Source organism: Drosophila miranda, assembly GCF_003369915.1.
Source record: "Drosophila miranda strain MSH22 chromosome Y unlocalized genomic scaffold, D.miranda_PacBio2.1 Contig_Y2_pilon, whole genome shotgun sequence".
Lineage (NCBI taxonomy): Eukaryota > Metazoa > Arthropoda > Insecta > Diptera > Drosophilidae > Drosophila > Drosophila miranda.
The window spans coordinates 17,832,419-17,898,828 of NW_022881614.1; the positions used below are offsets into that span (position 1 = coordinate 17,832,419).

A 66,410-nucleotide genomic window follows, 5' to 3' on the forward strand; every position below is an offset into this window, starting at 1 on the left:
TGGATGCCACAGATTTTCGTCCTTTGTGGGGGCGGAAGTGGGCGTGGCGAAGTTTTGAAATATTTTTGTAGCAGTGACATATCACAGAAGTCTGGATCCAAAACATCGTTGCTCTAGCTCTTATAGTCTTTGAGCACTAGGCGCTGAAGGGGACGGACAGACGGACAGACGGACGGACGGACAGACAGACAGGGCGCAATCGACTCGGCTATTGATGCTGATCAAGAATATATATACTTTATGGGGTCGGAAACGATTCCTTCTGGACGTTACACACATCCACTTTTACCACAAATCTAATATACCCCAATACTCATTTGAGTATCGGGTATAAAAACACATTAAGAAGAAAAAGGCTTAAGTTCATTAACGAAGAAGTAAAACGACGAGACGACCATTTTGTTCAATAATAAAAGAAGAAACAACAAGTTTTATTTGCTGCAAGAAGACTGTACACATAGATGAATACATATATCATTTTTATTACTTTCGATTTTATTATTATTTTTCTAACACACATACTGCTCCCCTTCGAAGAATATTTTCTATTATTTAGGAAGGCCTTATTTTCAAAAGAATTTTTGTGTTGAGCTAAGCAAGACTCACACTTTTTATAGTCAATTCCCCAGCATGAAAACCCAATAGGCAGCCTACTTAATCGTTACAATACATAGTAAGCCTGACCAAAAAAGTCAGTGGACGGCTGCCTCGCCCCAACAGATTTTATTTCTCCCGTAAAATACGAGTAAGGTGAAACCTACAAATTAAATCATGATTTACGGCATGCTGGTGACACTCTCGATGGCAATCTATACTACGGTGGCCACCCTTTGGCAGGTTCAACGTGAGTGTAGAAAGTGGAAAGATGATTTGGTTCGAGCGTATGAGCTGTATGCCTGCCTGATCTGATCCCACAGAGACCCTAATCAATTGGATGATGTCGTTTAGTCTTTTCATTTTGGGTCTGTTCTGCAAGCCGTATTTGATAGTTCCCCTGTTGGCAGCTGGGTTCTTCATGGTGCGCCGGATCTTGCTGCGGCGGGCAAAGCGGACCCAAGCCTGGAAATCGCCGGGTAACAACGAGTCTGGGTCGTCCAGGCATTACTCCATTAAAACCCCACCATCTCGAATGTGCAATATTGTGGATGCAACAGATTGTCGTCTTTTGTGTGGGCGGAAGGGGGTGGGGCGAAATTTTGAGATACACGTTTTATAGTAAGATCTAACAGGAGTGCGGATACCAAATTTGGTTACTCTAGCCTTAATAGTCTCTGAGATTTTTGAATATCCCCAGATTTTCGTCCTTTGCGGGGGCGGAAGGGGGTGTGGCGAAATTTTGAAACAAACTCGTCTCGGTCCGATATATTAGGAGTGTGGATACCAAATTTGGTTGCTCTAGCTTTTGTAGTCTCTGAGATCTAGGCGCTAATGTTTTACTCTAAGCAAAGCCGCCTATGCTACGTGTGTGTTAGAGAGAGACAGGGCGAGAAAAAATGAAATTGTTTTCTTGATGCTGGCTATAATAATAATACGATCCAATTCAGATTACGCAGTCTTAAAGATATGGTCATTCTCTACAATTCTACTTTTTTGGTTTTCTCATATCTTTAAAATTGGGGATGCCACAGATTTTCGTCCTTTGTGGGGGCGGAAGTGGGCGTGGCGAAGTTTTGAAATATTTTTGTAGCAGTGACATATCACAGAAGTCTGGATCCAAAACATCGTTGCTCGTGCTCTTATAGTCTTTGAGCACTAGGCGCTGAAGGGGACGGACAGACGGACAGACGGACGGACGGACAGACAGACAGGGCTCAATCGACTCGGCTATTGATGCTGATCAAGAATATATATACTTTATGGGGTCGGAAACGATTCCTTCTGGACGTTACACACATCCACTTTTACCACAAATCTAATATACCCCAATACTCATTTGAGTATCGGGTATAAAAACACATTAAGAAGAAAAAGGCTTAAGTTCATTAACGAAGAAGTAAAACGACGAGACGACCATTTTGTTCAATAATAAAAGAAGAAACAACAAGTTTTATTTGCTGCAAGAAGACTGTACACATAGATGAATACATATATCATTTTTATTACTTTCGATTTTATTATTATTTTTCTAACACACATACTGCTCCCCTTCGAAGAATATTTTCTATTATTTAGGAAGGCCTTATTTTCAAAAGAATTTTTGTGTTGAGCTAAGCAAGACTCACACTTTTTATAGTCAATTCCCCAGCATGAAAACCCAATAGGCAGCCTACTTAATCGTTACAATACATAGTAAGCCTGACCAAAAAAGTCAGTGGACGGCTGCCTCGCCCCAACAGATTTTATTTCTCCCGTAAAATACGAGTAAGGTGAAACCTACAAATTAAATCATGATTTACGGCATGCTGGTGACACTCTCGATGGCAATCTATACTACGGTGGCCACCCTTTGGCAGGTTCAACGTGAGTGTAGAAAGTGGAAAGATGATTTGGTTCGAGCGTATGAGCTGTATGACTGTCTGATCTGATCCCACAGAGACCCTAATCAATTGGATGATGTCGTTTAGTCTTTTCATTTTGGGTCTGTTCTGCAAGCCGTATTTGATAGTTCCCCTGTTGGCAGCTGGGTTCTTCATGGTGCGCCGGATCTTGCTGCGGCGGGCAAAGCGGACCCAAGCCTGGAAATCGCCGGGTAACAACGAGTCTGGGTCGTCCAGGCATTACTCCATTAAAACCCCACCATCTCGAATGTGCAATATTGTGGATGCAACAGATTGTCGTCTTTTGTGTGGGCGGAAGGGGGTGGGGCGAAATTTTGAGATACACGTTTTATAGTAAGATCTAACAGGAGTGCGGATACCAAATTTGGTTACTCTAGCCTTAATAGTCTCTGAGATTTTTGAATATCCCCAGATTTTCGTCCTTTGCGGGGGCGGAAGGGGGTGTGGCGAAATTTTGAAACAAACTCGTCTCGGTCCGATATATTAGGAGTGTGGATACCAAATTTGGTTGCTCTAGCTTTTTTAGTCTCTGAGATCTAGGCGCTAATGTTTTACTCTAAGCAAAGCCGCCTATGCTACGTGTGTGTTAGAGAGAGACAGGGCGAGAAAAAATGAAATTGTTTTCTTGATGCTGGCTATAATAATAATACGATCCAATTCAGATTACGCAGTCTTAAAGATATGGTCATTCTCTACAATTCTACTTTTTTGGTTTTCTCATATCTTTAAAATTGGGGATGCCACAGATTTTCGTCCTTTGTGGGGGCGGAAGTGGGCGTGGCGAAGTTTTGAAATATTTTTGTAGCAGTGACATATCACAGAAGTCTGGATCCAAAACATCGTTGCTCGTGCTCTTATAGTCTTTGAGCACTAGGCGCTGAAGGGGACGGACAGACGGACAGACGGACGGACGGACAGACAGACAGGGCTCAATCGACTCGGCTATTGATGCTGATCAAGAATATATATACTTTATGGGGTCGGAAACGATTCCTTCTGGACGTTACACACATCCACTATTACCACAAATCTAATATACCCCAATACTCATTTTGAGTATCGGGTATAAAAACACATTAAGAAGAAAAAGGCTTAAGTTCATTAACGAAGAAGTAAAACGACGAGACGACCATTTTGTTCAATAATAAAAAAAGAAACAACAAGTTTTATTTGCTGCAAGAAGACTGTACACATAGATGAATACATATATCATTTTTATTACTTTCGATTTTATTATTATTTTTCTAACACACATACTGCTCCCCTTCGAAGAATATTTTCTATTATTTAGGAAGGCCTTATTTTCAAAAGAATTTTTGTGTTGAGCTAAGCAAGACTCACACTTTTTATAGTCAATTCCCCAGCATGAAAACCCAATAGGCAGCCTACTTAATCCTTACAATACATAGTAAGCCTGACCAAAAAAGTCAGTGGACGGCTGCCTGGCCCCTACAGATTTTATTTCTCCCGTAAAATACGAGTAAGGTGAAACCTACAAATTAAATCATGATTTACGGCATGCTGGTGACACTCTCGACGGCAATCTATACTACGGTGGCCACCCTTTGGCAGGTTCAACGTGAGTAGAAAGTGGAAAGATGATTTGGTTCGAGCGTATGAGCTGTATGACTGTCTGATCTGATCCCACAGAGACCCTAATCAATTGGATGATGTCGTTTAGTCTTTTCATTTTGGGTCTGTTCTGCAAGCCGTATTTGATAGTTCCCCTGTTGGCAGCTGGGTTCTTCATGGTGCGCCGGATCTTGCTGCGGCGGGCAAAGCGGACCCAAGCCTGGAAATCGCCGGGTAACAACGAGTCTGGGTCGTCCAGGCATTACTCCATTAAAACCCCACCATCTCGAATGTGCAATATTGTGGATGCAACAGATTTTCGTCCTTTGTGTGGGCGGAAGGGGGGGGGGCGAAATTTTGAGATACACATTTTATAGTAAGATCTAACAGGAGTGCGGATACCAAATTTCGTTACTCTAGCCTTAATTGTCTCTGAGATTTTTGATTATCCCCAGATTTTCGTCCTTTGCGGGGGCGGAAGGGGGTGTGGCGAAATTTTGAAACAAACTCGTCTCGGTCCGATATATTAGGAGTGTGGATACCAAATTTGGTTGCTCTAGCTTTTGTAGTCTCTGAGATCTAGGCGCTAATGTTTTACTCTAAGCAAAGCCGCCTATGCTACGTGTGTGTTAGAGAGAGACAGGGCGAGAAAAAATGAAATTGTTTTCTTGATGCTGGCTATAATAATAATACGATCCAATTCAGATTACGCAGTCTTAAAGATATGGTCATTCTCTACAATTCTACGTTTTTGGTTTTCTCATATCTTTAAAATTGTGGATGCCACAGATTTTCGTCCTTTGTGGGGGCGGAAGTGGGCGTGGCGAAGTTTTGAAATATTTTTGTAGCAGTGACATATCACAGAAGTCTGGATCCAAAACATCGTTGCTCTAGCTCTTATAGTCTTTGAGCACTAGGCGCTGAAGGGGACGGACAGACGGACAGACGGACGGACGGACAGACAGACAGGGCTCAATCGACTCGGCTATTGTTGCTGATCAAGAACATATATACTTTATGGGGTCGGAAACGATTCCTTCTGGACGTTACACACATCCACTTTTACCACAAATCTAATATACCCCAATACTCATTTTGAGTATCGGGTATAAAAACACATTAAGAAGAAAAAGGCTTAAGTTCATTAACGAAGAAGTAAAACGACGAGACGACCATTTTGTTCAATAATAAAAGAAGAAACAACAAGTTTTATTTGCTGCAAGAAGACTGTACACATAGATGAATACATATATCATTTTTATTACTTTCGATTTTATTATTATTTTTCTAACACACATACTGCTCCCCTTCGAAGAATATTTTCTATTATTTAGGAAGGCCTTATTTTCAAAAGAATTTTTGTGTTGAGCTAAGCAAGACTCACACTTTTTATAGTCAATTCCCCAGCATGAAAACCCAATAGGCAGCCTACTTAATCGTTACAATACATAGTAAAAAAGTCAGTGGACGGCTGCCTGGCCCCTACAGATTTTATTTCTCCCGTAAAATACGAGTAAGGTGAAACCTACAAATTAAATCATGATTTACGGCATGCTGGTGACACTCTCGACGGCAATCTATACTACGGTGGCCACCCTTTGGCAGGTTCAACGTGAGTAGAAAGTGGAAAGATGATTTGGTTCGAGCGTATGAGCTGTATGACTGTCTGATCTGATCCCACAGAGACCCTAATCAATTGGATGATGTCGTTTAGTCTTTTCATTTTGGGTCTGTTCTGCAAGCCGTATTTGATAGTTCCCCTGTTGGCAGCTGGGTTCTTCATGGTGCGCCGGATCTTGCTGCGGCGGGCAAAGCGGACCCAAGCCTGGAAATCGCCGGGTAACAACGAGTCTGGGTCGTCCAGGCATTACTCCATTAAAACCCCACCATCTCGAATGTGCAATATTGTGGATGCAACAGATTTTCGTCCTTTGTGTGGGCGGAAGGGGGTGGGGCGAAATTTTGAGATACACATTTTATAGTAAGATCTAACAGGAGTGCGGATACCAAATTTCGTTACTCTAGCCTTAATTGTCTCTGAGATTTTTGATTATCCCCAGATTTTCGTCCTTTGCGGGGGCGGAAGGGGGTGTGGCGAAATTTTGAAACAAACCCGTCCCGGTCCGATATATTAGGAGTGTGGATACCAAATTTGGTTGCTCTAGCTTTTGTAGTCTCTGAGATCTAGGCGCTAATGTTTTACTCTAAGCAAAGCCGCCTATGCTACGTGTGTGTTAGAGAGAGACAGGGCGAGAAAAAATGAAATTGTTTTCTTGATGCTGGCTATAATAATAATACGATCCAATTCAGATTACGCAGTCTTAAAGATATGGTCATTCTCTACAATTCTACGTTTTTGGTTTTCTCATATCTTTAAAATTGTGGATGCCACAGATTTTCGTCCTTTGTGGGGGCGGAAGTGGGCGTGGCGAAGTTTTGAAATATTTTTGTAGCAGTGACATATCACAGAAGTCTGGATCCAAAACATCGTTGCTCTAGCTCTTATAGTCTTTGAGCACTAGGCGCTGAAGGGGACGGACAGACGGACAGACGGACGGACGGACAGACAGACAGGGCTCAATCGACTCGGCTATTGATGCTGATCAAGAATATATATACTTTATGGGGTCGGAAACGATTCCTTCTGGACGTTACACACATCCACTTTTACCACAAATCTAATATACCCCAATACTCATTTTGAGTATCGGGTATAAAAACACATTAAGAAGAAAAAGGCTTAAGTTCATTAACGAAGAAGTAAAACGACGAGACGACCATTTTGTTCAATAATAAAAGAAGAAACAACAAGTTTTATTTGCTGCAAGAAGACTGTACACATAGATGAATACATATATCATTTTTATTACTTTCGATTTTATTATTATTTTTCTAACACACATACTGCTCCCCTTCGAAGAATATTTTCTATTATTTAGGAAGGCCTTATTTTCAAAAGAATTTTTGTGTTGAGCTAAGCAAGACTCACACTTTTTATAGTCAATTCCCCAGCATGAAAACCCAATAGGCAGCCTACTTAATCGTTACAATACATAGTAAGCCTGACCAAAAAAGTCAGTGGACGGCTGCCTCGCCCCAACAGATTTTATTTCTCCCGTAAAATACGAGTAAGGTGAAACCTACAAATTAAATCATGATTTACGGCATGCTGGTGACACTCTCGACGGCAATCTATACTACGGTGGCCACCCTTTGGCAGGTTCAACGTGAGTGTAGAAAGTGGAAAGATGATTTGGTTCGAGCGTATGAGCTGTATGACTGTCTGATCTGATCCCACAGAGACCCTAATCAATTGGATGATGTCGTTTAGTCTTTTCATTTTGGGTCTGTTCTGCAAGCCGTATTTGATAGTTCCCCTGTTGGCAGCTGGGTTCTTCATGGTGCGCCGGATCTTGCTGCGGCGGGCAAAGCGGACCCAAGCCTGGAAATCGCCGGGTAACAACGAGTCTGGGTCGTCCAGGCATTACTCCATTAAAACCCCACCATCACGCGACACGGAGAGCTCCCTGCCCAATAGCGTCGGTGACACATCCCAGAAGTAGTCGAGCAACGGATAATCACACGATTCACACGGGTTTATAAAATATATAACACAATATACATACACATTCCATGAAAACACTCATACATGTGCACGGGTGTGGATGGATCCTAAGACTAAAGCAATTAAAAAATACTGCACTGTACCATCGTTTCATCCAAAAGAATACTAAGACTTGAGCAGAGTGGGGATGTCTACTTTGCGCAGAGCGTCTCTTGCTTTGAGGAGCATAGTATTGTGCGGCTGGCCAGTGAGGCCGGCCAAGTGATGCATATACCTGTCAATGTTGCCAACGCTCGGACCGGACGGTTCCAGCGGAGGCAATGGGACACCATTGAGGGCTGCAACCAGCTTCTGGCGCAGACCCTTCACGTACGCCTCCAGTCGCACATTCTCCTCCTTCAGTTCGGCCACCTCGCCCATCACCTTGGCATAGCCAACATTGGTGTTGTCCACGTGCTGCTCCAGCACCGCATTTAAATGTACCACCTTAAATATACGCTATAATTTAGAATTTAACCTTTTTGAAACAACCACAACAACACAACTATCAAACAAAACTATTTTTTATTTAAGTTTTAATTTATTTTTGATTAACTTTTTTTGCTGTTCCTAAGAAACAAATCCAAAAAAAACGAGGGGGAACGTTGTGAGTTGCTGCGGACACCGCAAATCTACGGTTATACCCGATACTAAGTCAGTATGGCTCTACTCCGGCAGACGCCGCTAATATTAAACGACACGACAAAGAGTGCGTGCGAGAGAGACAGAAAATCAGTCTGAGCGTGACGTCGGGCGCTGCGTAGCCACTGCAAATTGATTTGTTCCTATTGGCTATAAAAATGATCTGATCTGATCCAGATTCAGCAATCTGATAGATATGGTCATTATCTATGATTCTGCGTTTTTAGTTTTCTCGAATGTGCAATATTGTGGATGCAACAGATTTTCGTCCTTTGTGTGGGCGGAAGGGGGTGGGGCGAAATTTTGAGATACACATTTTATAGTAAGATCTAACAGGAGTGCGGATACCAAATTTCGTTACTCTAGCCTTAATTGTCTCTGAGATTTTTGATTATCCCCAGATTTTCGTCCTTTGCGGGGGCGGAAGGGGGTGTGGCGAAATTTTGAAACAAACTCGTCTCGGTCCGATATATTAGGAGTGTGGATACCAAATTTGGTTGCTCTAGCTTTTGTAGTCTCTGAGATCTAGGCGCTAATGTTTTACTCTAAGCGAAGCCGCCTATGCTACGTGTGTGTTAGAGAGAGACAGGGCGAGAAAAAATGAAATTGTTTTCTTGATGCTGGCTATAATAATAATACGATCCAATTCAGATTACGCAGTCTTAAAGATATGGTCATTCTCTACAATTCTACGTTTTTGGTTTTCTCATATCTTTAAAATTGTGGATGCCACAGATTTTCGTCCTGTGTGGGGGCGGAAGTGGGCGTGGCGAAGTTTTGAAATATTTTTGTAGCAGTGACATATCACAGAAGTCTGGATCCAAAACATCGTTGCTCTAGCTCTTATAGTCTTTGAGCACTAGGCGCTGAAGGGGACGGACAGACGGACAGACGGACGGACGGACAGACAGACAGGGCTCAATCGACTCGGCTATTGATGCTGATCAAGAATATATATACTTTATGGGGTCGGAAACGATTCCTTCTGGACGTTACACACATCCACTTTTACCACAAATCTAATATACCCCAATACTCATTTTGAGTATCGGGTATAAAAACACATTAAGAAGAAAAAGGCTTAAGTTCATTAACGAAGAAGTAAAACGACGAGACGACCATTTTGTTCAATAATAAAAGAAGAAACAACAAGTTTTATTTGCTGCAAGAAGACTGTACACATAGATGAATACATATATCATTTTTATTACTTTCGATTTTATTATTATTTTTCTAACACACATACTGCTCCCCTTCGAAGAATATTTTCTATTATTTAGGAAGGCCTTATTTTCAAAAGAATTTTTGTGTTGAGCTAAGCAAGACTCACACTTTTTATAGTCAATTCCCCAGCATGAAAACCCAATAGGCAGCCTACTTAATCGTTACAATACATAGTAAGCCTGACCAAAAAAGTCAGTGGACGGCTGCCTCGCCCCAACAGATTTTATTTCTCCCGTAAAATACGAGTAAGGTGAAACCTACAAATTAAATCATGATTTACGGCATGCTGGTGACACTCTCGATGGCAATCTATACTACGGTGGCCACCCTTTGGCAGGTTCAACGTGAGTGTAGAAAGTGGAAAGATGATTTGGTTCGAGCGTATGAGCTGTATGACTGTCTGATCTGATCCCACAGAGACCCTAATCAATTGGATGATGTCGTTTAGTCTTTTCATTTTGGGTCTGTTCTGCAAGCCGTATTTGATAGTTCCCCTGTTGGCAGCTGGGTTCTTCATGGTGCGCCGGATCTTGCTGCGGCGGGCAAAGCGGACCCAAGCCTGGAAATCGCCGGGTAACAACGAGTCTGGGTCGTCCAGGCATTACTCCATTAAAACCCCACCATCACGCGACACGGAGAGCTCCCTGCCCAATAGCGTCGGTGACACATCCCAGAAGTAGTCGAGCAACGGATAATCACACGATTCACACGGGTTTATAAAATATATAACATACGTCTGAAATACTACATACACATTCCATGAAAACACTCATACATGTGCACGGGTGTGGATGGATCCTAAGACTAAAGCAATTAAAAAATACTGCACTGTACCATCGTTTCATCCAAAAGAATACTAAGACTTGAGCAGAGTGGGGATGTCTACTTTGCGCAGAGCGTCTCTTGCTTTGAGGAGCATAGTATTGTGCGGCTGGCCAGTGAGGCCTGCCAAGTGATGCATATACCTGTCAATGTTTCCAACGCTCGGACCGGACGGTTCCAGCGGAGGCAATGGGACACCATTGAGGGCTGCAACCAGCTTCTGGCGCAGACCCTTCACGTACGCCTCCAGTCGCACATTCTCCTCCTTCAGTTCGGCCACCTCGCCCATCACCTTGGCATAGCCAACATTGGTGTTGTCCACGTGCTGCTCCAGCACCGCATTTAAATGTACCACCTTAAATGTACGGTATAATTTAGAATTTAACCTTTTTGAAACAACCACAACAACACAACTATCAAACAAAACTATTTTTTATTTAAGTTTTAATTTATTTTTGATTAACTTTTTTTTGCTGTTCCTAAGAAACAAATCCAAAAAAAACGAGGGGGAACGTTGTGAGTTGCTGCGGACACCGCAAATCTACGGTTATACCCGATACTAAGTCAGTATGGCTCTACTCCGGCAGACGCCGCTAATATTAAACGACACGACAAAGAGTGCGTGCGAGAGAGACAGAAAATCAGTCTGAGCGTGACGTCGGGCGCTGCGTAGCCACTGCAAATTGATTTGTTCCTATTGGCTATAAAAATGATCTGATCTGATCCAGATTCAGCAATCTGATAGATATGGTCATTATCTATGATTCTGCGTTTTTAGTTTTCTCGAATGTGCAATATTGTGGATGCAACAGATTTTCGTCCTTTGTGTGGGCGGAAGGGGGTGGGGCGAAATTTGGAGATACACATTTTATAGTAAGATCTAACAGGAGTGCGGATACCAAATTTCGTTACTCTAGCCTTAATTGTCTCTGAGATTTTTGATTATCCCCAGATTTTCGTCCTTTGCGGGGGCGGAAGGGGGTGTGGCGAAATTTTGAAACAAACTCGTCTCGGTCCGATATATTAGGAGTGTGGATACCAAATTTGGTTGCTCTAGCTTTTGTAGGCTCTGAGATCTAGGCGCTAATGTTTTACTCTAAGCAAAGCCGCCTATGCTACGTGTGTTAGAGAGAGACAGGGCGAGAAAAAATGAAATTGTTTTCTTGATGCTGGCTATAATAATAATACGATCCAATTCAGATTACGCAGTCTTAAAGATATGGTCATTCTCTACAATTCTACGTTTTTGGTTTTCTCATATCTTTAAAATTGTGGATGCCACAGATTTTCGTCCTTTGTGGGGGCGGAAGTGGGCGTGGCGAAGTTTTGAAATATTTTTGTAGCAGTGACATATCACAGAAGTCTGGATCCAAAACATCGTTGCTCTAGCTCTTATAGTCTTTGAGCACTAGGCGCTAAAGGGGACGGACAGACAGACATACGGACGGACGGACAGACAGACAGGGCTCAATCGACTCGGCTATTGATGCTGATCAAGAATATATATACTTTATGGGGTCGGAAACGATTCCTTCTGGACGTTACACACATCCACTTTTACCACAAATCTAATATACCCCAATACTCATTTTGAGTATCGGGTATAAAAACACATTAAGAAGAAAAAGGCTTAAGTTCATTAACGAAGAAGTAAAACGGCGAGACGACCATTTTGTTCAATAATAAAAGAAGAAACAACAAGTTTTATTTGCTGCAAGAAGACTGTACACATAGATGAATACATATATCATTTTTATTACTTTCGATTTTATTATTATTTTTCTAACACACATACTGCTCCCCTTCGAAGAATATTTTCTATTATTTAGGAAGGCCTTATTTTCAAAAGAATTTTTGTGTTGAGCTAAGCAAGACTCACACTTTTTATAGTCAATTCCCCAGCATGAAAACCCAATAGGCAGCCTACTTAGTCGTTACAATACATAGTAAGCCTGACCAAAAAAGTCAGTGGACGGCTGCCTCGCCCCAACAGATTTTATTTCTCCCGTAAAATACGAGTAAGGTGAAACCTACAAATTAAATCATGATTTACGGCATGCTGGTGACACTCTCGACGGCAATCTATACTACGGTGGCCACCCTTTGGCAGGTTCAACGTGAGTGTAGAAAGTGGAAAGATGATTTGGTTCGAGCGTATGAGCTGTATGACTGTCTGATCTGATCCCACAGAGACCCTAATCAATTGGATGATGTCGTTTAGTCTTTTCATTTTGGGTCTGTTCTGCAAGCCGTATTTGATAGTTCCCCTGTTGGCAGCTGGGTTCTTCATGGTGCGCCGGATCTTGCTGCGGCGGGCAAAGCGGACCCAAGCCTGGAAATCGCCGGGTAACAACGAGTCTGGGTCGTCCAGGCATTACTCCATTAAAACCCCACCATCACGCGACACGGAGAGCTCCCTGCCCAATAGCGTCGGTGACACATCCCAGAAGTAGTCGAGCAACGGATAATCACACGATTCACACGGGTTTATAAAATATATAACATACGTCTGAAATACTACATACACATTCCATGAAAACACTCATACATGTGCACGGGTGTGGATGGATCCTAAGACTAAAGCAATTAAAAAATACTGCACTGTACCATCGTTTCATCCAAAAGAATACTAAGACTTGAGCAGAGTGGGGATGTCTACTTTGCGCAGAGCGTCTCTTGCTTTGAGGAGCATAGTATTGTGCGGCTGGCCAGTGAGGCCGGCCAAGTGATGCATATACCTGTCAATGTTGCCAACGCTCGGACCGGACGGTTCCAGCGGAGGCAATGGGACACCATTGAGGGCTGCAACCAGCTTCTGGCGCAGACCCTTCACGTACGCCTCCAGTCGCACATTCTCCTCCTTCAGTTCGGCCACCTCGCCCATCACCTTGGCATAGCCAACATTGGTGTTGTCCACGTGCTGCTCCAGCACCGCATTTAAATGTACCACCTTAAATGTACGCTATAATTTAGAATTTAACCTTTTTTGAAACAACCACAACAACACAACTATCAAACAAAACTATTTTCTATTTAAGTTTTAATTTATTTTTGATTAACTTTTTTTTGCTGTTCCTAAGAAACAAATCCAAAAAAAACGAGGGGGAACGTTGTGAGTTGCTGCGGACACCGCAACTCTACGGTTATACCCGATACTAAGTCAGTATGGCTCTCCTCCGGCAGACGCCGCTAATATTAAACGACACGACAAAGAGTGCGTGCGAGAGAGACAGAAAATCAGTCTGAGCGTGACGTCGGGCGCTGCGTAGCCACTGCAAATTGATTTGTTCCTATTGGCTATAAAAATGATTTGATCTGATCCAGATTCAGCAATCTGATAGATATGGTCATTATCTATAATTCTGCGTTTTTAGTTTTCTCGAATGTGCAATATTGTGGATGCAACAGATTTTCGTCCTTTGTGTGGGCGGAAGGGAATGGGGCGAAATTTTGAGATACACATTTTATAGTTAGATCTAACAGGAGTGCGGATACCAAATTTCGTTACTCTAGCCTTAATTGTCTCTGAGATTTTTGATTATCCCCAGATTTTCGTCCTTTGCGGGGCGGAAGGGGTTGTGGCGAAATTTTGAAACAAACTCGTCTCGGTCCGATATATTAGGAGTGTGGATACCAAATTCGGTTGCTCTAGCTTTTGTAGTCTCTGAGATCTAGGCGCTAATGTTTTACTCTAAGCAAAGCCGCCTATGCTACGTGTGTGTTAGAGAGAGACAGGGCGAGAAAAAATGAAATTGTTTTCTTGATGCTGGCTATAATAATAATACAATCCAATTCAGATTACGCAGTCTTAAAGATATGGTCATTCTCTACAATTCTACGTTTTTGGTTTTCTCATATCTTTAAAATTGTGGATGTCACAGATTTTCGTCCTTTGTGGGGGCGGAAGTGGGCGTGGCGAAGTTTTGAAATATTTTTGTAGCAGTGACATATCATAGAAGTCTGGATCCAAAACATCGTTGCTCTAGCTCTTATAGTCTTTGAGCACTAGGCGCTGAAGGGGACGGACAGACGGACATACGGACGGACGGACAGACAGACAGGGCTCAATCGACTCGGCTATTGATGCTGATCAAGAATATATATACTTTATGGGGTCGGAAACGATTCCTTCTGGACGTTACACACATCCACTTTTACCACAAATCTAATATACCCCAATACTCATTTGAGTATCGGGTATAAAAACACATTAAGAAGAAAAAGGCTTAAGTTCATTAACGAAGAAGTAAAACGACGAGACGACCATTTTGTTCAATAATAAAAGAAGAAACAACAAGTTTTATTTGCTGCAAGAAGACTGTACACATAGATGAATACATATATCATTTTTATTACTTTCGATTTTATTATTATTTTTCTAACACACATACTGCTCCCCTTCGAAGAATATTTTCTATTATTTAGGAAGGCCTTATTTTCAAAAGAATTTTTGTGTTGAGCTTAGCAAGACTCACACTTTTTATAGTCAATTCCCCAGCATGAAAACCCAATAGGCAGCCTACTTAATCGTTACAATACATAGTAAGCCTGACCAAAAAAGTCAGTGGACGGCTGCCTCGCCCCAACAGATTTTATTTCTTCCGTAAAATACGAGTAAGGTGAAACCTACAAATTAAATCATGATTTACGGCATGCTGGTGACACTCTCGACGGCAATCTATACTACGGTGGCCACCCTTTGGCAGGTTCAACGTGAGTGTAGAAAGTGGAAAGATGATTTGGTTCGAGCGTATGAGCTGTATGACTGTCTGATCTGATCCCACAGAGACCCTAATCAATTGGATGATGTCGTTTAGTCTTTTCATTTTGGGTCTGTTCTGCAAGCCGTATTTGATAGTTCCCCTGTTGGCAGCTGGGTTCTTCATGGTGCGCCGGATCTTGCTGCGGCGGGCAAAGCGGACCCAAGCCTGGAAATCGCCGGGTAACAACGAGTCTGGGTCGTCCAGGCATTACTCCATTAAAACCCCACCATCACGCGACACGGAGAGCTCCCTGCCCAATAGCGTCGGTGACACATCCCAGAAGTAGTCGAGCAACGGATAATCACACGATTCACACGGGTTTATAAAATATATAACATACGTCTGAAATACTACATACACATTCCATGAAAACACTCATACATGTGCACGGGTGTGGATGGATCCTAAGACTAAAGCAATTAAAAAATACTGCACTGTACCATCGTTTCATCCAAAAGAATACTAAGACTTGAGCAGAGTGGGGATGTCTACTTTGCGCAGAGCGTCTCTTGCTTTGAGGAGCATAGTATTGTGCGGCTGGCCAGTGAGGCCGGCCAAGTGATGCATATACCTGTCAATGTTGCCAACGCTCGGACCGGACGGTTCCAGCGGAGGCAATGGGACACCATTGAGGGCTGCGACCAGCTTCTGGCGCAGACCCTTCACGTACGCCTCCAGTCGCACATTCTCCTCCTTCAGTTCGGCCACCTCGCCCATCACCTTGGCATAGCCAACATTGGGGTTGTCCACGTGCTGCTCCAGCACCGCATTTAAATGTACCACCTTAAATGTACGCTATAATTTAGAATTTAACCTTTTTTGAAACAACCACAACAACACAACTATCAAACAAAACTATTTTCTATTTAAGTTTTAATTTATTTTTGATTAACTTTTTTTTGCTGTTCCTAAGAAACAAATCCAAAAAAAACGAGGGGGAACGTTGTGAGTTGCTGCGGACACCGCAACTCTACGGTTATACCCGATACTAAGTCAGTATGGCTCTCCTCCGGCAGACGCCGCTAATATTAAACGACACGACAAAGAGTGCGTGCGAGAGAGACAGAAAATCAGTCTGAGCGTGACGTCGGGCGCTGCGTAGCCACTGCAAATTGATTTGTTCCTATTGGCTATAAAAATGATCTGATCTGATCCAGATTCAGCAATCTGATAGATATGGTCATTATCTATGATTCTGCGTTTTTAGTTTTCTCGAATGTGCAATATTGAGGATGCAACAGATTTTCGTCTTTTGTGTGGGCGGAAGGGGGTGGGGCGAAATTTTGAGATACACATTTTATAGTAAGATCTAACAGGAGTGCGGATGCCAAATTTCGTTACTCTAGCCTTAATTGTCTCTGAGATTTTTGATTATCCCCAGATTTTCGTCCTTTGCGGGGGCGGAAGGGGTTGTGGCGAAATTTTGAAACAAACTTGTCTCGGTCCGATATATTAGGAGTGTGGTTGCTCTAGCTTTTGTAGTCTCTGAGATCTAGGCGCTAATGTCTTACTCTAAGCAAAGCCGCCTATGCTACGTGTGTGTTAGAGAGAGACAGGGCGAGAAAAAATGAAATTGTTTTCTTGATGCTGGCTATAATAATAATACGATCCAATTCAGATTACGCAGTCTTAAAGATATGGTCATTCTCTACAATTCTACGTTTTTGGTTTTCTCATATCTTTAAAATTGTGGATGCCACAGATTTTCGTCCTTTGTGGGGGCGGAAGTGGGCGTGGCGAAGTTTTGAAATATTTTTGTAGCAGTGACATATCACAGAAGTCTGGATCCAAAACATCGTTGCTCTAGCTCTTATAGTCTTTGAGCACTAGGCGCTGAAGGGGACGGACAGACGGACATACGGACGGTCGGACAGACAGACAGGGCTCAATCGACTCGGCTATTGATGCTGATCAAGAATATATATACTTTATGGGGTCGGAAACGATTCCTTCTGGACGTTACACACATCCACTTTTACCACAAATCTAATATACCCCAATACTCATTTGAGTATCGGGTATAAAAACACATTAAGAAGAAAAAGGCTTAAGTTCATTAACGAAGAAGTAAAACGACGAGACGACCATTTTGTTCAATAATAAAAAAAGAAACAACAAGTTTTATTTGCTGCAAGAAGACTGTACACATAGATGAATACATATATCATTTTTATTACTTTCGATTTTATTATTATTTTTCTAACACACATACTGCTCCCCTTCGAAGAATATTTTCTATTATTTTGGAAGGCCTTATTTTCAAAAGAATTTTTGTGTTGAGCTAAGCAAGACTCACACTTTTTATAGTCAATTCCCCAGCATGAAAACCCAATAGGCAGCATACTTAATCGTTACAATACATAGTAAGCCTGATCAAAAAAAGTCAGTGGACGGCTGCCTCGCCCCAACAGATTTTATTTCTCCCGTAAAATACGAGTAAGGTGAAACCTACAAATTAAATCATGATTTACGGCATGCTGGTGACACTCTCGACGGCAATCTATACTACGGTGGCCACCCTTTGGCAGGTTCAACGTGAGTGTAGAAAGTGGAAAGATGATTTGGTTCGAGCGTATGAGCTGTATGACTGTCTGATCTGATCCCACAGAGACCCTAATCAATTGGATGATGTCGTTTAGTCTTTTCATTTTGGGTCTGTTCTGCAAGCCGTATTTGATAGTTCCCCTGTTGGCAGCTGGGTTCTTCATGGTGCGCCGGATCTTGCTGCGGCGGGCAAAGCGGACACAAGCCTGGAAATCGCCGGGTAACAACGAGTCTGGGTCGTCCAGGCATTACTCCATTAAAACCACACCATCACGTGACACGGAGAGCTCCCTGCCCAATAGCGTCGGTGACACATCCCAGAACTAGTCGAGCAACGGATAATCACACGATTCACACGGGTTTATAAAATATATAACATACGTCTGAAATACTACATACACATTCCATGAAAACACTCATACATGTGCACGGGTGTGGATGGATCCTAAGACTAAAGCAATTAAAAAATACTGCACTGTACCATCGTTTCATCCAAAAGAATACTAAGACTTGAGCAGAGTGGGGATGTCTACTTTGCGCAGAGCGTCTCTTGCTTTGAGGAGCATAGTATTGTGCGGCTGGCCAGTGAGGCCGGCCAAGTGATGCATATACCTGTCAATGTTGCCAACGCTCGGACCGGACGGTTCCAGCGGAGGCAATGGGACACCATTGAGGGCTGCAACCAGCTTCTGGCGCAGACCCTTCACATTCGCACATTCTCCTCCTTCAGTTCGGCCACCTCGCCCAACACCTTGGCATAGCCAACATTGGTGTTGTCCACGTGCTGCTCCAGCACCGCATTTAAATGTACCACCTTAAATGTACGCTATAATTTAGAATTTAACCTTTTTGAAACAACCACAACAACACAACTATCAAACAAAACTATTTTTTATTTAAGTTTTAATTTATTTTTGATTAACTTTTTTTTGCTGTTCCTAAGAAACAAATCCAAAAAAAACGAGGGGGAACGTTGTGAGTTGCTGCGGACACCGCAAATCTACGGTTATACCCGATACTAAGTCAGTATGGCTCTACTCCGGCAGACGCCGCTAATATTAAACGACACGACAAAGAGTGCGTGCGAGAGAGACAGAAAATCAGTCTGAGCGTGACGTCGGGCGCTGCGTAGCCACTGAAAATTGATTTGTTCCTATTGGCTATAAAAATGATCTGATCTGATCCAGATTCAGCAATCTGATAGATATGGTCATTATCTATGATTCTGCGTTTTTAGTTTTCTCGAATGTGCAATATTGTGGATGCAACAGATTTTCGTCCTTTGTGTGGGCGGAAGGGGGTGGTGCGAAATTTTGAGATACACATTTTATAGTAAGATCTAACAGGAGTGCGGATACCAAATTTCGTTACTCTAGCCTTAATTGTCTCTGAGATTTTTGATTATCCCCAGATTTTCGTCCTTTGCGGGGGCGGAAGGGGTTGTGGCGAAATTTTGAAACAAACTCGTCTCGGTCCGATATATTAGGAGTGTGGATACCAAATTTGGTTGCTCTAGCTTTTGTAGTCTCTGAGATCTAGGCGCTAATGTTTTACTCTAAGCAAAGCCGCCTATGCTATGTGTGTGTTAGAGAGAGACAGGGCGAGAAAAAATGAAATTGTTTTCTTGATGCTGGCTATAATAATAATACGATCCAATTCAGATTACGCAGTCTTAAAGATATGGTCATTCTCTACAATTCTACGTTTTTGGTTTTCTCATATCTTTAAAATTGTGGATGCCACAGATTTTCGTCCTTTGTGGGGGCGGAAGTGGGCGTGGCGAAGTTTTGAAATATTTTTGTAGCAGTGACATATCACAGAAGTCTGGATCCAAAACATCGTTTCTCTAGCTCTTATAGTCTTTGAGCACTAGGCGCTGAAGGGGACGGACAGACGGACATACGGACGGACGGACAGACAGACAGGGCTCAAACGACTCGGCTATTGATGCTGATCAAGAATATATATACTTTATGGGGTCGGAAACGATTCCTTCTGGACGTTACACACATCCACTTTTACCACAAATCTAATATACCCCAATACTCGTTTTGAGTATCGGGTATAAAAACACATTAAGAAGAAAAAGGCTTAAGTTCATTAACGAAGAAGTAAAACGACGAGACGACCATTTTGTTCAATAATAAAAGAAGAAACAACAAGTTTTATTTGCTGCAAGAAGACTGTACACATAGATGAATACATATATCATTTTTATTACTTTCGATTTTATTATTATTTTTCTAACACACATACTGCTCCCCTTCGAAGAATATTTTCTATTATTTAGGAAGGCCTTATTTTCAAAAGAATTTTTGTGTTGAGCTAAGCAAGACTCACACTTTTTATAGTCAATTCCCCAGCATGAAAACCCAATAGGCAGCCTACTTAATCGTTACAATACATAGTAAGCCTGGTGCGCCGGATCTTGCTGCAGCGGGCAAAGCGGATAATCACACGATTCACACGGGTTTATAAAATATATAACATACGTCTGAAATACTAAATACACATTCCATGAAAACACTCATACATGTGCACGGGTGTGGATGGATCCTAAGACTAAAGCAATTAAAAAATACTGCACTGTACCATCGTTTCATCCAAAAGAATACTAAGACTTGAGCAGAGTGGGGATGTCTACTTTGCGCAGAGCGTCTCTTGCTTTGAGGAGCATAGTATTGTGCGGCTGGCCAGTGAGGCCGGCCAAGTGATGCATATACCTGTCAATGTTGCCAACGCTCGGACCGGACGGTTCCAGCGGAGGCAATGGGACACCATTGAGGGCTGCAACCAGCTTCTGGCGCAGACCCTTCACGTACGCCTCCAGTCGCACATTCTCCTCCTTCAGTTCGGCCACCTCGCCCATCACCTTGGCATAGCCAACATTGGTGTTGTCCACGTGCTGCTCCAGCACCGCATTTAAATGTACCACCTTAAATGTACGCTATAATTTAGAATTTAACCTTTTTGAAACAACCACAACAACACAACTATCAAACAAAACTATTTTTTATTTAAGTTTTAATTTATTTTTGATTAACTTTTTTTTGCTGTTCCTAAGAAACAAATCCAAAAAAAACGAGGGGGAACGTTGTGAGTTGCTGCGGACACCGCAAATCTACGGTTATACCCGATACTAAGTCAGTATGGCTCTACTCCGGCAGACGCCGCTAATATTAAACGACACGACAAAGAGTGCGTGCGAGAGAGACAGAAAATCAGTCTGAGCGTGACGTCGGGCGCTGCGTAGCCACTGAAAATTGATTTCTTCCTATTGGCTATAAAAATGATCTGATCTGATCCAGATTCAGCAATCTGATAGATATGGTCATTATCTATGATTCTGCGTTTTTAGTTTTCTCGAATGTGCAATATTGTGGATGCAACAGATTTTCGTCCTTTGTGTGGGCGGAAGGGGTGGTGCGAAATTTTGAGATACACATTTTATAGTAAGATCTAACAGGAGTGCGGATACCAAATTTCGTTACTCTAGCCTTAATTGTCTCTGAGATTTTTGATTATCCCCAGATTTTCGTCCTTTGCGGGGGCGGAAGGGGTTGTGGCGAAATTTTGAAACAAACTCGTCTCGGTCCGATATATTAGGAGTGTGGATACCAAATTTGGTTGCTCTAGCTTTTGTAGTCTCTGAGATCTAGGCGCTAATGTTTTACTCTAAGCAAAGCCGCCTATGCTATGTGTGTGTTAGAGAGAGACAGGGCGAGAAAAAATGAAATTGTTTTCTTGATGCTGGCTATAATAATAATACGATCCAATTCAGATTACGCAGTCTTAAAGATATGGTCATTCTCTACAATTCTACGTTTTTGGTTTTCTCATATCTTTAAAATTGTGGATGCCACAGATTTTCGTCCTTTGTGGGGGCGGAAGTGGGCGTGGCGAAGTTTTGAAATATTTTTGTAGCAGTGACATATCACAGAAGTCTGGATCCAAAACATCGTTTCTCTAGCTCTTATAGTCTTTGAGCACTAGGCGCTGAAGGGGACGGACAGACGGACATACGGACGGACGGACAGACAGACAGGGCTCAAACGACTCGGCTATTGATGCTGATCAAGAATATATATACTTTATGGGGTCGGAAACGATTCCTTCTGGACGTTACACACATCCACTTTTACCACAAATCTAATATACCCCAATACTCGTTTTGAGTATCGGGTATAAAAACACATTAAGAAGAAAAAGGCTTAAGTTCATTAACGAAGAAGTAAAACGACGAGACGACCATTTTGTTCAATAATAAAAGAAGAAACAACAAGTTTTATTTGCTGCAAGAAGACTGTACACATAGATGAATACATATATCATTTTTATTACTTTCGATTTTATTATTATTTTTCTAACACACATACTGCTCCCCTTCGAAGAATATTTTCTATTATTTAGGAAGGCCTTATTTTCAAAAGAATTTTTGTGTTGAGCTAAGCAAGACTCACACTTTTTATAGTCAATTCCCCAGCATGAAAACCCAATAGGCAGCCTACTTAATCGTTACAATACATAGTAAGCCTGGTGCGCCGGATCTTGCTGCAGCGGGCAAAGCGGATAATCACACGATTCACACGGGTTTATAAAATATATAACATACGTCTGAAATACTAAATACACATTCCATGAAAACACTCATACATGTGCACGGGTGTGGATGGATCCTAAGACTAAAGCAATTAAAAAATACTGCACTGTACCATCGTTTCATCCAAAAGAATACTAAGACTTGAGCAGAGTGGGGATGTCTACTTTGCGCAGAGCGTCTCTTGCTTTGAGGAGCATAGTATTGTGCGGCTGGCCAGTGAGGCCGGCCAAGTGATGCATATACCTGTCAATGTTGCCAACGCTCGGACCGGACGGTTCCAGCGGAGGCAATGGGACACCATTGAGGGCTGCAACCAGCTTCTGGCGCAGACCCTTCACGTACGCCTCCAGTCGCACATTCTCCTCCTTCAGTTCGGCCACCTCGCCCATCACCTTGGCATAGCCAACATTGGTGTTGTCCACGTGCTGCTCCAGCACCGCATTTAAATGTACCACCTTAAATGTACGCTATAATTTAGAATTTAACCTTTTTGAAACAACCACAACAACACAACTATCAAACAAAACTATTTTTATTTAAGTTTTAATTTATTTTTGATTAACTTTTTTTTGCTGTTCCTAAGAAACAAATCCAAAAAAAACGAGGGGGAACGTTGTGAGTTGCTGCGGACACCGCAAATCTACGGTTATACCCGATACTAAGTCAGTATGGCTCTACTCCGGCAGACGCCGCTAATATTAAACGACACGACAAAGAGTGCGTGCGAGAGAGACAGAAAATCAGTCTGAGCGTGACGTCGGGCGCTGCGTAGCCACTGAAAATTGATTTCTTCCTATTGGCTATAAAAATGATCTGATCTGATCCAGATTCAGCAATCTGATAGATATGCTCATTATCTATGATTCTGCGTTTTTAGTTTTCTCGAATGTGCAATATTGTGGATGCAACAGATTTTCGTCCTTTGTGTGGGCGGAAGGGGGTGGGGCGAAATTTTGAGATACACATTTTATAGTAAGATCTAACAGGAGTGCGGATACCAAATTTCGTTACTCTAGCCTTAATTGTCTCTGAGATTTTTGATTATCCCCAGATTTTCGTCCTTTGCGGGGGCGGAAGGGGTTGTGGCGAAATTTTGAAACAAACTCGTCTCGGTCCGATATATTAGGAGTGTGGATACCAAATTTGGTTGCTCTAGCTTTTGTAGTCTCTGAGATCTAGGCGCTAATGTTTTACTCTAAGCAAAGCCGCCTATGCTACGTGTGTGTTAGAGAGAGACAGGGCGAGAAAAAATTAAATTGTTTTCTTGATGCTGGCTATAATAATAATACGATCCAATTCAGATTACGCAGTCTTAAAGATATGGTCATTCTCTACAATTCTACGTTTTTGGTTTTCTCATATCTTTAAAATTGTGGATGCCACAGGTTTTCGTCCTTTGTGGGGGCGGAAGTGGGCGTGGCGAAGTTTTGAAATATTTTTGTAGCAGTGACATATCACAGAAGTCTGGATCCAAAACATCGTTGCTCTAGCTCTTATAGTCTTTGAGCACTAGGCGCTGAAGGGGACGGACAGACGGACATACGGACGGACGGACAGACAGACAGGGCTCAATCGACTCGGCTATTGATGCTGATCAAGAATATATATACTTTATGGGGTCGGAAACGATTCCTTCTGGACGTTACACACATCCACTTTTACCACAAATCTAATATACCCCAATACTCATTTGAGTATCGGGTATAAAAACACATTAAGAAGAAAAAGGCTTAAGTTCATTAACGAAGAAGTAAAACGACGAGACGACCATTTTGTTCAATAATAAAAGAAGAAACAACAAGTTTTATTTGCTGCAAGAAGACTGTACACATAGATGAATACATATATCATTTTTATTACTTTCGATTTTATTATTATTTTTCTAACACACATACTGCTCCCCTTCGAAGAATATTTTCTATTATTTAGGAAGGCCTTATTTTCAAAAGAATTTTTGTGTTGAGCTAAGCAAGACTCACACTTTTTATAGTCAATTCCCCAGCATGAAAGCCCAATAGGCAGCCTACTTAATCGTTACAATACATAGTAAGCCTGACCAAAAAAGTCAGTGGACGGCTGCCTCGCCCCAACAGATTTTATTTCTCCCGTAAAATACGAGTAAGGTGAAACCTACAAATTAAATCATGATTTACGGCATGCTGGTGACACTCTCGACGGCAATCTATACTACGGTGGCCACCCTTTGGCAGGTTCAACGTGAGTGTAGAAAGTGGAAAGATGATTTGGTTCGAGCGTATGAGCTGTATGACTGTCTGATCTGATCCCACAGAGACCCTAATCAATTGGATGATGTCGTTTAGTCTTTTCATTTTGGGTCTGTTCTGCAAGCCGTATTTGATAGTTCCCCTGTTGGCAGCTGGGTTCTTCATGGTGCGCCGGATCTTGCTGCGGCGGGCAAAGCGGACCCAAGCCTGGAAATCGCCGGGTAACAACGAGTCTGGGTCGTCCAGGCATTACTCCATTAAAACCACACCATCACGTGACACGGAGAGCTCCCTGCCCAATAGCGTCGGTGACACATCCCAGAAGTAGTCGAGCAACGGATAATCACACGATTCACACGGGTTTATAAAATATATAACATACGTCTGAAATACTACATACACATTCCATGAAAACACTCATACATGTGCACGGGTGTGGATGGATCCTAAGACTAAAGCAATTAAAAAATACTGCACTGTACCATCGTTTCATCCAAAAGAATACTAAGACTTGAGCAGAGTGGGGATGTCTACTTTGCGCAGAGCGTCTCTTGCTTTGAGGAGCATAGTATTGTGCGGCTGGCCAGTGAGGCCGGCCAAGTGATGCATATACCTGTCAATGTTGCCAACGCTCGGACCGGACGGTTCCAGCGGAGGCAATGGGACACCATTGAGGGCTGCAACCAGCTTCTGGCGCAGACCCTTCACGTACGCCTCCAGTCGCACATTCTCCTCCTTCAGTTCGGCCACCTCGCCCATCACCTTGGCATAGCCAACATTGGTGTTGTCCACGTGCTGCTCCAGCACCGCATTTAAATGTACCACCTTAAATGTACGCTATAATTTAGAATTTAACCTTTTTGAAACAACCACAACAACACAACTATCAAACAAAACTATTTTTTATTTAAGTTTTAATTTATTTTTGATTAACTTTTTTTTGCTGTTCCTAAGAAACAAATCCAAAAAAAACGAGGGGGAACGTTGTGAGTTGCTGCGGACACCGCAAATCTACGGTTATACCCGATACTAAGTCAGTATGGCTCTACTCCGGCAGACGCCGCTAATATTAAACGACACGACAAAGAGTGCGTGCGAGAGAGACAGAAAATCAGTCTGAGCGTGACGTCGGGCGCTGCGTAGCCACTGAAAATTGATTTCTTCCTATTGGCTATAAAAATGATCTGATCTGATCCAGATTCAGCAATCTGATAGATATGGTCATTATCTATGATTCTGCGTTTTTAGTTTTCTCGAATGTGCAATATTGTGGATGCAACAGATTTTCGTCCTTTGTGTGGGCGGAAGGGGGTGGTGCGAAATTTTGAGATACACATTTTATAGTAAGATCTAACAGGAGTGCGGATACCAAATTTCGTTACTCTAGCCTTAATTGTCTCTGAGATTTTTGATTATCCCCAGATTTTCGTCCTTTGCGGGGGCGGAAGGGGTTGTGGCGAAATTTTGAAACAAACTCGTCTCGGTCCGATATATTAGGAGTGTGGATACCAAATTTGGTTGCTCTAGCTTTTGTAGTCTCTGAGATCTAGGCGCTAATGTTTTACTCTAAGCAAAGCCGCCTATGCTATGTGTGTGTTAGAGAGAGACAGGGCGAGAAAAAATGAAATTGTTTTCTTGATGCTGGCTATAATAATAATACGATCCAATTCAGATTACGCAGTCTTAAAGATATGGTCATTCTCTACAATTCTACGTTTTTGGTTTTCTCATATCTTTAAAATTGTGGATGCCACAGATTTTCGTCCTTTGTGGGGGCGGAAGTGGGCGTGGCGAAGTTTTGAAATATTTTTGTAGCAGTGACATATCACAGAAGTCTGGATCCAAAACATCGTTTCTCTAGCTCTTATAGTCTTTGAGCACTAGGCGCTGAAGGGGACGGACAGACGGACATACGGACGGACGGACAGACAGACAGGGCTCAAACGACTCGGCTATTGATGCTGATCAAGAATATATATACTTTATGGGGTCGGAAACGATTCCTTCTGGACGTTACACACATCCACTTTTACCACAAATCTAATATACCCCAATACTCGTTTTGAGTATCGGGTATAAAAACACATTAAGAAGAAAAAGGCTTAAGTTCATTAACGAAGAAGTAAAACGACGAGACGACCATTTTGTTCAATAATAAAAGAAGAAACAACAAGTTTTATTTGCTGCAAGAAGACTGTACACATAGATGAATACATATATCATTTTTATTACTTTCGATTTTATTATTATTTTTCTAACACACATACTGCTCCCCTTCGAAGAATATTTTCTATTATTTAGGAAGGCCTTATTTTCAAAAGAATTTTTGTGTTGAGCTAAGCAAGACTCACACTTTTTATAGTCAATTCCCCAGCATGAAAACCCAATAGGCAGCCTACTTAATCGTTACAATACATAGTAAGCCTGGTGCGCCGGATCTTGCTGCAGCGGGCAAAGCGGATAATCACACGATTCACACGGGTTTATAAAATATATAACATACGTCTGAAATACTAAATACACATTCCATGAAAACACTCATACATGTGCACGGGTGTGGATGGATCCTAAGACTAAAGCAATTAAAAAATACTGCACTGTACCATCGTTTCATCCAAAAGAATACTAAGACTTGAGCAGAGTGGGGATGTCTACTTTGCGCAGAGCGTCTCTTGCTTTGAGGAGCATAGTATTGTGCGGCTGGCCAGTGAGGCCGGCCAAGTGATGCATATACCTGTCAATGTTGCCAACGCTCGGACCGGACGGTTCCAGCGGAGGCAATGGGACACCATTGAGGGCTGCAACCAGCTTCTGGCGCAGACCCTTCACGTACGCCTCCAGTCGCACATTCTCCTCCTTCAGTTCGGCCACCTCGCCCATCACCTTGGCATAGCCAACATTGGTGTTGTCCACGTGCTGCTCCAGCACCGCATTTAAATGTACCACCTTAAATGTACGCTATAATTTAGAATTTAACCTTTTTGAAACAACCACAACAACACAACTATCAAACAAAACTATTTTTATTTAAGTTTTAATTTATTTTTGATTAACTTTTTTTTGCTGTTCCTAAGAAACAAATCCAAAAAAAACGAGGGGGAACGTTGTGAGTTGCTGCGGACACCGCAAATCTACGGTTATACCCGATACTAAGTCAGTATGGCTCTACTCCGGCAGACGCCGCTAATATTAAACGACACGACAAAGAGTGCGTGCGAGAGAGACAGAAAATCAGTCTGAGCGTGACGTCGGGCGCTGCGTAGCCACTGAAAATTGATTTCTTCCTATTGGCTATAAAAATGATCTGATCTGATCCAGATTCAGCAATCTGATAGATATGCTCATTATCTATGATTCTGCGTTTTTAGTTTTCTCGAATGTGCAATATTGTGGATGCAACAGATTTTCGTCCTTTGTGTGGGCGGAAGGGGGTGGGGCGAAATTTTGAGATACACATTTTATAGTAAGATCTAACAGGAGTGCGGATACCAAATTTCGTTACTCTAGCCTTAATTGTCTCTGAGATTTTTGATTATCCCCAGATTTTCGTCCTTTGCGGGGCGGAAGGGGTTGTGGCGAAATTTTGAAACAAACTCGTCTCGGTCCGATATATTAGGAGTGTGGATACCAAATTTGGTTGCTCTAGCTTTTGTAGTCTCTGAGATCTAGGCGCTAATGTTTTACTCTAAGCAAAGCCGCCTATGCTACGTGTGTGTTAGAGAGAGACAGGGCGAGAAAAAATTAAATTGTTTTCTTGATGCTGGCTATAATAATAATACGATCCAATTCAGATTACGCAGTCTTAAAGATATGGTCATTCTCTACAATTCTACGTTTTTGGTTTTCTCATATCTTTAAAATTGTGGATGCCACAGGTTTTCGTCCTTTGTGGGGGCGGAAGTGGGCGTGGCGAAGTTTTGAAATATTTTTGTAGCAGTGACATATCACAGAAGTCTGGATCCAAAACATCGTTGCTCTAGCTCTTATAGTCTTTGAGCACTAGGCGCTGAAGGGGACGGACAGACGGACATACGGACGGACGGACAGACAGACAGGGCTCAATCGACTCGGCTATTGATGCTGATCAAGAATATATATACTTTATGGGGTCGGAAACGATTCCTTCTGGACGTTACACACATCCACTTTTACCACAAATCTAATATACCCCAATACTCATTTGAGTATCGGGTATAAAAACACATTAAGAAGAAAAAGGCTTAAGTTCATTAACGAAGAAGTAAAACGACGAGACGACCATTTTGTTCAATAATAAAAGAAGAAACAACAAGTTTTATTTGCTGCAAGAAGACTGTACACATAGATGAATACATATATCATTTTTATTACTTTCGATTTTATTATTATTTTTCTAACACACATACTGCTCCCCTTCGAAGAATATTTTCTATTATTTAGGAAGGCCTTATTTTCAAAAGAATTTTTGTGTTGAGCTAAGCAAGACTCACACTTTTTATAGTCAATTCCCCAGCATGAAAGCCCAATAGGCAGCCTACTTAATCGTTACAATACATAGTAAGCCTGACCAAAAAAGTCAGTGGACGGCTGCCTCGCCCCAACAGATTTTATTTCTCCCGTAAAATACGAGTAAGGTGAAACCTACAAATTAAATCATGATTTACGGCATGCTGGTGACACTCTCGACGGCAATCTATACTACGGTGGCCACCCTTTGGCAGGTTCAACGTGAGTGTAGAAAGTGGAAAGATGATTTGGTTCGAGCGTATGAGCTGTATGACTGTCTGATCTGATCCCACAGAGACCCTAATCAATTGGATGATGTCGTTTAGTCTTTTCATTTTGGGTCTGTTCTGCAAGCCGTATTTGATAGTTCCCCTGTTGGCAGCTGGGTTCTTCATGGTGCGCCGGATCTTGCTGCGGCGGGCAAAGCGGACCCAAGCCTGGAAATCGCCGGGTAACAACGAGTCTGGGTCGTCCAGGCATTACTCCATTAAAACCACACCATCACGTGACACGGAGAGCTCCCTGCCCAATAGCGTCGGTGACACATCCCAGAAGTAGTCGAGCAACGGATAATCACACGATTCACACGGGTTTATAAAATATATAACATACGTCTGAAATACTACATACACATTCCATGAAAACACTCATACATGTGCACGGGTGTGGATGGATCCTAAGACTAAAGCAATTAAAAAATACTGCACTGTACCATCGTTTCATCCAAAAGAATACTAAGACTTGAGCAGAGTGGGGATGTCTACTTTGCGCAGAGCGTCTCTTGCTTTGAGGAGCATAGTATTGTGCGGCTGGCCAGTGAGGCCGGCCAAGTGATGCATATACCTGTCAATGTTGCCAACGCTCGGACCGGACGGTTCCAGCGGAGGCAATGGGACACCATTGAGGGCTGCAACCAGCTTCTGGCGCAGACCCTTCACGTACGCCTCCAGTCGCACATTCTCCTCCTTCAGTTCGGCCACCTCGCCCATCACCTTGGCATAGCCAACATTGGTGTTGTCCACGTGCTGCTCCAGCACCGCATTTAAATGTACCACCTTAAATGTACGCTATAATTTAGAATTTAACCTTTTTGAAACAACCACAACAACACAACTATCAAACAAAACTATTTTTTATTTAAGTTTTAATTTATTTTTGATTAACTTTTTTTTGCTGTTCCTAAGAAACAAATCCAAAAAAAACGAGGGGGAACGTTGTGAGTTGCTGCGGACACCGCACCGCTACGGTTATACCCGATACTAAGTCAGTATGGCTCTACTCTGGCAGACGCCGCTAATATTAAACGACACGACAAAGAGTGCGTGCGAGAGAGACAGAAAATCAGTCTGAGCGTGACGTCGGGCGCTGCGTAGCCACTGAAAATTGATTTGTTCCTATTGGCTATAAAAATGATCTGATCTGATCCAGATTCAGCAATCTGATAGATATGGTCATTATCTATGATTCTGCGTTTTTAGTTTTCTCGAATGTGCAATATTGTGGATGCAACAGATTTTCGTCCTTTGTGTGGGCGGAAGGGGGTGGGGCGAAATTTTGAGATACACATTTTATAGTAAGATCTAACAGGAGTGCGGATGCCAAATTTCGTTACTCTAGCCTTAATTGTCTCTGAGATTTTTGATTATCCCCAGATTTTCGTCCTTTGCGGGGCGGAAGGGGTTGTGGCGAAATTTTGAAACAAACTCGTCTCGGTCCGATATATTAGGAGTGTGGATACCAAATTTGGTTGCTCTAGCTTTTGTAGTCTCTGAGATCTAGGCGCTAATGTTTTACTCTAAGCAAAGCCGCCTATGCTATGTGTGTGTTAGAGAGAGACAGGGCGAGAAAAAATGAAATTGTTTTCTTGATGCTGGCTATAATAATAATACGATCCAATTCAGATTACGCAGTCTTAAAGATATGGTCATTCTCTACAATTCTACGTTTTTGGTTTTCTCATATCTTTAAAATTGTGGATGCCACAGATTTTCGTCCTTTGTGGGGGCGGAAGTGGGCGTGGCGAAGTTTTGAAATATTTTTGTAGCAGTGACATATCACAGAAGTCTGGATCCAAAACATCGTTGCTCTAGCTCTTATAGTCTTTGAGCACTAGGCGCTGAAGGGGACGGACAGACGGACATACGGACGGACGGACAGACAGACAGGGCTCAATCGACTCGGCTATTGATGCTGATCAAGAATATATATACTTTATGGGGTCGGAAACGATTCCTTCTGGACGTTACACACATCCACTTTTACCACAAATCTAATATACCCCAATACTCATTTGAGTATCGGGTATAAAAACACATTAAGAAGAAAAAGGCTTAAGTTCATTAACGAAGAAGTAAAACGACGAGACGACCATTTTGTTCAATAATAAAAGAAGAAACAACAAGTTTTATTTGCTGCAAGAAGACTGTACACATAGATGAATACATATATCATTTTTATTACTTTCGATTTTATTATTATTTTTCTAACACACATACTGCTCCCCTTCGAAGAATATTTTCTATTATTTAGGAAGGCCTTATTTTCAAAAGAATTTTTGTGTTGAGCTAAGCAAGACTCACACTTTTTATAGTCAATTCCCCAGCATGAAAGCCCAATAGGCAGCCTACTTAATCGTTACAATACATAGTAAGCCTGACCAAAAAAGTCAGTGGACGGCTGCCTCGCCCCAACAGATTTTATTTCTCCCGTAAAATACGAGTAAGGTGAAACCTACAAATTAAATCATGATTTACGGCATGCTGGTGACACTCTCGACGGCAATCTATACTACGGTGGCCACCCTTTGGCAGGTTCAACGTGAGTGTAGAAAGTGGAAAGATGGTTTGGTTCGAGCGTATGAGCTGTATGACTGTCTGATCTGATCCCACAGAGACCCTAATCAATTGGATGATGTCGTTTAGTCTTTTCATTTTGGGTCTGTTCTGCAAGCCGTATTTGATAGTTCCCCTGTTGGCAGCTGGGTTCTTCATGGTGCGCCGGATCTTGCTGCGGCGGGCAAAGCGGACCCAAGCCTGGAAATCGCCGGGTAACAACGAGTCTGGGTCGTCCAGGCATTACTCCATTAAAACCACACCATCACGTGACACGGAGAGCTCCCTGCCCAATAGCGTCGGTGACACATCCCAGAAGTAGTCGAGCAACGGATAATCACACGATTCACACGGGTTTATAAAATATATAACATACGTCTGAAATACTACATACACATTCCATGAAAACACTCATACATGTGCACGGGTGTGGATGGATCCTAAGACTAAAGCAATTAAAAAATACTGCACTGTACCATCGTTTCATCCAAAAGAATACTAAGACTTGAGCAGAGTGGGGATGTCTACTTTGCGCAGAGCGTCTCTTGCTTTGAGGAGCATAGTATTGTGCGGCTGGCCAGTGAGGCCGGCCAAGTGATGCATATACCTGTCAATGTTGCCAACGCTCGGACCGGACGGTTCCAGCGGAGGCAATGGGACACCATTGAGGGCTGCAACCAGCTTCTGGCGCAGACCCTTCACGTACGCCTCCAGTCGCACATTCTCCTCCTTCAGTTCGGCCACCTCGCCCATCACCTTGGCATAGCCAACATTGGTGTTGTCCACGTGCTGCTCCAGCACCGCATTTAAATGTACCACCTTAAATGTACGCTATAATTTAGAATTTAACCTTTTTGAAACAACCACAACAACACAACTATCAAACAAAACTATTTTTTATTTAAGTTTTAATTTATTTTTGATTAACTTTTTTTTGCTGTTCCTAAGAAACAAATCCAAAAAAAACGAGGGGGAACGTTGTGAGTTGCTGCGGACACCGCACCGCTACGGTTATACCCGATACTAAGTCAGTATGGCTCTACTCTGGCAGACGCCGCTAATATTAAACGACACGACAAAGAGTGCGTGCGAGAGAGACAGAAAATCAGTCTGAGCGTGACGTCGGGCGCTGCGTAGCCACTGAAAATTGATTTGTTCCTATTGGCTATAAAAATGATCTGATCTGATCCAGATTCAGCAATCTGATAGATATGGTCATTATCTATGATTCTGCGTTTTTAGTTTTCTCGAATGTGCAATATTGTGGATGCAACAGATTTTCGTCCTTTGTGTGGGCGGAAGGGGGTGGGGCGAAATTTTGAGATACACATTTTATAGTAAGATCTAACAGGAGTGCGGATACCAAATTTCGTTACTCTAGCCTTAATTGTCTCTGAGATTTTTGATTATCCCCAGATTTTCGTCCTTTGCGGGGCGGAAGGGGTTGTGGCGAAATTTTGAAACAAACTCGTCTCGGTCCGATATATTAGGAGTGTGGATACCAAATTTGGTTGCTCTAGCTTTTGTAGTCTCTGAGATCTAGGCGCTAATGTTTTACTCTAAGCAAAGCCGCCTATGCTATGTGTGTGTTAGAGAGAGACAGGGCGAGAAAAAATGAAATTGTTTTCCTGATGCTGGCTATAATAATAATACGATCCAATTCAGATTACGCAGTCTTAAAGATATGGTCATTCTCTACAATTCTACGTTTTTGGTTTTCTCATATCTTTAAAATTGTGGATGCCACAGATTTTCGTCCTTTGTGGGGGCGGAAGTGGGCGTGGCGAAGTTTTGAAATATTTTTGTAGCAGTGACATATCACAGAAGTCTGGATCCAAAACATCGTTGCTCTAGCTCTTATAGTATTTGAGCACTAGGCGCTGAAGGGGACGGACAGACGGACATACGGACGGACGGACAGACAGACAGGGCTCAATCGACTCGGCTATTGATGCTGATCAAGAATATATATACTTTTGGGGTCGGAAACGATTCCTTCTGGACGTTACACACATCCACTTTTACCACAAATCTAATATACCCCAATACTCATTTGAGTATCGGGTATAAAAACACATTAAGAAGAAAAAGGCTTAAGTTCATTAACGAAGAAGTAAAACGACGAGACGACCATTTTGTTCAATAATAAAAGAAGAAACAACAAGTTTTATTTGCTGCAAGAAGACTGTACACATAGATGAATACATATATCATTTTTATTACTTTCGATTTTATTATTATTTTTCTAACACACATACTGCTCCCCTTCGAAGAATATTTTCTATTATTTAGAAAGGCCTTATTTTCAAAAGAATATTTGTGTTGAGCTAAGCAAGACTCACACTTTTTATAGTCAATTCCCCAGCATGAAAGCCCAATAGGCAGCCTACTTAATCGCTACAATACATAGTAAGCCTGACCAAAAAAGTCAGTGGACGGCTGCCTCGCCCCAACAGATTTTATTTCTCCCGTAAAATACGAGTAAGGTGAAACCCACAAATTAAATCATGATTTACGGCATGCTGGTGACACTCTCGACGGCAATCTATACTACGGTGGCCACCCTTTGGCAGGTTCAACGTGAGTGTAGAAAGTGGAAAGATGGTTTGGTTCGAGCGTATGAGCTGTATGACTGTCTGATCTGATCCCACAGAGACCCTAATCAATTGGATGATGTCGTTTAGTCTTTTCATTTTGGGTCTGTTCTGCAAGCCGTATTTGATAGTTCCCCTGTTGGCAGCTGGGTTCTTCATGGTGCGCCGGATCTTGCTGCGGCGGGCAAAGCGGACCCAAGCCTGGAAATCGCCGGGTAACAACGAGTCTGGGTCGTCCAGGCATTACTCCATTAAAACCACACCATCACGTGACACGGAGAGCTCCCTGCCCAATAGCGTCGGTGACACATCCCAGAAGTAGTCGAGCAACGGATAATCACACGATTCACACGGGTTTATAAAATATATAACATACGTCTGAAATACTACATACACATTCCATGAAAACACTCATACATGTGCACGGGTGTGGATGGATCCTAAGACTAAAGCAATTAAAAAATACTGCACTGTACCATCGTTTCATCCAAAAGAATACTAAGACTTGAGCAGAGTGGGGATGTCTACTTTGCGCAGAGCGTCTCTTGCTTTGAGGAGCATAGTATTGTGCGGCTGGCCAGTGAGGCCGGCCAAGTGATGCATATACCTGTCAATGTTGCCAACGCTCGGACCGGACGGTTCCAGCGGAGGCAATGGGACACCATTGAGGGCTGCAACCAGCTTCTGGCGCAGACCCTTCACGTACGCCTCCAGTCGCACATTCTCCTCCTTCAGTTCGGCCACCTCGCCCATCACCTTGGCATAGCCAACATTGGTGTTGTCCACGTGCTGCTCCAGCACCGCATTTAAATGTACCACCTTAAATGTACGCTATAATTTAGAATTTAACCTTTTTGAAACAACCACAACAACACAACTATCAAACAAAACTATTTTTTATTTAAGTTTTAATTTATTTTTGATTAACTTTTTTTTGCTGTTCCTAAGAAACAAATCCAAAAAAAACGAGGGGGAACGTTGTGAGTTGCTGCGGACACCGCAAATCTACGGTTATACCCGATACTAAGTCGGTATGGCTCTACTCCGGCAGACGCCGCTAATATTAAACGACACGACAAAGAGTGCGTGCGAGAGAGACAGAAAATCAGTCTGAGCGTGACGTCGGGCGCTGCGTAGCCACTGAAAATTGATTTGTTCCTATTGGCTATAAAAATGATCTGATCTGATCCAGATTCAGCAATCTGATAGATATGGTCATTATCTATGATTCTGCGTTTTTAGTTTTCTCGAATGTGCAATATTGTGGATGCAACAGATTTTCGTCCTTTGTGTGGGCGGAAGGGGGTGGGGCGAAATTTTGAGATACACATTTTATAGTAAGATCTAACAGGAGTGCGGATGCCAAATTTCGTTACTCTAGCCTTAATTGTCTCTGAGATTTTTGATTATCCCCAGATTTTCGTCCTTTGCGGGGCGGAAGGGGTTGTGGCGAAATTTTGAAACAAACTCGTCTCGGTCCGATATATTAGGAGTGTGGATACCAAATTTGGTTGCTCTAGCTTTTGTAGTCTCTGAGATCTAGGCGCTAATGTTTTACTCTAAGCAAAGCCGCCTATGCTATGTGTGTGTTAGAGAGAGACAGGGCGAGAAAAAATGAAATTGTTTTCTTGATGCTGGCTATAATAATAATACGATCCAATTCAGATTACGCAGTCTTAAAGATATGGTCATTCTCTACAATTCTACGTTTTTGGTTTTCTCATATCTTTAAAATTGTGGATGCCACAGGTTTTCGTCCTTTGTGGGGGCGGAAGTGGGCGTGGCGAAGTTTTGAAATATTTTTGTAGCAGTGACATATCACAGAAGTCTGGATCCAAAACATCGTTGCTCTAGCTCTTATAGTCTTTGAGCACTAGGCGCTGAAGGGGACGGACAGACGGACATACGGACGGACGGACAGACAGACAGGGCTCAAACGACTCGGCTATTGATGCTGATCAAGAATATATATACTTTATGGGGTCGGAAACGATTCCTTCTGGACGTTACACACATCCACTTTTACCACAAATCTAATATACCCCAATACTCGTTTTGAGTATCGGGTATAAAAACACATTAAGAAGAAAAAGGCTTAAGTTCATTAACGAAGAAGTAAAACGACGAGACGACCATTTTGTTCAATAATAAAAGAAGAAACAACAAGTTTTATTAGCTGCAAAAAGACTGTACACATAGATGAATACATATATCATTTTTATTACTTTCGATTTTATTATTATTTTTCTAACACACATACTGCTCCCCTTCGAAGAATATTTTCTATTATTTAGGAAGGCCTTATTTTCAAAAGAATTTTTGTGTTGAGCTAAGCAAGACTCACACTTTTTATAGTCAATTCCCCAGCATGAAAACCCAATAGGCAGCCTACTTAATCGTTACAATACATAGTAAGCCTGGTGCGCCGGATCTTACTGCAGCGGGCAAAGCGGATAATCACACGATTCACACGGGTTTATAAAATATATAACATACGTCTGAAATACTAAATACACATTCCATGAAAACACTCATACATGTGCACGGGTGTGGATGGATCCTAAGACTAAAGCAATTAAAAAATACTGCACTGTACCATCGTTTCATCCAAAAGAATACTAAGACTTGAGCAGAGTGGGGATGTCTACTTTGCGCAGAGCGTCTCTTGCTTTGAGGAGCATAGTATTGTGCGGCTGGCCAGTGAGGCCGGCCAAGTGATGCATATACCTGTCAATGTTGCCAACGCTCGGACCGGACGGTTCCAGCGGAGGCAATGGGACACCATTGAGGGCTGCAACCAGCTTCTGGCGCAGACCCTTCACGTACGCCTCCAGTCGCACATTCTCCTCCTTCAGTTCGGCCACCTCGCCCATCACCTTGGCATAGCCAACATTGGTGTTGTCCACGTGCTGCTCCAGCATCGCATTTAAATGTACCACCTTAAATGTACGCTATAATTTAGAATTTAACCTTTTTGAAACAACCACAACAACACAACTATCAAACAAAACTATTTTTTATTTAAGTTTTAATTTATTTTTGATTAACTTTTTTTTGCTGTTCCTAAGAAACAAATCCAAAAAAAACGAGGGGGAACGTTGTGAGTTGCTGCGGACACCGCAAATCTACGGTTATACCCGATACTAAGTCAGTATGGCTCTACTCCGGCAGACGCCGCTAATATTAAACGACACGACAAAGAGTGCGTGCGAGAGAGACAGAAAATCAGTCTGAGCGTGACGTCGGGCGCTGCGTAGCCACTGAAAATTGATTTGTTCCTATTGGCTATAAAAATGATCTGATCTGATCCAGATTCAGCAATCTGATAGATATGGTCATTATCTATGATTCTGCGTTTTTAGTTTTCTCGAATGTGCAATATTGTGGATGCAACAGATTTTCGTCCTTTGTGTGGGCGGAAGGGGGTGGGGCGAAATTTTGAGATACACATTTTATAGTAAGATCTAACAGGAGTGCGGATGCCAAATTTCGTTACTCTAGCCTTAATTGTCTCTGATATTTTTGATTATCCCCAGATTTTCGTCCTTTGCGGGGGCGGAAGGGGTTGTGGCGAAATTTTGAAACAAACTCGTCTCGGTCCGATATATTAGGAGTGTGGATACCAAATTTGGTTGCTCTAGCTTTTGTAGTCTCTGAGATCTAGGCACTAATGTTTTACTCTAAGCAAAGCCGCCTATGCTACGTGTGTGTTAGAGAGAGACAGGGCGAGAAAAAATGAAATTGTTTTCTTGATGCTGGCTATAATAATAATACGATCCAATTCAGATTACGCAGTCTTAAAGATATGGTCATTCTCTACAATTCTACGTTTTTGGTTTTCTCATATCTTTAAAATTGTGGATGCCACAGATTTTCGTCCTTTGTGGGGGCGGAAGTGGGCGTGGCGAAGTTTTGAAATATTTTTGTAGCAGTGACATATAACAGAAGTCTGGATCCAAAACATCGTTGCTCTAGCTCTTATAGTCTTTGAGCACTAGGCGCTGAAGGGACGGACAGACGGACATACGGACGGACGGACAGACAGACAGGGCTCAATCGACTCGGCTATTGATGCTGATCAAGAATATATATACTTTATGGGGTCGGAAACGATTCCTTCTGGACGTTACACACATCCACTTTTACCACAAATCTAATATACCCCAATACTCATTTGAGTATCGGGTATAAAAACACATTAAGAAGAAAAAGGCTTAAGTTCATTAACGAAGAAGTAAAACGACGAGACGACCATTTTGTTCAATAATAAAAGAAGAAACAACAAGTTTTATTTGCTGCAAGAAGACTGTACACATAGATGAATACATATATCATTTTTATTACTTTCGATTTTATTATTATTTTTCTAACACACATACTGCTCCCCTTCGAAGAATATTTTCTATTATTTAGGAAGGCCTTATTTTTAAAAGAATTTTTGTGTTGAGCTAAGCAAGACTCACACTTTTTATAGTCAATTCCCCAGCATGAAAGCCCAATAGGCAGCCTACTTAATCGTTACAATACATAGTAAGCCTGACCAAAAAAGTCAGTGGACGGCTGCCTCGCCCCAACAGATTTTATTTCTCCCGTAAAATACGAGTAAGGTGAAACCTACAAATTAAATCATGATTTACGGCATGCTGGTGACACTCTCGACGGCAATCTATACTACGGTGGCCACCCTTTGGCAGGTTCAACGTGAGTGTAGAAAGTGGAAAGATGATTTGGTTCGAGCGTATGAGCTGTATGACTGTCTGATCTGATCCCACAGAGACCCTAATCAATTGGATGATGTCGTTTAGTCTTTTCATTTTGGGTCTGTTCTGCAAGCCGTATTTGATAGTTCCCCTGTTGGCAGCTGGGTTCTTCATGGTGCGCCGGATCTTGCTGCGGCGGGCAAAGCGGACCCAAGCCTGGAAATCGCCGGGTAACAACGAGTCTGGGTCGTCCAGGCATTACTCCATTAAAACCACACCATCACGTGACACGGAGAGCTCCCTGCCCAATAGCGTCGGTGACACATCCCAGAAGTAGTCGAGCAACGGATAATCACACGATTCACACGGGTTTATAAAATATATAACATACGTCTGAAATACTACATACACATTCCATGAAAACACTCATACATGTGCACGGGTGTGGATGGATCCTAAGACTAAAGCAATTAAAAAATACTGCACTGTACCATCGTTTCATCCAAAAGAATACTAAGACTTGAGCAGAGTGGGGATGTCTACTTTGCGCAGAGCGTCTCTTGCTTTGAGGAGCATAGTATTGTGCGGCTGGCCAGTGAGGCCGGCCAAGTGATGCATATACCTGTCAATGTTGCCAACGCTCGGACCGGACGGTTCCAGCGGAGGCAATGGGACACCATTGAGGGCTGCAACCAGCTTCTGGCGCAGACCCTTCACGTACGCCTCCAGTCGCACATTCTCCTCCTTCAGTTCGGCCACCTCGCCCATCACCTTGGCATAGCCAACATTGGTGTTGTCCACGTGCTGCTCCAGCACCGCATTTAAATGTACCACCTTAAATGTACGCTATAATTTAGAATTTAACCTTTTTGAAACAACCACAACAACACAACTATCAAACAAAACTATTTTTTATTTAAGTTTTAATTTATTTTTGATTAACTTTTTTTGCTGTTCCTAAGAAACAAATCCAAAAAAAACGAGGGGGAACGTTGTGAGTTGCTGCGGACACCGCACCGCTACGGTTATACCCGATACTAAGTCAGTATGGCTCTACTCTGGCAGACGCCGCTAATATTAAACGACACGACAAAGAGTGCGTGCGAGAGAGACAGAAAATCAGTCTGAGCGTGACGTCGGGCGCTGCGTAGCCACTGAAAATTGATTTGTTCCTATTGGCTATAAAAATGATCTGATCTGATCCAGATTCAGCAATCTGATAGATATGGTCATTATCTATGATTCTGCGTTTTTAGTTTTCTCGAATGTGCAATATTGTGGATGCAACAGATTTTCGTCCTTTGTGTGGGCGGAAGGGGGGGGGGCGAAATTTTGAGATACACGTTTTATAGTAAGATCTAACAGGAGTGCGGATACCAAATTTGGTTACTCTAGCCTGAATAGTCTCTGAGATTTTTGAATATCCCCAGATTTTCGTCCTTTGCGGGGGCGGAAGGGGGTGTGGCGAAATTTTGAAACAAACTCGTCTCGGTCCGATATATTAGGAGTGTGGATACCAAATTTGGTTGCTCTAGCTTTTGTAGTCTCTGAGATCTAGGCGCTAATGTTTTACTCTAAGCAAAGCCGCCTATGCTACGTGTGTTAGAGAGAGACAGGGCGAGAAAAAATGAAATTGTTTTCTTGATGCTGGCTATAATAATAATACGATCCAATTCAGATTACGCAGTCTTAAAGATATGGTCATTCTCTACAATTCTACGTTTTTGGTTTTCTCATATCTTTAAAATTGTGGATGCCACAGATTTTCGTCCTTTGTGGGGGCGGAAGTGGGCGTGGCGAAGTTTTGAAATATTTTTGTAGCAGTGACATATCACAGAAGTCTGGATCCAAAACATCGTTGCTCTAGCTCTTATAGTCTTTGAGCACTAGGCGCTGAAGGGGACGGACAGACGGACATACGGACGGACGGACAGACAGACAGGGCTCAATCGACTCCGCTATTGATGCTGATCAAGAATATATATACTTTATGGGGTCGGAAACGATTCCTTCTGGACGTTACACACATCCACTTTTACCACAAATCTAATATACCCCAATACTCATTTGAGTATCGGGTATAAAAACACATTAAGAAGAAAAAGGCTTAAGTTCATTAACGAAGAAGTAAAACGACGAGACGACCATTTTGTTCAATAATAAAAGAAGAAACAACAAGTTTTATTTGCTGCAAGAAGACTGTACACATAGATGAATACATATATCATTTTTATTACTTTCGATTTTATTATTATTTTTCTAACACACATACTGCTCCCCTTCGAAGAATATTTTCTATTATTTAGGAAGGCCTTATTTTCAAAAGAATTTTTGTGTTGAGCTAAGCAAGACTCACACTTTTTATAGTCAATTCCCCAGCATGAAAGCCCAATAGGCAGCCTACTTAATCGTTACAATACATAGTAAGCCTGACCAAAAAAGTCAGTGGACGGCTGCCTCGCCCCAACAGATTTTATTTCTCCCGTAAAATACGAGTAAGGTGAAACCTACAAATTAAATCATGATTTACGGCATGCTGGTGACACTCTCGACGGCAATCTATACTACGGTGGCCACCCTTTGGCAGGTTCAACGTGAGTGTAGAAAGTGGAAAGATGATTTGGTTCGAGCGTATGAGCTGTATGACTGTCTGATCTGATCCCACAGAGACCCTAATCAATTGGATGATGTCGTTTAGTCTTTTCATTTTGGGTCTGTTCTGCAAGCCGTATTTGATAGTTCCCCTGTTGGCAGCTGGGTTCTTCATGGTGCGCCGGATCTTGCTGCGGCGGGCAAAGCGGACCCAAGCCTGGAAATCGCCGGGTAACAACGAGTCTGGGTCGTCCAGGCATTACTCCATTAAAACCACACCATCACGTGACACGGAGAGCTCCCTGCCCAATAGCGTCGGTGACACATCCCAGAAGTAGTCGAGCAACGGATAATCACACGATTCACACGGGTTTATAAAATATATAACATACGTCTGAAATACTACATACACATTCCATGAAAACACTCATACATGTGCACGGGTGTGGATGGATCCTAAGACTAAAGCAATTAAAAAATACTGCACTGTACCATTGTTTCATCCAAAAGAATACTAAGACTTGAGCAGAGTGGGGATGTCTACTTTGCGCAGAGCGTCTCTTGCTTTGAGGAGCATAGTATTGTGCGGCTGGCCAGTGAGGCCGGCCAAGTGATGCATATACCTGTCAATGTTGCCAACGCTCGGACCGGACGGTTCCAGCGGAGGCAATGGGACACCATTGAGGGCTGCAACCAGCTTCTGGCGCAGACCCTTCACGTACGCCTCCAGTCGCACATTCTCCTCCTTCAGTTCGGCCACCTCGCCCATCACCTTGGCATAGCCAACATTGGTGTTGTCCACGTGCTGCTCCAGCACCGCATTTAAATGTACCACCTTAAATGTACTCTATAATTTAGAATTTAACCTTTTTGAAACAACCACAACAACACAACTATCAAACAAAACTATTTTTTATTTAAGTTTTAATTTATTTTTGATTAACTTTTTTTTGCTGTTCCTAAGAAACAAATCCAAAAAAAACGAGGGGGAACGTTGTGAGTTGCTGCGGACACCGCAAATCTACGGTTTTACCCGATACTAAGTCAGTATGGCTCTACTCCGGCAGACGCCGCTAATATTAAACGACACGACAAAGAGTGCGTGCGAGAGAGACAGAAAATCAGTCTGAGCGTGACGTCGGGCGCTGCGTAGCCACTGCAAATTGATTTGTTCCTATTGGCTATAAAAATGATCTGATCTGATCCAGATTCAGCAATCTGATAGATATGGTCATTATCTATGATTCTGCGTTTTTAGTTTTCTCGAATGTGCAATATTGTGGATGCAACAGATTTTCGTCCTTTGTGTGGGCGGAAGGGGGTGGGGCGAAATTTTGAGATACACATTTTATAGTAAGATCTAACAGGAGTGCGGATGCCAAATTTCGTTACTCTAGCCTTAATTGTCTCTGAGATTTTTGATTATCCCCAGATTTTCGTCCTTTGCGGGGGCGAAAGGGGTTGTGGCGAAATTTTGAAACAAACCAGTCTCGGTCCGATATATTAGGAGTGTGGATACCAAATTTGGTTGCTCTAGCTTTTGTAGTCTCTGAGATCTAGGCGCTAATTTTTTACTCTAAGCAAAGCCGCCTATGCTACGTGTGTGTTAGAGAGAGACAGGGCGAGAAAAAATGAAATTGTTTTCTTGATGCTGGCTATAATAATAATACGATCCAATTCAGATTACGCAGTCTTAAAGATATGGTCATTCTCTACAATTCTACGTTTTTGGTTTTCTCATATCTTTAAAATTGTGGATGCCACAGATTTTCGTCCTTTGTGGGGGCGGAAGTGGGCGTGGCGAAGTTTTGAAATATTTTTGTAGCAGTGACATATCACAGAAGTCTGGATCCAAAACATCGTTGCTCTAGCTCTTATAGTCTTTGAGCACTAGGCGCTGAAGGGGACGGACAGACGGACATACGGACGGACGGACAGACAGACAGGGCTCAAACGACTCGGCTATTGATGCTGATCAAGAATATATATACTTTATGGGGTCGGAAACGATTCCTTCTGGACGTTACACACATCCACTTTTACCACAAATCTAATATACCCCAATACTCATTTTGAGTATCGGGTATAAAAACACATTAAGAAGAAAAAGGCTTAAGTTCATTAACGAAGAAGTAAAACGACGAGACGACCATTTTGTTCAATAATAAAAGAAGAAACAACAAGTTTTATTTGCTGCAAGAAGACTGTACACATAGATGAATACATATATCATTTTTATTACTTTCGATTTTATTATTATTTTTCTAACACACATACTGCTCCCCTTCGAAGAATATTTTCTATTATTTAGGAAGGCCTTATTTTCAAAAGAATTTTTGTGTTGAGCTAAGCAAGACTCACACTTTTTATAGTCAATTCCCCAGCATGAAAACCCAATAGGCCGCCTACTTAATCGTTACAATACATAGTAAGCCTGGTGCGCCGGATCTTGCTGCAGCGGGCAAAGCGGATAATCACACGATTCACACGGGTTTATAAAATAGATAACATACGTCTGAAATACTAAATACACATTCCATGAAAACACTCATACATGTGCACGGGTGTGGATGGATCCTAAGACTAAAGCAATTAAAAAATACTGCACTGTACCATCGTTTCATCCAAAAGAATACTAAGACTTGAGCAGAGTGGGGATGTCTACTTTGCGCAGAGCGTCTCTTGCTTTGAGGAGCATAGTATTGTGCGGCTGGCCAGTGAGGCCGGCCAAGTGATGCATATACCTGTCAATGTTGCCAACGCTCGGACCGGACGGTTCCAGCGGAGGCAATGGGACACCATTGAGGGCTGCAACCAGCTTCTGGCGCAGACCCTTCACGTACGCCTCCAGTCGCACATTCTCCTCCTTCAGTTCGGCCACCTCGCCCATCACCTTGGCATAGCCAACATTGGTGTTGTCCACGTGCTGCTCCAGCACCGCATTTAAATGTACCACCTTAAATGTACGCTATAATTTAGAATTTAACCTTTTTGAAACAACCACAACAACACAACTATCAAACAAAAATATTTTCTATTTAAGTTTTAATTTATTTTTGATTAAATTTTTTTTGCTGTTCCTAAGAAACAAACCCAAAAAAAACGAGGGGGAACGTTGTGAGTTGCTGCGGACACCGCAACTCTACGGTTATACCCGATACTAAGTCAGTATGGCTCTCCTCCGGCAGACGCCGCTAATATTAAACGACACGACAAAGAGTGCGTGCGAGAGAGACAGAAAATCAGTCTGAGCGTGACGTCGGGCGCTGCGTAGCCACTGCAAATTGATTTGTTCCTATTGGCTATAAAAATGATCTGATCTGATCCAGATTCAGCAATCTGATAGATATGGTCATTATCTATGATTCTGCGTTTTTAGTTTTCTCGAATGTGCAATATTGTGGATGCAACAGATTTTCGTCCTTTGTGTGGGCGGAAGGGGGTGGGGCGAAATTTTGAGATACACGTTTTATAGTAAGATCTAACAGGAGTGCGGTTACCAAATTTGGTTACTCTAGCCTGAATAGTCTCTGAGATTTTTGAATATCCCCAGATTTTCGTCCTTTGCGGGGCGGAAGGATGTGTGGCAAAATTTTGAAACAAACTCGTCTCGGTCCGATATATTAGGAGTGTGGATACCAAATTTGGTTGCTCTAGCTTTTGTAGTCTCTGAGATCTAGGCGCTAATGTTTTACTCTAAGCAAAGCCGCCTATGCTACGTGTGAGTTAGAGAGAGACAGGGCGAGAAAAAATTAAATTGTTTTCTTGATGCTGGCTATAATAATAATACGATCCAATACAGATTACGCAGTCTTAAAGATATGGTCATTCTCTACAATTCTACGTTTTTGGTTCGTCCTTTGTGGGGGCGGAGGTGGGCGTGGCGAAGTTTTGAAATATTTTTGTAGCAGTGACATATCACAGAAGTCTGGATCCAAAACATCGTTGCTCTAGCTCTTATAGTCTTTGAGCACTAGGCGCTGAAGGGGACGGACAGACGGACAGACGGACGGACGGACGGACGGACAGACAGACAGGGCTCAATCGACTCGGCTATTGATGCTGATCAAGAATATATATACTTTATGGGGTCGGAAACGATTCCTTCTGGACGTTACACACATCCACTTTTACCACAAATCTAATATACCCAAATACTCATTTTGAGTATCGGGTATAAAAACACATTAAGAAGAAAAAGGCTTAAGTTCATTAACGAAGAAGTAAAACGACGAGTCGACCATTTTGTTCAATAATAAAAGAAGAAACAACAAGTTTTATTTGCTGCAAGAAGACTGTACACATAGATGAATACATATATAATTTTTATTACTTTCGATTTTATTATTATTTTTCTAACACACATACTGCTCCCCTTCGAAGAATATTTTCTATTATTTAGGAAGGCCTTATTTTCAAAAGAATTTTTGTGTTGAGCTAAGCAAGACTCACACTTTTTATAGTCAATTCCCCAGCATGAAAACCCAATAGGCAGCCTGACCAAAAAAGTCAGTGGACGGCTGCCTCGCCCCAACAGATTTTATTTCTCCCGTAAAATACGAGTAAGGTGAAACCTACAAATTAAATCATGATTTACGGCATGCTGGTGACACTCTCGACGGCAATCTATACTACGGTGGCCACCCTTTGGCAGGTTGAGTGTAGAAAGTGGAAAGATGATTTGGTTCGAGCGTATGAGCTGTATGACTGTCTGATCTGATCCCACAGAGACCCTAATCAATTGGATGATGTCGTTTAGTCTTTTCATTTAGGGTCTGTTCTGCAAGCCGTATTTGATAGTTCCCCTGTTGGCAGCTGGGTTCTTCATGGTGCGCCGGATCTTGCTGCGGCGGGCAAAGCGGACCCAAGCCTGGAAATCGCCGGGTAACAACGAGTCTGGGTCGTCCAGGCATTACTCCATTAAAACCCCACCATCACGCGACACGGAGAGCTCCCTGCCCAATAGCGTCGGTGACACATCCCAGAAGTAGTCGAGCAACGGATAATCACACGATTCACACGGGTTTATAAAACATATAACATACGTCTGAAATACTGCATACACATTCCATGAGAACACTCATACATGTACACGGGTGTGGATGGATCCTAAGACTAAAGCAATTAAAAAATACTGCACTGTACCATCGTTTCATCCAAAAGAATACTAAGACTTGAGCAGAGTGGGGATGTCTACTTTGCGCAGAGCGTCTCTTGCTTTGAGGAGCATAGTATTGTGCGGCTGGCCAGTGAGGCCGGCCAAGTGATGCATATACCTGTCAATGTTGCCAACGCTCGGACCGGACGGTTCCAGCGGAGGCAATGGGACACCATTGAGGGCTGCAACCAGCTTCTGGCGCAGACCCTTCACGTACGCCTCCAGTCGCACATTCTCCTCCTTCGATTCGGCCACCTATAATTAAGAATTTAACCTTTTTGAAACAACCACAACAACACAACTATCAAACAAAACTATTTTCTATTTAAGTTTTAATTTATTTTTGATTAACTTTTTTTTGCTGTTCCTAAGAAACAAATCCAAAAAATAAAACACATTAAGAAGAAAAAGGCTTAAGTTCATTAACGAAGAAGTAAAACGACGAGACGACCATTTTGTTCAATAATAAAAGAAGAAACAACAAGTTTTATTTGCTGCAAGAAGACTGTACACATAGATGAATACATATATCATTTTTATTACTTTCGATTTTATTATTATTTTTCTAACACACATACTGCTCTCCTTCGAAGAATATTTTCTATTATTTAGGAAGGCCTTATTTTCAAACGAATTTTTGTGTTGAGCTAAGCAAGACTCACACTTTTTATAGTCAATTCCCCAGCATGAAAACCCAATAGGCGCCTACTTAATCGTTACAATACATAGTAAGCCTGACCAATCTGGTCTGATGAGCTCGTGAGGTAGCTCAAAGGGGGCCTAGCTGAGGCCACCGGACGGGTCGCGGGTTGCGGAAAGCGATCGGCCTACCTCGGTAGGTTAGCTGCGAATAAGCGGGCATACCTCACGGGAGAGTACCGAAATAAGCAGTCCCGGACAGCCAGCGGGTGTTAGCTAGGTAGCAGCACTGACGATGCGCTTGTGGTGCCGCCTCAATAAGTAGCTCACACACTCCCACAATACACAATACCTACCCACATCCCAACCCCCACACCCACCTCACACCGGGCCGGACTAAGTGTGTTACTCGACCCGTGCCGAGAGTCAGCCTGGCTGGGGGCCCGGTATAAAAACTAGCCCAGTCACTAACGGAGGGCTCAAGGACTTGGCAGCCCCCTGTTCTAATGATGCCTTACCCGGGCAACGTGGATCCCTGCCCGGGCTGACCTTCTGGTAAAGCGGAGGGGTTTGACTTGCCGTCGACAAGCGCCCAAGCCAGACGCTACACATATGCAGAAAAGAGGAGTGCAGGGCACATACTCCGTCGGCAACACGCCAGCAGTGAAGCCAGCCCATCAGCCGACTGGCTGAAGAAGGTGGAATGGGCTTCGGCCGTGCTCCCGGAGTTCACCTTGGAACAGAAAAAGGTGGCTCCCCAAGCCAAGAGGCAGCGCTCGCAGGAGACACCGGGACCGGTAGCAAAGCGCTCCAGAGTGCTGCCAAATGTCTCCTTTGCGCAGATTGCCAAGGAGAGGACGCTAATTGGTGTCCTCGACAGAGGCAGCGCAGAGGGTAGAATCCCAAGAAGTCAGAGGAAGTGGTTGGAAGCGGCACTGGCCGACCGCTGCTTCGAACTCCTCGACAAAGACCCTGGACCTCCGCCAGTCTGCAAGGACATGGGGTGGTTCCAGGGTAATGTTAAGATAATTGCCTGCGAAGACGAGCGCTCTGTAAAGCTTTATAAAGCGGCGGTAGCGCAGGTCGGCGAGGTCTATGCTGGGGCGAAACTCGTCGCAGTCGACTGGAGCGAGGTGCCCAGCAGACCGAGGGCCAGAATTTGGGTGCCGGCTACCTTTAAGGAGCCAGAACGCATCCTCAAGATGCTGCAGAGATGCAACCCAGGACTACCAACCTCAGATTGGAAGGTAGCCAAGGTTGAGACGACACAAGGGCCGACTAACCAGGCAGTGCTCGTTCTCAATAAAGAGTCGCTGGCCCCGATAGAGGCAGCAAAAGGAGAGCTAAACTTCGGCTTCAGCTCGGTCACCATCAAGGTGTACAAATCGGACGCGGCGGCCGCGGCGCTTCCTGTCGTCAACCCAGACGAGCAGGATGTCGCTGCGGAGATCGAAGCGCCTGACGACGAGCTGGAGCCAGACCAGGAAGGCTTCTCCTCAGAGACAGAGCTGATGCTCGACTTTGAGTCAATGTGCCGAGAGAGAGTCTCAGATGACTCGGACGCGGAGATCACGGTGGTGGAGAATCTTGAAGATGGTCCTAAGGATCCTTCAAATAAATCTCCACCACTGTAAAGCAGCATCGGCTGCTCTCATACTCCGCCTAGACGCAAGCGGAGCCGACGTAGTCCTGATCCAGGAGCCTTGGGTGGTAGGAGGCAAGGTCTGTGGATTGGGGACGAGGGAATACAAGATCATTGTATCCCAAAATGAAGGTAAAATCCGTACCTGCATACTTGCTAGAAAGCACCTAAATATCATTCTGCTCCATAATTATAGCGATGGCGATAACACGGCGGTAAGCCTAGAACTAAAAGGGAATCATCTCAGGCTGGTGGCGTCCTATATGGCCCACGAGGAGGATGATCCTACGAACGACCTTGTTCGCAAAATAGCCAGCGACAGCGAAAGGACGGACAAAGACCTACTTATAGGTTGCGATGCCAACGCCCACCACACCCAATGGGGGAGCACGGACACGAATGTAAGGGGTGAGTCACTGTTCAGCTTCATCCTGAACTCAAATTTATTCATATGCAATCGGGGTAACGACCCCACATTTATAATTAAAAATCGGCAGGAGGTCATTGACCTCACGCTAGTGTCAAGCAAACTGCTGGACACAATCAAGAGCTGGAGAGTCCTAGGACACCACTCCTTCTCGGATCACAGGTATATCGAGACGATATTATCCTTCGATATTCCCAAACCAACCGACTATATCAACCCCAGAAAAGCCAACTGGGAAAAATATAACACAACCCTGGAGGAGCTACTCCCTCCTAACGCCCCTAATTGCCCGAACACTGAAGACAACCTAAACCGTCTTGTGAACAGGTTTACGGATGCGTGCAACAAAGCCTTCAAGGCAGCATGCCCTTCTACCAGACCAAGGGGGAAAAAGAAACCCCCCTGGTGGTCTAAGCAACTAGACACCCTTCGTAGAACTTGTAGGACTCTATTCAATAGAGCCACAAGAACTAAGGAGGATACTCACTGGGCAGACTATAAAACCAGTCTAGCCCTATACAAAAAGGAAACGAGGAAGGCTAAAAGAGCCTCCTGGCAAAAATATTGCTCCGAAATCGAGGCAACTTCGGAGGCCGCAAGACTCCGGAAAGTTCTCTCAAAAACTACCCCCTCGGTAGGTTACCTCAAAAAGAATGATGGCACGTGGACCAACTCTAGTGAGGAGTCCCTACACATTCTGCTCGACACGCATTTCCCCGGATGCACATCCACCGAGCCGTCACACCTCCCAGGAGAGGGATCGGTAGAATCGATGGACCATATCCTTACAAAACGGAACATAAGTTGGGCAGTAAACAGCTTCAACCCGTTTAAATCGCCAGGCCCGGACCAGGTAATCCCGGCCCAACTTCAGAAGGCCGGGGAGACGGCCATCAACTGGCTACATAGTATCTTCAGGAAGATACTGGCGGTATGTACAATACCGCAAGCGTGGCTTAAGGCTAGGATAGTTTTCATCCCTAAAGCAGGCAAAGCCTCACACTCAACCCCGAAAGACTTTAGACCAATCAGTTTATCGTCTTTCCTACTCAAAACCTTTGAGAGACTTATCGGGTTACAATTACGGACTACCATAAGTCCCCAGCTGTACTCAAGTGCGCAGCATGCCTACCGGAAAGGAAAATCCACGGAAACGGCACTTCACGAAGTGATCTCGAGTGTAGAAAAATCCCTGCATCTCAAAGAATACTCACTAATAGCTTTTCTCGATATCGAGGGAGCCTTCAACAACGTCACACCGGGCGCCATTACAGAAGCCCTGACTGACCTGGGGGTGGACCGTCACTTGGTGATGCTCATTGATCAATTGCTCATACGCAGGACGGTGACATCATCGATGGGGTCGTCCACCCAGTCAAGGTATGTCAACAGAGGAACCCCGCAAGGGGGAGTTCTGTCTCCTCTTCTATGGAACATTGCAGTCAATAAGATTCTATGCGACCTGGAAGAGGGGGGCTGTAAAGTAGTGGCATACGCGGATGACGTTGCAATTATCTTTGCGGGGAAATACCCCCAAACACTATGCGACCTAATGACCGCAAAGCTTGCTCGATTGTCCGAATGGACAGAATCGCGCGGATTGGGACTAAATCCCTCGAAAACGGAACTCGTGTTATTCACAAAAAAATACAAGGTCCCGCCCCTCAACCCCCCAACACTAAACGGATACAGGCTCTCCTTCAGCGACAGTGCCAGTTACTTAGGGTTGGTAATTGACAAAAAGCTTAGCTGGAACCTGAATGTCAAGGATAGAGTGAGGAAGGCAACGACAGCACTCTATACTAGCAAAAAAGCTATCGGCCTAAAGTGGGGCATGAACCCAAGCATAGTCCGATGGATATATCTGGCAATAGTCAGACCTATAATACTCTACGGAGTTACTGTCTGGTGGCCTGCCCTAACAAAAAGGACAATCACCAATCAGCTGGGCAAGGTTCAGCGAACAGCCGCCCTCTCCATCAGTGGAGCTCTTCGAACTACACCAAATGATGCGCTAAACGCCATGTTATGCCTTCAGAGCCTCGACTTTGCAGGAAAGGAGCGGGCAGAAATGGCAGCAATACGTCTTAGGGACTCTGAACAATGGGTACCCCAGAACATAGGTCACTCATCTATACTAAATAAAAACAACATGGTCCCAGCAAGAACGGACTATCAAGTTCCAATGGAGCACACGGAGACTCCATTCAGCATAATCATCCCTAATAGAGACGATTGGCTCGAGGGACTCCCCGGCCCAGACGGGGCCATAAGCATCTTCACGGATGGCTCAAAACTGGACGGCAGGGTTGGAGGAGGAATCTACTTCCGGATCACTGTAGCGTCTTCCAAGCGGAAGTTACAGCAATCAGGGAGGCTCTGTACTGCCTTCACACGGTTACCACCACGGCAACCAATCTAAACATCTACAGCGACAGCCAAGCTGCGATCAGATCACTTAACGCGATCTCCTCGAACTCGGCTACTGTGGCGAAGTGCCGCAGATCTCTTCACGAGATGGCTCAGCAATTTGCTATCAGCCTTATATGGGTCACGGGCCACCGGGATATCGAGGGCAACTGCATAGCGGACGAGCTGGCCAGATCTGGCACTACAACCCCTCTTCTCCAAGATAAGGATGATATTTGTATGCCTATGGCCACCTGCAAGCTCATCATAAAGGAGCAGTACACGCGACTGATAGACAACAAGTGGCAAATAGGGCCACGTTGTCGCACAGCTCGGCAAACATGGCCGAACATAGATAAGAAGCGCACCTCAGAGCTCTGCAAACTAGGCAGGGAAAGGTGCAGCGCAGTCATACGTTCCCTCACAGGACACTGGCTAGTAGGCACCCACGCAAGCAGGCTGGGTGCCCCATACAATGATTTCTGCTGCAGCTGCAGAGACTAGGACGAGGAGGAAACAGTGGAACACCTGTTCTGTTCCTGTCCAGCTCTCAGCAGAAGGAGGCTGCATCACTTGGGCTCTGCCTTTCTGAACGACATCTCGGAGATGTCCACGCTATGTCCAGAAAGATCATCAACGTTATAAGGGCATCTGGATGGGACAACTGTTGACATGAAGTCTCATCTGCAGGGAGGGAATGATCCCAAGCGGTATCACAACGGGCCGAAACCGGCCTAAGTGTGCTGGGCTCCGAGCGAGCTTGGCGGCCGTCTCTACCTAACCTAACCTAACCTAAGCCTGACCAAAAAAGTCAGTGGACGGCTGCCTCGCCCTAACAGATTTTATTTCTCCCGTAAAATACGAGTAAGGTGAAACCTACAAATTAAATCATGATTTACGGCATGCTGGTGACACTCTCGACGGCAATCTATACTACGGTGGCCACCCTTTGGCAGGTTCAACGTGAGTGTAGAAAGTGGAAAGATGATTTGGTTCGAGCGTATGAGCTGTATGACTGTCTGATCTGATCCCACAGAGACCCTAATCAATTGGATGATGTCGTTTAGTCTTTTCATTTTGGGTCTGTTCTGCAAGCCGTATTTGATAGTTCCCCTGTTGGCAGCTGTGTTCTTCATGGTGCGACGGATCTTGCTGCGAAGAGCAATGCGGACCCAAGCCTGGAAATCGCCGGGTAACAACGAGTCTGGGTCGTCGAGGCATTACTCCATTAAAACCCCACCATCACGCGACACGGAGAGCTCCCTGCCCAATAGCGTCGGTGACACATCCCAGAAGTAGTCGAGCAACGGATAATCACACGATTCACACGGGTTTATAAAACATATAACATACGTCTGAAATACTACATACACATTCCATGAGAACACTCATACATGTGCACGGGTGTGGATGGATCCTAAGACTAAAGCAATTAAAAAATACTGCACTGTACCATCGTTTCATCCAAAAGAATACTAGGACTTGAGCAGAGTGGGGATGTCTACTTTGCGCAGAGCGTCTCTTGCTTTGAGGAGCATAGTATTGTGCGGCTGGCCAGTGAGGCCGGCCAAGTGATGCATATACCTGTCAATGTTGCCAACGCTCGGACCGGACGGTTCCAGCGGAGGCAATGGGACACCATTGAGGGCTGCAACCACCTTCTGGCGCAGACCCTTCACGTACGCCTCCAGTCGCACATTCTCCTCCTTCAGTTCGGCCACCTCGCCAATCACCTTGGCATAGCCAACATTGGTGTTGTCCACGTGCTGCTCCAGCACCGCATTTAAATGTACCACCTTAAATGTACGCTATAATTTAGAATTTAACCTTTTTGAAACAACCACAACAACACAACTATCAAACAAAACTATTTTCTATTTAAGTTTTAATTTATTTTTGATTAATTTTTTTTTGCTGTTCCTAAGAAACAAATCCAAAAAAAACGAGGGGGAACGTTGTGAGTTGCTGCGGACACCGCAACTCTACGGTTATACCCGATACTAAGTCAGTATGGCTCTCCTCCGGCAGACGCCGCTAATATTAAACGACACGACAAAGAGTGCGTGCGAGAGAGACAGAAAATCAGTCTGATCGTGACGTCGGGCGCTGCGTAGCCACTGCAAATTGATTTGTTCCTATTGGCTATAAAAATGATCTGATCTGATCCAGATTCAGCAATCTGATAGATATGCTCATTATCTATGATTCTGCGTTTTTAGTTTTCTCGAATGTGCAATATTGTGGATGCAACAGATTTTCGTCCTTTGCGGGGGCGGAAGCGGGTGTGGCGAAATTTTGAAACAAATTCGTCTCGGTCCGATATATTAGGAGTGTGGATACCAAATTTGGTTGCTCTAGCTTTTGTAGTCTCTGAGATCTAGGCGCTAATGTTTTACTCTAAGCAAAGCCGCCTATGCTACGTGTGTGTTAGAGAGAGACAGGGCGAGAAAAAATGAAATTGTTTTCTTGATGCTGGCTATAATAATAATACGATCCAATTCAGATTACGCAGTCTTAAAGATATGGTCATTCTCCACAATTCTACGTTTTTGGTTTTCTCATATCTTTAAAATGGTGGATGCCACAGATTTTCGTCCTTTGTGGGGGCGGAAGTGGGCGGGGCGAAGTTTTGAAATATTTTTGTAGCAGTGACATATCACAGAAGTCTGGGTCCAAAAAATCGTTGCTCTAGCTCTTATAGTCTTTGAGCACTAGGCGCTGAAGGGGACGGACAGACGAACGGACGGACAGACAGACAGGGCTCAATCGACTCGGCTATTGATGCTGATCAAGAATATATATACTTTATGGGGTCGGAAACGATTCCTTCTGGACGTTACACACATCCACTTTTACCACAAATCTAATATACCCCAATACTCATTTTGAGTATCGGGTATAAAAAGGCTTAAGTTCATTAACGAAGAAGTAAAACGACGAGACGACCATTTTGTTCAATAATAAAAGAAGAAACGACAAGTTTTATTTGCTGCAAGAAGACTGTACACATAGATGAATACATATATCATTTTTATTACTTTCGATTTTATTATTATTTTTCAAACACACATACTGCTCCCCTTCGAAGAATATTTTCTATTATTTAGGAAGGCCTTATTTTCAAAAGAATTTTTGTGTTGAGCTAAGCAAGACTCACACTTTTTATAGTCAATTCCCCAGCATGAAAACCCAATAGGCAGCCTACTTAATCGTTACAATACATAAAAAGACTGACCAAAAAAGTCAGTGGACGGCTGCCTCGCCCCAACAGATTTTATTTCTCCCGTAAAATACGAGTAAGTCGAAACCTACAAATTAGATCATGATTTACGGCATGCTGGTGACACTCTCGACGGCAATCTATACTACGGTGGCCACCCTTTGGCAGGTTCAACGTGAGTGTAGAAAGTGGAAAGATGATTTGGTTTGAGCGTATGAGCTGTATGACTGTCTGATCTGATCCCACAGAGACCCTAATCAATTGGATGATGTCGTTTAGTCTTTTCATTTTGGGTCTGTTCTGCAAGCCGTATTTGATAGTTCCCCTGTTGGCAGCTGGGTTCTTCATGGTGCGACGGATCTTGCTGCGAAGAGCAATGCGGACCCAAGTCTGGAAATCGCCGGGTAACAACGAGTCTGGGTCGTCGAGGCATTACTCCATTAAAACCCCACCATCACGCGACACGGAGAGCTCCCTGCCCAATAGCGTCGGTGACACATCCCAGAAGTAGTCGAGCAACGGATAATCACACGATTCACACTGGTTTATAAAACATAACAGACGTCTGAAATACTACATACACATTCCAGGAGAACACTCATACATGTGCACGGGTGTGGATGGATCCTAAGACTAAAGCAATTAAAAAATACTGCACTGTACCATCGTTTCATCCAAAAGAATACTAGGACTTGAGCAGAGTGGGGATGTCTACTTTGCGCAGAGCGTCTCTTGCTTTGAGGAGCATAGTATTGTGCGGCTGGCCAGTGAGGCCGGCCAAGTGATGCATATACCTGTCAATGTTGCCAACGCTCGGACCGGACGGTTCCAGCGGAGGCAATGGGACACCATTGAGGGCTGCAACCAGCTTCTGGCGCAGACCCTTCACGTACGCCTCCAGTCGCACACTCTCCTCCCTCAGTTCGGCCACCTCGCCCATCACCTTGGCATAGCCAACCTTGGTGTTGTCCACGAGCTGCTCCAGCACCGCATTTAAATGTACTACCTTAAATGTACGCTATAATTTAGAATTTAACCTTTTTGAAACAACCACAACAACACAACTATCAAACAAAACTATTTTCTATTTAAGTTTTAATTTATTTTTGATTAACTTTTTTTTGCTGTTCCTAAGAAACAAATCCAAAAAACAAAACACATTAAGAAGAAAAAGGCTTAAGTTCATTAACGAAGAAGTAAAACGACGAGACGACCACTTTGTTCAATAATAAAAGAAGAAACAAGTTTTATTTGCTGCAAGAAGACTGTACACATAGATGAATACATATATCATTTTTATTACTTTCGATTTTATTATTATTTTTCTAACACACATACTGCTCCCCTTCGAAGAATATTTTCTATTATTTAGGAAGGCATTATTTTCAAAAGAATTTTTGTGTTGAGCTAAGCAAGACTCACACTTTTTATAGTCAATTACCCAGCATGAAAACCCAATAGGCAGCCTACTTAATCGTTACAATACATAGTAAGCCTGACCAAAAAAGTCAGTGGACGGCTGCCTCGCCCCAACAGATTTTATTTCTCCCGTAAAATACGAGTAAGGTGAAACCTACAAATTAAATCATGATTTACGGCATGCTGGTGACACTCTCGACGGCAATCTATACTACGGTGGCCACCCTTTGGCAGGTTCAACGTGAGTGTAGAAAGTGGAAAGATGATTTGGTTCAAGCGTATGAGTTGTATGACTGTCTGATCTGATCCCACAGAGACCCTAATCAATTTTATGATGTCGTTTAGTCTTTTCATTTTGGGTCTGTTCTGCAAGCCGTATTTGATAGTTCCCCTGTTGGCAGCTGGGTTCTTCATGGTGCGCCGGATCTTGCTGCGGCGGGCAAAGCGGACCCAAGCCTGGAAATCGCCGGGTAACAACGAGTCTGGGTCGTCCAGGCATTACTCCATTAAAACCCCACCATCACGCGACACGGAGAGCTCCCTGCCCAATAGCGTCGGTGACACATCCCAGAAGTAGTCAAGCAACGGATAATCACATGAAGTGGTTTGAAAGAGTAACGTATAAAAAAAAAGGTATAAATACTGGGATCCACAAAAGGGAACATTTGGAAAAGTACCAAGAAGGGATATTGGTCTCCCTATGTTACTCAACTTTGCCGCCTCAATTCAAGTTAAAAGGTAAACGAAGGAGAGCGGTTTTTTTTCTGTTTTTTGAGTTTAAACTTGTAAAATAATTACGGCGTCAATTCGAAAATGGAGGATTCTTAAGTTTAACGCTGTACTGGGGGTCTCAGACTGTGCAGATCTAGCCTCGGTCTCTTGGAAGAAAAACTGTTGGCGAAGACAGACGTGCTATTTTTGTCCAGTCCAAGTATAAAGAAAAAAAAGAGGAATAAAAACCGGGAAAAGATCTTAACAGCTGAATACAGCAAAAAGAAAGAAATATTGTGCGTTTATAAAGTAAAAGTGTGTTAAGTGCCAATCTCAATTGGTATGTATTTCAGCGTCGCTAATATACACCACATACACTCGTGGCGTAGGGTAGTGCTTTTTTTTATTGTAGGAAATTAATTTTTCAGATTGGCGGTTAGTACCGGCTTAAACTTCGGGCAATCGTTTGGGTACCTGTCTGAACCCCAATACGAAAGCTCGCAACAACAATTTCCCCGATATTAGGGCCTCCGCCCGCGGCAAGGGACTTATGCTCCTCGCCCAACTACAGCTCCGTACCAAAAATTCCCAGCGCTAGGCCGAGCATCACAAAGCGGGAGGCGTAAAAGATCGGCTCATCAGTCGCTTTGCGGGAGCGAGCCACTTATGTGTCACGGACCCGCGATATATTGGAGGCCGTCCAATTTTGCGGAAATTATTAAAGCTATGTAAACGGTCAGCCAATTTCTACCCGAAATATAGATCTGGGTCTCGACCTATTTTCGTTTCCCCATACGAAGTGCCGAGGAGTGCCCAGATGTGAAGCCGGCGGCAACGACTGTCGTTTTTTTTTATATCCATCAGGGTAACCGCTGATTCCTATTTTTATGCTATAGTGTCATTAGTGTAATTAGCTTAGTAAATTTCTTTTGGTTGTGTTTTTAAATTCTGTTCGGAAGAAATAGCAAGTGGAATGTGTGACAGGGCGAAAGTGAACAACGGTTAAACGGCAGAGGAGAGCGTGAGTTTTTTTTTGTAAAAGTATTTCTCCAGCTTTCGTTTTAGGAACGTTGCCGCAGTCCATGGAAGCACTTTCATCGCTGTTTCAACGCATTTATTAAAACAAATCAAAGGAAGGCCGTAAGTTATCCCAAAACATAAAGATAAAATATTGGAGTTTGTTTGTTATGAGCAACTATTTATTGCATGACCGAAAAAAAAAACCTCACGTAGTCAGGGGCTTCGTCGCTTAAGAGAGGCTGTGCGCTCTCCCTTATGCCCTGCTGGCAACCATAAGCGCCTACGCCGCGCATAAGAACCAGCCCTCTTAAGAACAATGCACAAAAGGGAAGATGCGAGGCTGGTCGCTCTGACGTTCTTTTATGCTTTCTACTTGCGGTTGCTTTCGCTAATGCACTTGAATAACTGACCTGCCATAACGATCGCGGCGCACAGTTTTTACATTCCCTTTTGCATATTTATTTATTATTATTATCTATTTGCCTAACATAAAAGCTGGAGATATGTACCCTTCCCTTCTTTCAATTTGTAAGTTAAATTTCAATCTAAAGTGTATTATTAAGAGTTAATCATTTATTAGTTTACTAGTGCGATTCATGTGCTATTGCTCAATATGAAATATAGGATTTAATATGAATCGGGGCTAGAGTTCTATATGCGGGGACCATGCTGGGCAAAGGAGGGTAATGGGGTTGGATAGGAGGCTGTAAGAGCCTTCTTTATGGGATCACCGGATGAACCGGGAGCGGTGATCATGGTAGGGTGGGCATGAGTGGTCACAACAACACCGTGGCACGACTTGTATGTGTGTATGTGTCCGTGGGTGGGTAGTTAGGTGTATTTGCTCTTGTACATATTTGTGTCGATACATCGCTTGCACGTGAAATTTTAATGAACGTTACTGTGTCAGTATTATGATTGTTGGAGTAGAGCTGTGTCCCGTCCGTTCTGGGAAATAAAAACCCCCCCCATTTCTTGCCGATGAGACGGAAGCCGGAACAAGCACGTGCCCGGACGGGAGACGAACCATCACCTGCTCAGCCTTCCATGAAGGTTTGGTAATATCCAATATGCTACAGTTAGTTTATTATTTGGCGCCCAACGTGGGGCCCGAGTTGTCGCAACTGACAACAAACCGGCAAGGCCCAAATGATTGTGAAAATTGTGGAATGTAGATGTGACCTTACATTCCCAACCAGTATCGGGACAGATGTGTCTTTCTAGTTGTCATTCTGTTTTGTTTGTTTTGGCTTTATCACTTTATGCTGGATCAGCGCAGTGGGTTATTAAACTATTGCCACCGTTGTAAGTGACCAAGCGGGCTCCTAGGATGCAGGCCGGAATGATGAGTACATATAACACCGGTACCACCCCGATGCATCGAGATTATTACTATTCGTTTCGTTCTTTCTTTCTTTATTCGTTTGTCTTCCTTTCCTTCCTGTTCCTTCTGGCCAATGCTGGAGGAATGCTCCTTGTTTTCCGGTTTGGATTATCCGATCAGGAACGGTGGGTGAAAGGCCTCAATTTGCCAGGAAGGAGTTGTGAATGGACTCATACTCATCGGGCTGGGGATCTGGGATCGTTGGATGGAAACGTGGTATAAAACTATTACCCACCGCGAAAGACCCGGACCGCCTATAGCTACGAGTTGTGGGTTATTATTAATTTCTTTATGCATGTAGTTGAGTAAATGTAGTACATGGGAAACATCATACACATACACACACATAGATATACCCTATTATTCCCTTTGCCTTAAGCATGGTCCTAGCAGATTGTTTTTTTTTGTTTGATACTGTATTTTTTTTTTTTTTTTTTTTATTAATATCTTAAATTTTATTTATCTATTTAATTACTTTATTATTATATTTTATATTTTATATAATGCCCGTATTTGGCAGTTGCGAGAATTTAGCAGACGAAGAATTACAAGAAAGTGTTTGCTTGATCTGCCAGGCTCAGGTGGAATATTTGGCTCAGCTCCTTACCACGTCTTGTGGTCACACTTTCCATAGGGCCTGTTTTGGCGCACAAGTGGGTTCTAAGAAGGTTTGTCCTGTCTGCAAAACGTCTTTTCAGTCATCGACGTTGAATTTATTAGACGAAACTGCTGGGGATACCGTCGGAACCTTATTGGTACCAAAAATGCCTGATACAAGGAGTAAAGCCCATGTGGGGCTCCACAGGGAGCTTCGACGTCTGCTTCGGCCAATCAGCCGAAAACTAGGGAAGCTGGTCCGCCAGTGGTGGTAGCTCCGCCGCCTAGTAACGAGCTTCAGCGAATGATAGCCGAAGCCATGGCTGAAGCCTCGTTGACACAAACCGAGATGCTAAGCAATGCGATCGCTAGTGGTTTTCAAGGTATTCTCAGCTCTCTCATGGGCCAATTGGCAAATACAGCGGATGTTCCTTCGAGGGATAACCAAGCTGGAGAAGGATCGGCACGACGGCCGACACCTTTGCCCGGGTTTCAGGGTTTCGAAACAGCCAGCAGGAATTCCCCCATGAGTCTGGATATTCGACCAGAGCGTGTTAGTCAAATTTTAGTCAATTGGAAGCTTAGGTTCTCTGGGCGGACTGGAATTTCCGTCGACGATTTCATTTATCGGGTAGAAGCGCTCACGATCCAAACATTGGACGGGAATTTCGAGTTGCTTTCGAGATACGTGAGCAATCTCTTTGAGGGAAGTGCCAGTGACTGGTATTGGCGCTACCATAAGAGTTTTAGGACGGTCGTTTGGGCCGACCTTAAATCTTCATTGTTAGTACGATTCAAGGATGCGAGGACAGACGTCAACATTCGAGCTGCAATAGACCGAAGGAAGCAGAAGGAGAACGAATCATTTGATGAGTTCTACGAAGCGATTGTCCGACTGGCAGATACCCTGACAACGCCCTTGTCAGAAGGTTCCCTGATGGAGTCACTCCGATCCAATTTATTGCTGGAGATACAGCATGAACTGCTATATGAAAAGATCTTTAGCATTGCACAGTTAAGACACTTGGTGAAGACTCGGAAACTGTTCATGCAAACTGTTGGTAAAGATCCGGTGGCTAGACCACGACCAGCACCAAGACGGTTGGTTCACGCGGTAGAAAGCCTAGGGCAAGAGGAGTCAGACGAAAGTGATGGGGAGATAGCAGCGTTCAACTTAGTCTGTTGGAACTGCCGTGGTAATGGTCATCGCTACCAGGATTGCGTAGCAGAGCGAGTAGTTTTTTGCTATGAGTGTGGCCAGCCTGACACTTACAAGCCGTCGTGCCAAAAATGCCAAGCAACAAAAAACACCCAAGTGCGTGCACCCTTGAAAAGTGCACGCAGACCATCAGCGTCCAAAGCGACGAACACCGAGTAGCGATAGAAGCTGCTACGCAATTCACAATCCCAATAGTAAACAATAATTTAACCATAGTTAATAAGAAAATAACACAGGAAGAAAAAGAGGATAGGGAGTCTAAACGGAAGGCACGAGCTAAAGTACGTCGGGAAGAATTTGTCAGAAATCTAAAGTTAGAGAAAAAAGCTCTGGTATCGTCAATAATATCAGAAGATCTCAGGCCATATGCAGAGGTCACATTATTAGACAGAAAGCTTGTTGGATTAATGGATACAGGGGCATCTATTAGTTGCATTGGTGGAGATTTGGCCAGCGAGCTGCTTGAAAGCCAATTTCAATTTAAGCCCATGACATCCACAGTTCGGACAGCGGGTGGGCAGTCTCAAAGAGTGGTGGGGAAGCTTAAAGCGGAAGTGGGCTATAAAGGTGTTACCAGGTCTGTTACCCTATACATCGTTCCAACCCTAACGCAGCCTCTGTATCTGGGACATGTAATATGCAGTGTCCCCAGCTATCGAGAAATTAATGTATGAGGAGTTGGATTGCATGTTAGCGCTAGGGGTCATCGAAGAATCCAACAGTGCGTGGTCTTGTCCGGTAGTACTCGTCCGGAAGCCGGAGAAGGTTCGTCTTTGTATAGACAGCCGCAAGGTGAACGAGGTGACTCGGAAGGACGCGTATCCCATGCCGCTCATAGATGGGATCTTAAGCCGGTTACCAAAGGCAGAATACATAACTAGCCTCGACCTGAAAGATGCCTACTGGCAAATACCGCTAGAAGAAGGTTCTAGGGATAAAACAGCATTCACAGTGCCTGGACGGCCACTTTACCAGTTTAAAGTTATGCCGTTTGGGCTTACCAATGCGCCGTCTACTATGTCCAAACTTATGGACCGCATTATTCCAGCCAATCTTCGAAACGAAGTGTTTATATACTTGGATGACCTGCTTATAGTGTCAGACACCTTTGAAAGGCATCTGAGTGTGTTAAAAGTATTAGCAGAGAAGCTGTCTGCAGCGGGGCTTACAATTAATATACAGAAGAGCAAGTTCTGTGTGCCTGAGGTCCGCTATCTGGGGCATGTAGTGGGTCACGGTATTATAGGCATGGACTTGGACAAAATAGAGGCCATTAAGGAATATACTGCTCCGAAGTCGGTGAAACAGTTGCGTCGATTCTTGGGTATGACGGGATGGTACCACAAATTTATAAAGAATTTTGCGGCTATTGCGGCGCCTCTGACGGACGCCCTGAAGCAGAAACGCCAGTTCATTTGGTCCGAAGAAGCAGAAGCTGCATTCACAGCTCTGAAGAACTCAATGTGTGAAGCTCCCGTCTACCACACACCGAATTTTGAAAAGCCTTTCTTTATCCACTGCGACGCTAGTCACTCAGGAGTAGGAGGGGTACTGATGCAGATAAACGAAGAGGGCGATGAAGTACCACTTGCGTTTATGTCACGAAAATTGAATAAGTGCCAACGTGCTTACTCGGTGACGGAAAAGGAATGCTTAGCTGCCATTCTGAGCATTAAGAAATTTCGCGCTTATGTAGAGGGACATCAATTTACGGTGATAACCGACCATGCCTCCTTGAAGTGGCTGATGTCCCAATCAGATCTGAGTAGCAGACTGGCCAGATGGGCTTTGAAGCTTCAGGGGTATTCCTTTAATATTAGCCACCGAAAAGGGTCTCGAAACATCGTTCCAGACGCCTTGTCTCGGGTCTTTTCCCCAGATTTGTCAGAGATCGAACCAGAAGAAAGGATCGATTTGGAGTCGGAGCACTTTAGGTCGACGGATTACGTTTCCCTTAGGGCTAAAGTGGCGAGTAGTCAGGCTCAGATGCCAGATGTAAAGGTGGTAGGCAGGCATATATATCGTCGCACCGAGCACGCAACAGGCGAAAGGATAGCGGATGAACTCTGTTGGAAAATTTGGATTCCCAAGGGGCTCATAGATTCGGTCCTGAAAATGGCCCACGAGCACGCCCTATCGGCACACGGAGGCATAAATAAAACGCTCGAAAAGGTTCGGCGCTACTATTATTGGCCGACGTTGTTAAAAGATGTCAAAGAGTTCATAAACCGGTGTGAAATTTGTAAGTGTACTAAGCATCCAAATTGACCTTTAAGACCGCCACTAGCAAAAACGGGGGAAACAGAACGGTTCTTCCAGAAGCTCTACGTAGATTTTCTGGGACCGTATCCTAGAAGTCGTAGTGGGAATGTCGGGATATTTGTGGTGTTAGATCATTTTTCCAAATTTCCGTTTATTAAACCCGTAAGAAAATTTACCGCCGACGCCATCGTACCATACATTGAGGAACAATTATTTCACTGCTTTGGAGTGCCGGAAAAGCTAGTCTCGGACAACGGCGTCCAATTTAAGTCCCATGCATTCAACTCCTTGCTTCAGAAGTATGGCATAGAGAACCCTTACCCCGCCGTTTACGCTCCGCAGGCTAGCGCGTCCGAGCGAGTTAACAGATCTATCTTGGCAGCAATCAAAGCCTACATAAATACTGACCAAAGTAACTGGGATGAGCAGCTCAGCAGTGTAGCATGTGCGTTAAGATCGGCTGTGCACAGTGCCGTAAAGGCGAGTCCATACCAGTTGGCGTTTGGGCAACAGATGATCACGAATGGTACCACGTATCAGTTGTTGAGGCAGCTAGAGATGTTAGAAGATCGTTGGGTGCATTTTTCTAGGGACGACTCATTTGACCTGATGCGTGGCACGGCAAAGGAGGCAATGAGGGCTCAGCACGAACGAAATGAAAAGACGTATAACCTTCGAAGAAAGGAGGTATCATTCAGAGTGGGACAGGAGGTTTACCGTCGAAATTTCCAGCAAAGTAATTTCGTGAAAGGATTTAATGCCAAGTTGGCTCCCGTTTTTGTGAAGTCCCGGGTAAGGCGACAGTTGGGTCAAGCCTATTACGAGCTAGAGGATCTGCAAGGACGTCTGATCGGCAAATTCCATGCCAAAGATATCAAACAGTAGCACCATGGTTAAAAATCGCTCTAAGTGGGAATCACCCTTTTGGTCCTTCTTCCCCAAAGTGGGATTTTGGTAGGGGGGATTTGAAGTGGTTTGAAAGAGTAACGTATAAAAAAAAAGGTATAAATACTGGGATCCACAAAAGGGAACATTTGGAAAAGTACCAAGAAGGGATATTGGTCTCCCTATGTTACTCAACTTTGCCGCCTCATTTAAAGTTAAAAGGTAAACGAAGGAGAGCGGTTTTTTTTCTGTTTTTTGAGTTTAAACTTGTAAAATAATTACGGCGTCAATTCGAAAATGGAGGATTCTCAAGTTTAACGCTGTACTGGGGGGTCTCAGACTGTGCAGATCTAGCCTCGGTCTCTTGGAAGAAAAACTGTTGGCGAAGATAGACGTGCTATTTTTGTCCAGTCCAAGTATAAAGAAAAAAAAGAGGAATAAAAACCGGGAAAAGATCTTAACAGCTGAATACAGCAAAAAGAAAGAAATATTGTGCGTTTATAAAGTAAAAGTGTGTTAAGTGCCAATCTCAATTGGTATGTATTTCAGCGTCGCTAATATACACCACATACACTCCTGGCGTAGGGTAGTGCTTTTTTTTATTGTAGGAAATTAATTTTTCAGATTGGCGGTTAGTACCGGCTTAAACTTCGGGCAATCGTTTGGGTACCTGTCTGAACCCCAATACGAAAGCTCGCAACAACAATTTCCCCGATATTAGGGCCTCCGCCCGCGGCAAGGGACTTATGCTCCTCGCCCAACTACAGCACCGTACCAAAAATTCCCAGCGCTAGGCCGAGCAGCACAAAGCGGGAGGCGTAAAAGATCGGCTCATCAGTCGCTTTGCGGGAGCGAGCCACTTATGTGTCACGGACCCGCGATATATTGGAGGCCGTCCAATTCTGCGGAAATTATTAAAGCTATGTAAACGGTCAGCCAATTTCTACCCGAAATATAGATCTGGGTCTCGACCTATTTTCGTTTCCCCATACGAAGTGCCGAGGAGTGCCCAGATGTGAAGCCGGCGGCAACGACTGTCGTTTTTTTTTATATCCATCAGTGTAACCGCTGATTCCTATTTTTATGCTATAGCGTCATTAGTGTAATTAGCTTAGTAAATTTCTTTTGGTTGTGTTTTTAAACTCTGTTCGGAAGAAATAGCAAGTGGAATGTGTGACAGGGCGAAAGTGAACAACGGTTAAACGGCAGAGGAGAGCGTGAGTTTTTTTTTGTAAAAGTATTTCTCCAGCTTTCGTTTTAGGAACGTTGCCGCAGTCCATGGAAGCGCTTTCATCGCTGTTTCAACGCATTTATTAAAACAAATCAAAGGAAGGCCGTAAGTTATCCCAAAACATAAAGATAAAATATTGGAGTTTGTTTGTTATGAGCAACTATTTATTGCATGACCGAAAAAAAAAACCTCACGTAGTCAGGGGCTTCGTCGCTTAAGAGAGGCTGTGCGCTCTCCCTTATGCCCTGCTGGCAACCATAAGCGCTTACGCCGCGCATAAGAACCAGCCCTCTTAAGAACAAGGCACAAAAGGGAAGATGCGAGGCTGGTCGCTCTGACGTTCTTTTATGCTTTCTACTTGCGGTTGCTTTCGCTAATGCACTTGAATAACTGACCTGCCATAACGATCGCCGCGCACAGTTTTTACATTCCCTTTTGCATATTTATTTATTATTATTATCTATTTGCCTAACATAAAAGCTGGAGATATG

The 66,410-nt window shown here is 43.5% G+C and overlaps 14 protein-coding genes and 2 long non-coding RNA genes across 21 annotated transcripts in view; 15 read left to right on the forward strand and 1 right to left on the reverse strand.

The window, feature by feature from the left end:
- Positions 1–5,541: 5,541 nt before the first annotated feature.
- On the forward strand, positions 5,542–10,373 carry LOC117193120. 2 transcript variants are annotated; one of them, XM_033397852.1, is made up of 4 exons: positions 5,542–5,682; positions 5,754–5,934; positions 7,552–7,665; positions 10,253–10,373. In XM_033397852.1, exons 1-3 carry the CDS (start codon positions 5,610–5,612, stop codon positions 7,631–7,633), a joined length of 336 nt encoding a protein of 111 aa, XP_033253743.1. In that variant the 5' UTR covers positions 5,542–5,609; the 3' UTR covers positions 7,634–7,665; positions 10,253–10,373. The 2 variants fall into 2 exon arrangements, with proteins under 2 accessions (XP_033253743.1, XP_033253742.1); XM_033397851.1 differs by lacking the exons at positions 5,542–5,682; positions 5,754–5,934 and adding an exon at positions 6,926–7,297 and having other exon boundaries at positions 7,371–7,665; positions 10,253–10,371.
- Positions 9,792–10,373, forward strand: LOC117193128. Its single transcript, XM_033397860.1, has 2 exons — positions 9,792–9,884; positions 9,958–10,373. Exons 1-2 carry the CDS (start codon positions 9,812–9,814, stop codon positions 10,218–10,220), a joined length of 336 nt encoding a protein of 111 aa, XP_033253751.1. The 5' UTR covers positions 9,792–9,811; the 3' UTR covers positions 10,221–10,373.
- A 2,012-nt stretch (positions 10,374–12,385) lies between these two features.
- Positions 12,386–12,966, forward strand: LOC117193431. The gene is made up of 2 exons (XM_033398180.1): positions 12,386–12,479; positions 12,553–12,966. Exons 1-2 carry the CDS (start codon positions 12,407–12,409, stop codon positions 12,813–12,815), a joined length of 336 nt encoding a protein of 111 aa, XP_033254071.1. The 5' UTR covers positions 12,386–12,406; the 3' UTR covers positions 12,816–12,966.
- Positions 12,967–14,859: 1,893 nt separating this feature from the next.
- On the forward strand, positions 14,860–15,562 carry LOC117193432. The gene is made up of 2 exons (XM_033398181.1): positions 14,860–15,075; positions 15,149–15,562. Exons 1-2 carry the CDS (start codon positions 15,003–15,005, stop codon positions 15,409–15,411), a joined length of 336 nt encoding a protein of 111 aa, XP_033254072.1. The 5' UTR covers positions 14,860–15,002; the 3' UTR covers positions 15,412–15,562.
- A 1,923-nt stretch (positions 15,563–17,485) lies between these two features.
- LOC117193433 lies at positions 17,486–18,167 on the forward strand. Its single transcript, XM_033398182.1, has 2 exons — positions 17,486–17,660; positions 17,734–18,167. The coding sequence occupies exons 1-2, from the start codon at positions 17,588–17,590 to the stop codon at positions 17,994–17,996; spliced, it is 336 nt and encodes a 111-aa protein (XP_033254073.1). The 5' UTR covers positions 17,486–17,587; the 3' UTR covers positions 17,997–18,167.
- A 6,225-nt stretch (positions 18,168–24,392) lies between these two features.
- On the forward strand, positions 24,393–24,975 carry LOC117193701. Its single transcript, XM_033398427.1, has 2 exons — positions 24,393–24,486; positions 24,560–24,975. Exons 1-2 carry the CDS (start codon positions 24,414–24,416, stop codon positions 24,820–24,822), a joined length of 336 nt encoding a protein of 111 aa, XP_033254318.1. The 5' UTR covers positions 24,393–24,413; the 3' UTR covers positions 24,823–24,975.
- Positions 24,976–24,998: 23 nt separating this feature from the next.
- LOC117193818 lies at positions 24,999–27,374 on the reverse strand. The gene is made up of 2 exons (XM_033398529.1): positions 27,150–27,374; positions 24,999–25,319 (listed from the first exon to the last, which is right to left on the reverse strand). Exons 1-2 carry the CDS (start codon positions 27,372–27,374, stop codon positions 24,999–25,001), a joined length of 546 nt encoding a protein of 181 aa, XP_033254420.1.
- A 1,733-nt stretch (positions 27,375–29,107) lies between these two features.
- On the forward strand, positions 29,108–29,690 carry LOC117193700. Its single transcript, XM_033398426.1, has 2 exons — positions 29,108–29,201; positions 29,275–29,690. Exons 1-2 carry the CDS (start codon positions 29,129–29,131, stop codon positions 29,535–29,537), a joined length of 336 nt encoding a protein of 111 aa, XP_033254317.1. The 5' UTR covers positions 29,108–29,128; the 3' UTR covers positions 29,538–29,690.
- Positions 29,691–31,592: 1,902 nt separating this feature from the next.
- LOC117193998 lies at positions 31,593–32,283 on the forward strand. Its single transcript, XM_033398635.1, has 2 exons — positions 31,593–31,796; positions 31,870–32,283. The coding sequence occupies exons 1-2, from the start codon at positions 31,724–31,726 to the stop codon at positions 32,130–32,132; spliced, it is 336 nt and encodes a 111-aa protein (XP_033254526.1). The 5' UTR covers positions 31,593–31,723; the 3' UTR covers positions 32,133–32,283.
- Positions 32,284–34,201: 1,918 nt separating this feature from the next.
- On the forward strand, positions 34,202–34,879 carry LOC117194030. The gene is made up of 2 exons (XM_033398657.1): positions 34,202–34,390; positions 34,464–34,879. Exons 1-2 carry the CDS (start codon positions 34,318–34,320, stop codon positions 34,724–34,726), a joined length of 336 nt encoding a protein of 111 aa, XP_033254548.1. The 5' UTR covers positions 34,202–34,317; the 3' UTR covers positions 34,727–34,879.
- A 4,024-nt stretch (positions 34,880–38,903) lies between these two features.
- LOC117193199 lies at positions 38,904–39,592 on the forward strand. The gene is made up of 2 exons (XM_033397950.1): positions 38,904–39,105; positions 39,179–39,592. Exons 1-2 carry the CDS (start codon positions 39,033–39,035, stop codon positions 39,439–39,441), a joined length of 336 nt encoding a protein of 111 aa, XP_033253841.1. The 5' UTR covers positions 38,904–39,032; the 3' UTR covers positions 39,442–39,592.
- Positions 39,593–41,604: 2,012 nt separating this feature from the next.
- On the forward strand, positions 41,605–42,185 carry LOC117193200. Its single transcript, XM_033397951.1, has 2 exons — positions 41,605–41,698; positions 41,772–42,185. The coding sequence occupies exons 1-2, from the start codon at positions 41,626–41,628 to the stop codon at positions 42,032–42,034; spliced, it is 336 nt and encodes a 111-aa protein (XP_033253842.1). The 5' UTR covers positions 41,605–41,625; the 3' UTR covers positions 42,035–42,185.
- Positions 42,186–55,265: 13,080 nt separating this feature from the next.
- Positions 55,266–55,871, forward strand: LOC117194170. Its single transcript, XM_033398829.1, has 2 exons — positions 55,266–55,366; positions 55,440–55,871. Exons 1-2 carry the CDS (start codon positions 55,294–55,296, stop codon positions 55,700–55,702), a joined length of 336 nt encoding a protein of 111 aa, XP_033254720.1. The 5' UTR covers positions 55,266–55,293; the 3' UTR covers positions 55,703–55,871.
- Positions 55,872–56,641: 770 nt separating this feature from the next.
- Positions 56,642–66,410, forward strand: part of LOC117194172 — a 16,809-nt gene continuing 7,040 nt past the window's right edge. The window contains exons 1-2 of one of the 2 annotated variants that reach the window (XM_033398832.1): positions 56,642–56,851; positions 56,925–57,025. In XM_033398832.1, coding sequence (XP_033254723.1) covers positions 56,779–56,851; positions 56,925–57,025 — 174 coding nt within the window. In that variant the 5' untranslated portion in view covers positions 56,642–56,778. Of the gene's footprint in view, positions 56,852–56,924; positions 57,097–66,410 lie in introns of both variants that reach the window. The other variant, XM_033398831.1, reaches the window with a different exon arrangement.
- LOC117194179 lies at positions 57,460–58,798 on the forward strand. Of its 2 annotated transcripts, XR_004474763.1 has the most exons (4): positions 57,460–57,661; positions 57,750–58,056; positions 58,375–58,461; positions 58,555–58,798. It is a non-coding gene; the product is annotated as an uncharacterized LOC117194179 (long non-coding RNA). The 2 variants fall into 2 exon arrangements; XR_004474762.1 differs by having other exon boundaries at positions 57,750–58,461.
- Positions 65,092–66,410, forward strand: part of LOC117194178 — a 1,450-nt gene continuing 131 nt past the window's right edge. The window contains exons 1-4 of one of the 3 annotated variants that reach the window (XR_004474761.1): positions 65,092–65,224; positions 65,313–65,619; positions 65,938–66,024; positions 66,118–66,410. The exon at positions 66,118–66,410 is cut by the window's right edge and continues 131 nt beyond it. This is a non-coding gene — a long non-coding RNA (uncharacterized LOC117194178). Of the gene's footprint in view, positions 65,225–65,296; positions 66,025–66,117 lie in introns of all 3 variants that reach the window. The other 2 variants (XR_004474760.1, XR_004474759.1) reach the window with 2 other exon arrangements.

Bases quoted from the DNA above. Each gene is read 5' to 3' on its own strand.
- LOC117193120 (XM_033397852.1), top strand. From the start codon at position 5,610: ATGATTTACGGCATGCTGGTGACACTCTCGACGGCAATCTATACTACG. The intron at 5,683-5,753 runs GTGAGTAGAAAG...CTGATCCCACAG, and splicing joins CACCCTTTGGCAGGTTCAAC to AGACCCTAATCAATTGGATG. The intron at 5,935-7,551 runs GCATTACTCCAT...TGGGTCGTCCAG, and splicing joins AACGAGTCTGGGTCGTCCAG to GCATTACTCCATTAAAACCC.
- LOC117193128 (XM_033397860.1), top strand. From the start codon at position 9,812: ATGATTTACGGCATGCTGGTGACACTCTCGATGGCAATCTATACTACG. The intron at 9,885-9,957 runs GTGAGTGTAGAA...CTGATCCCACAG, and splicing joins CACCCTTTGGCAGGTTCAAC to AGACCCTAATCAATTGGATG.
- LOC117193431 (XM_033398180.1), top strand. From the start codon at position 12,407: ATGATTTACGGCATGCTGGTGACACTCTCGACGGCAATCTATACTACG. The intron at 12,480-12,552 runs GTGAGTGTAGAA...CTGATCCCACAG, and splicing joins CACCCTTTGGCAGGTTCAAC to AGACCCTAATCAATTGGATG.
- LOC117193432 (XM_033398181.1), top strand. From the start codon at position 15,003: ATGATTTACGGCATGCTGGTGACACTCTCGACGGCAATCTATACTACG. The intron at 15,076-15,148 runs GTGAGTGTAGAA...CTGATCCCACAG, and splicing joins CACCCTTTGGCAGGTTCAAC to AGACCCTAATCAATTGGATG.
- LOC117193433 (XM_033398182.1), top strand. From the start codon at position 17,588: ATGATTTACGGCATGCTGGTGACACTCTCGACGGCAATCTATACTACG. The intron at 17,661-17,733 runs GTGAGTGTAGAA...CTGATCCCACAG, and splicing joins CACCCTTTGGCAGGTTCAAC to AGACCCTAATCAATTGGATG.
- LOC117193701 (XM_033398427.1), top strand. From the start codon at position 24,414: ATGATTTACGGCATGCTGGTGACACTCTCGACGGCAATCTATACTACG. The intron at 24,487-24,559 runs GTGAGTGTAGAA...CTGATCCCACAG, and splicing joins CACCCTTTGGCAGGTTCAAC to AGACCCTAATCAATTGGATG.
- LOC117193818 (XM_033398529.1), bottom strand. From the start codon at position 27,374: ATGGGCGAGGTGGCCGAACTGAAGGAGGAGAATGTGCGACTGGAGGCG. The intron at 25,320-27,149 runs GTAGACATCCCC...CGTACATTTAAG, and splicing joins CAAGAGACGCTCTGCGCAAA to GTGGTACATTTAAATGCGGT.
- LOC117193700 (XM_033398426.1), top strand. From the start codon at position 29,129: ATGATTTACGGCATGCTGGTGACACTCTCGACGGCAATCTATACTACG. The intron at 29,202-29,274 runs GTGAGTGTAGAA...CTGATCCCACAG, and splicing joins CACCCTTTGGCAGGTTCAAC to AGACCCTAATCAATTGGATG.
- LOC117193998 (XM_033398635.1), top strand. From the start codon at position 31,724: ATGATTTACGGCATGCTGGTGACACTCTCGACGGCAATCTATACTACG. The intron at 31,797-31,869 runs GTGAGTGTAGAA...CTGATCCCACAG, and splicing joins CACCCTTTGGCAGGTTCAAC to AGACCCTAATCAATTGGATG.
- LOC117194030 (XM_033398657.1), top strand. From the start codon at position 34,318: ATGATTTACGGCATGCTGGTGACACTCTCGACGGCAATCTATACTACG. The intron at 34,391-34,463 runs GTGAGTGTAGAA...CTGATCCCACAG, and splicing joins CACCCTTTGGCAGGTTCAAC to AGACCCTAATCAATTGGATG.
- LOC117193199 (XM_033397950.1), top strand. From the start codon at position 39,033: ATGATTTACGGCATGCTGGTGACACTCTCGACGGCAATCTATACTACG. The intron at 39,106-39,178 runs GTGAGTGTAGAA...CTGATCCCACAG, and splicing joins CACCCTTTGGCAGGTTCAAC to AGACCCTAATCAATTGGATG.
- LOC117193200 (XM_033397951.1), top strand. From the start codon at position 41,626: ATGATTTACGGCATGCTGGTGACACTCTCGACGGCAATCTATACTACG. The intron at 41,699-41,771 runs GTGAGTGTAGAA...CTGATCCCACAG, and splicing joins CACCCTTTGGCAGGTTCAAC to AGACCCTAATCAATTGGATG.
- LOC117194170 (XM_033398829.1), top strand. From the start codon at position 55,294: ATGATTTACGGCATGCTGGTGACACTCTCGACGGCAATCTATACTACG. The intron at 55,367-55,439 runs GTGAGTGTAGAA...CTGATCCCACAG, and splicing joins CACCCTTTGGCAGGTTCAAC to AGACCCTAATCAATTGGATG.